This window comes from Durio zibethinus, chromosome 25, assembly GCF_047325235.1.
Source record: "Durio zibethinus cultivar Kanyao isolate XHJ-2024 chromosome 25, ASM4732523v1, whole genome shotgun sequence".
NCBI classification, from domain to species: Eukaryota; Viridiplantae; Streptophyta; class Magnoliopsida; order Malvales; family Malvaceae; genus Durio; species Durio zibethinus.
In genome coordinates, this window is record NC_143186.1 from 8,338,520 (window position 1) to 8,403,061 (window position 64,542).

Sequence of the window (64,542 nt, forward strand, 5' to 3'; positions counted from 1 at the left end):
AGTGCGATTGGCCACCTAATGAATCTATCATTTCAGGGAACACCTAAGTTTAAGGGTCCCTAAAAGAATAGGTTTCAGTCTACTAACCAAACAGGGTTTGGGAGTTCGATTACGTGTGAGGAAGGTTATAGCACCCTCACAACGCCCATCAAAAGATGGTACCAGCTTAAATTTATGTTATCCGATGAGCCTTAAAATTTTACCAAGTAATTAATTATTAAAAATTATTCTCAATTGACTCTAATACTTTTAGCAAAAAATTGAGAAAATTCCCTCACCTCAAGAGTATGCAAGAAAAACTACTGTTTCACTTGCAAAAGCTCTATCGTCGGATTATTTGACATTAAGGAAAATTCAAAAAAAGAAAAAAATGATTGCTTTTGTGCAAAAAAAATTGATATTTTTAACTTTTCCCCAAAAATATTCTTTTGAAACTTTAATTTCGAGAAAAATTGATACTTCTAACTTTTCCTCAAAATTTTAATTTTTTGAAAATTTATTTTTAAGGAAAATTGATACTTTCAACTTTTCCTCAAAAATATTTTTTAGAAACTTTTAATTTCGAGAAAAATTGATACTTTAAACTTTTCCTCAAAAATATTTTTTTAAAAAATTTATTTTTAAGGAAAATTGATACTTTAAACTTTTCCCCAAAAATATTTTTTGAAAAACTTTTAACTTCGAGAAAAATTGATACCTTCAACTTTTCCTCAAAAACCTTTTTTGAAAATTTATTTTTAAGGAATATTGATACTTTCAACTTTTTTCCAAAAATATTTTTTGGAAAACTTTTAATTTCGAGAAAAATTGATACCTTCAACTTTTTCTCAAAAACCTTTTTTGAAAATTTATTTTAAAAGAAAATTGATACTTTCAACTTTTCTCCAAAAATATTTTTTAGAAACTTTAATTTCGAGGGAAATTGATACTTTCAACTTTCCCTCAAAAATCATTTTTTTTAAATTTATTTTTAAGGAAAATTGATAGTTTCAACTTTTTCTCAAAAACTTTTTTTTCATTTATTTTTAAGGAAAATTGATATTTTCAACTTTTCCTCAAAAACATTTTTTTTGAAAATTTATTTTTAAGAAAAATTGATACTTTCAACTTTTCCTCAAAAATCTTTTTTAAAAATTTATTTTTAAGAAAAATTGATACTTTCAACTTTTTTCCAAAAGTATTTTTTTTATTTTATTTAAAGAAAATAAAATAATAAAACAAAATAAAAGCGAAAATAAATAAAATAATAGAAAAAAAAGAAATAAAGAAAAGTAAAACAAAAATAAAAATAAAATAAAGATAAAAGAATATTAAATAAACCTAATCTAATAATAAATAAATAAATTTAAAAAAAAACTTAGAGCGGCTCGGAAAACGGCTCAGCTCAGCTCGAAAAACGGTCGAGGAGGCAGAACATGCACGGGTAGAAAAGTGAGTCGATGCTTAGGTCGGGTAGGTTCTTGGCAAAATGCGCGGATCCTTTGGGTTATTTAACGCAAAAACGACGTCGTTTTGGAAGGGTATATAAGGCTGGTTCTTTCGTTTTTCAGCAGACCGAATCTCTTTCCTCTCTCTCTTCCTTCCTTTTCTCTCCCTTCTCTTTAAAACACCCGAAGAACTCCGGTTGAATATTCACCGGATTCTGGAATTTTTTGCCAGAATCTAGGTTTTTCATCGGAAGTTCACCGAAAAACTGATCGGTTTCTGAAAATATCACTGGAAACTTCGAAGTTGGTCGAAAACTTCAAACTTGGCCGGAATCTTCACCGAAAAATTCAATGTCCGCCAGAAAAGTTATCGGAATCTGGAAATTTTCCAGAAATTTCCAGAAAAAAATTTGGCAAAAAATCTCCAAAAAATATTTTTCGATTCCTAAAGCTGTTCTAACACTTCTAAACCGTTCTTAGCCTTCAAATCTCTTCTATATGCCTTTTTCTCTCAACCAATAGCTGTTTTTCTCACTGTTTTTTTGTGTTCTCCATTCTGTTCCTGAGGATCCCTTTTATAGGGATTAATCAGAAGAGTTTCTGATCAATCTCAATTCCTCTTTGGATCGAGATTCAATCATTGAATCGAACATGGACTCTTCTGATTGAATCCCAATCTAATTTCTAGCCGGATAAATAAAAAAAAATAAAAAAAATCAAATGAAAATAAATCAGATAAATAAAAAAAATTAACAAATAAATTAAAATTAAATAATAGATAAATTATAACATATAATCTTATATACCTATAAATATTAACAGAAAAAGAAAAAAATAATAATAATAAAGATATATATATTAATAAATAGTAGAGATAAATAAATAAATAATAAATACCTAAGATAAAAATAAAAGAAAAAATATATAATAATAATAATAATAATAATAATAAAATAGAAATAAAATAAAAATGTAAAATATAAAATAAAGAAAAATAAAAAAAATAAAGAAAAAAATAGACTTACATATTTAGACCAGACCCAATTGATCCGAGCCTTAACCAAATTGAGTGTCTACATGGAGAAAATTAAAAAAACCAAGTTAATGAGTAGCTATTGATAAAAGTAGAGTTTATATTCTGTGTTTTTTTCTTTCTTGAATGGTTATGAAATGAGTTTTTTGTGGTTAACCAATGGTTAATTAATTTTGTAGCCAAAATAGGGTTGCTCACCCTTGCCTTAACCTACTTACCATGGCATAAAATTGACGAGCCATTCCCTATGGTAGGGTGGCTTAGGTTACATCGACCACTCTATATGGCAAATCCTAAATTGTATGGAAGCTAGGCCAATTTAGTGTTTTTTAATAAGAAAAGAAAAAAAAAAAGAAAATATATTTTAATTATTATCAAAATGTCACCTTTTATCTATGAATTTTCTCATATATATCCAATAATTCATTAAACGTAATATTGATGCTTAAGATAGAGGAATCGACTAATTAACAACAATCAATATGAATCATGCCTTTTAGAGAATGAATCAAATTAGTAAATATATTTTTACAAGGAACAAAAATATATCTTTCTTGATTGGTAAATAGATCTCAATTTATATTTCTTAGAATGAGTAAAAAATTGATATTTCATTTTATGATTATAATATCTACCTATAAATGAATATAATCTCATTAAAAAACAACAAATCTATAATATAATATATGTAAAAGTAAGGACGTGGACATTACAATATTAGGATACAAACCAATTTATATTATGCTAGACTATTAAATTATTTTTATATTATTTATTGTTGTTCTTCTTATTATTTTTATATTAGATTTAAAGCTTAGATATGTATTCATTAAAATAAAAAATAATTAAATTTATATTTCAATATAAAACTTGGAAATTTCAGTTTAAGAAGTTATATACTACTTATTATGATTATCTAAGCAATTAACAATATTTATCATTTTTATAAGTTTGAATCAAATAAGTTTTATACTTCTTAATATCATTACTATTATAAATAATACTTCACTTGAAACTAAGAAACATTATATACATTATCATTTTCTATCTATATTCTTCTTTTGAAAATTATATTTTTTAATTATAATATAATAATGAATTTCTTGTTTTATTTTAATAATAATTACATTGTTATTTTAAATCTAAATTTTTTGGTGATCTAAATATTTGTGGTGTTATCATTCAGAAAAATATTAGGATTTCTTAAAGTTAAACAAATTCGTCAATTTCTTTATCTATTTTACTAATTATGTTCTATAGACTTTTTAATGAAATTAAAGATTCAAATTTTTTTCTTGGACTACATTTTTGTCTTGGTGTGCCAATTAGTCGGGGGTATTCTTTATACTTGCGAATTGTTCGATAAGATGCCCAAGAAACAAGTGTTTGCTTGGAATGCGATGATTATAAGGTATCCGAAAAATGAGTTTAGGGATGTTAATGGATAAATATGGGACGGATAAAGTTTTATTTTTATTTTTATTTTTATTTTTGATTTTTTATATTTTATTTATTTTTGTATTTATGTTTAATGAATTTTTTAAATTCATCTTTATTTTTATTTTTATAGATATTTAATGAGTATAAATAATTTTCTTACTTATAATTTTTAAATATATAAAGAATAAAATTTATTTTTTAGTTTTTAGTTTTACCTTTTATATTTATGTAATTTTTTTTATAAATATATATATATATATATATTTAAATATAAATCATGGTTATCAGAATCGAACTAGACCACTGGTTGACTGGGTGAATCGGTGAACCAGTGCTGAAACCGATTTGGTTCTATAGACCAATTTTGCAATTAAACCATTTAAAACCATGATGAATTGGCATTTTATATAATAAATCAATAAATTGAATGATTTTTTAAAACCGAATTAGTTTAATATCAACTAATAAGTTTAAGTTAAATATATATAAAAAAACCCTTCAAGTATTGAAAATAATCTAATTAAACCCTTATATTATTATTTCATCTAAATAAGCCCCCTGATTCTTATTTTTTACTATCAAAGCTCTTTCATCCTTATAGTAATGATATGTTGGTATATTTCGAGACATGTAAATAATAATATTGTAAGAAAACTTATACATGTATAAATATAAGCAATTTTCAAAAAAAGATGATCCAACAAAATTTTTTATTAATTGATACCGTAATTAAAAATAATTTAAAATATAATAATATATAAAATTAATAAAAATAAAATGTTAATAAAAATTATTAATTATTTGACCATGATTGAAAATAATTAATAAAAGAAAATGTATATATGTAAAATTAATAAAAAAAACTACATTCATATAAAAAATATAAAAAAGATTTTAATTTCTTTTTTACTAATTTCCATATAAATATAAATGTTTCCTTTTTATTAATTTTATACATAGATATTTCTTTTTTATTACGTAAAGATTAATTATTATATATTAATAAATAATATTTATATTTTAATAAATATAAATAATAATTATTTATAATTATTCATTACTCATTATTTATTATATTTATTAAAATATAAATATTATTTCTAACTATTAAAATATAAAATATAATTTTAATAAAATGTTAGTTAATTTCATTTCTAATGAGTAATTAATTGTTCTATGAATTTTATATTTTAAAATTTATAGTTTATGATATATCTCAAAATTTATAGTTTTATAATTGAATTTCAATTATTAAACTATAACTTTAGTTAAAAATTTGAATTTTGAATTTTTAAAATATTTATATTTTTTATAATATTTTTATTAAACCAAAAATTGACCCATTGACCCAATGGTTAAATCTTTGACCCATGACCCAAAACCTTGAACGGTTTAATGTCCGGTTTGATTTTAATAACTATGATACAAATATATTAATTTTAATTAATCTAAAATAAAAGTTATATTATGAAATAGAAAATTAATTTATTAAATATATAAAAATATATATGGTATGAATACAAAATGAGTGTTATATTACCCATCTCCGTATCTATGTTCAACAAAAAATTTAAAATCAAAACCATCTCTATCCTTATTCGCAAAATTTAATATCTATCTCTATCTCTATTAAAGTGAAAAATCAGATTTTTTATTAGATTTGAGTAAAATTAACATCCCTAAAGGAGTATGAAGAGTTTGGATTTGGTTTCATTTAAGTAAATGATATTTTTGGATTTGTTGTCTAGAGTGTAAATACTGTCCCATGAAACACTCTTATATTTTAGTTCCTTATTAGTTACCAAAATATACATATATTGCGTTGTGTATATATAAATTATTTCTAAAAAAATATTATACTATCTTTTACTATTAATTTTCAAATTACTTAGTTTTTTGTAAAATATTTAAAAGTTTGCCTGTATATGAACATTTAACAATGATTGATAATACTTTTATATAAATACAAATATTTCTAAAGTTTAAAGTTTGAAATATAAATAATTGAATTTGTTGTTATATTAATGCAGTTAAATGTAGTTAAGAAATTTGATTTCACAATAATTGATAGGTTAGAAATATCTTAAAGGGAAAGCAGTATCGAAGTAATGGTTCTCCGAAGAGAAAATATCAAAATATTTTCTATATTTTTGTTACTAAAGCATGAGTATATTTTATTATTACATTAATTCAATAATTGTATGCAACTTATTCAGTAAAAAAATTAACACTAACAAATTACCTAAGATTTTTCGAAGATAAAATTTCCTAAGATAAATTATTTAACAAATATTGAAATAATTAACGTATAATATCAAGTGCATTGCATATAACACATATAACACGTAATACAAATAACACCTAACACAAACAGGGAGATCTGACGGCAAAAATCTAAAATAAAATATAGAGAGGGAATCCTTTTGAAGATGTAATACTGATTATATATCATGCATTTCAATACACAATTGATTAAAATATATTTAAATTAAGAATTTGGAATGTTTCTTCTTTGATAATCTTACTTATAACTCATGACATTTTAATATTAAAATGAAAAAAATAATATGCATTCACACTAAAAACCAACCAACTGTACAACCTGTACTGATTTAAATTTTTTTAAAAAAAAATTATATATTTGTTAAGTGTTTGAACCATTTATACAGCAATTAATATTTTGTGAAAGTTTGAACATCATTACCCAATCGTTGATGCAAATTTCTACACATTCACACTACACAACAGTAGAGAGCAGTTGTGATCTTCAAAGTAGCCTCACATGATTGCATTTGCATGTCAACTGCTATGAAAATAATAAACATTTTAAAAAATATTTTATAAAAGAAAGAATTAAAAATTTTCCAATTAGTTATATAATTGTTGGCGGATCTGATTTAATTAACAAAATGAGATTATTGTTTAGTTGCAATCATATGACATGCATTAATAATGGGATCAATTTCAATTCCACTAATGATTGGAATAACTAATTGTCCCTAGCTAAATGTGTAATTTGGATAATTTTCTTTAATTAGCATAATGTGAAACTGATTTCAATAATAGTATGATTTGAAACTATATTAAATCTTAAATTGAATCTCATAAATTATCGATGGATAATTCATTGAATTTCAAATACGCAACAAAAATCGACTTTATCCATCTCATAAAACTTATCTAATTTTCAAGGTTTTTGAAGCCAAACTCAATACTTCTTGATCCTTTTAGAGCAAAAACCTCTTTCAAAACATTTTGACCCTTTTTGTTACAAAATGCAGCTTTTGATATTTAAACGTCTAAAGCAGTTAGTCAATAGTTTACATACAAATACAAAAAAGATATTTTTATTTAAAAAAATGAAAAAGACATAATTTAGCTTGATTGAAAAATAAAAAATTGAAAAAGGCTAATTAAATAATAATAAAATTAATTTTTATCATTAAATAATGATGAAAACATTTTTTATTAAGTTTATCAACTTATGATCAAATAAAAAAAAGACATAATTATAAAAAAAATGAAAGAAATGAATTAGTTAACATTATTTTATAATTAGTTTATTAACAATAAAAAAGCTCATAAATTTGAAGTAATAAATAAAAAAGTTATTCTAATTAAGTTTTGAAGTAAAAAAATGTAAATCTAAATAAAATTATTATTCTAATTAAATTAGAAGGGAAAGAGGAGGAAATATAAAATGAACAAGAATTTTAAAAAATTATACATAATTTAACTAATTAGGTATCATCTTTACTAATTCATTTCTTTCTTTAATTTTTTTTCTTTTTTCTCATAATTATTGATCTATTTTTTATTTGCTTATGAGCTAATAAACTTTAATAAAAATGTATTCATCATTATTTATTTATAAAAATATTTCGCCAATATTTAATTAACTCTTTTTAATTATTTTATTTTCAATTATTCTATGGTAATTATGTTTTTCTCATATGTAACTATTAACTAACTTTGACTACTTGCATTGGATGGTCAAAGGGCTGAAAAATACATTTTGAAACAAAAGGATCAAAATGTCTTATACGAATGTTTTGAGAGGTTTTTTTTTTTTTTTTTTTTTTTAGATTTTATCGCCTTAATGATAGTGATTCCAATTCATCGGTGCAAGTAACAAAAAAAAGAATTTATGAGTTAAGATAAATACTTTTTTTTTTATTTAAAATTGAATGTTCATTTTCAATTTAATTTACATGTTTAGAGATCGAGAAAATACGTTAACATTAGCTGTTTTTACATTAACAATCTAAAACTTTTTTTATAATAAAGTTCAATAATTTTTAATGTCAAAAAATAAAAATAAAAGGTCATTAAAAAGTAATACATGACCATTTTAGAACATTAAGTCTAAAAAAGAGATATAAAAATTCAATTTGAGATCTAATTAAGATGAAATTAATTTGGTACTATACTTTGGATCAACATTAAATCTTGCCATTATTATTTAAATGTTATTGAATTTGGACACTAATACTTTTAATTTTGTTGATTTTTAAATAATAAACATACAGTGCCTAACAAAAGAGTCAAATTATAGTGATGTGGTGATTACAACTTTTCTTATACAATTGATGAACAAAGGCTCAACTTCTTAATTAATTAGTACGTAGAAATATATATGCACTAAAAGTTCTCTTTAGTATGAAAATTTTAAATCAAATTACAATTTCAAGGAATCAATTTTTGAATGTAGTCAAAATTTAAAAAATGCTCTCTATTTTTTTCTTTGGTGGGATAGTTTTATAATTGCAATGAAATTCTAAGAGCTGGTTATTTCCAATAAAACTTTAGTTTAGTGGCTTATAGGATGACTTAAAACCTTAAGGTTTAGAGTCGAAGTCTTTGTACGTGAATTTAGTCCAATTTCATATTAAAATTATTCAATTATGTCCTGATTTGTGAGTTTATTTAATCAATAATTTCTTATGTGAATATAATAGTTGATTTTGATTATAACTTTATATTAAAAAATGCCGGTTATCAATTAAATATGTAGAAGGAGATTTGAAAGGTTATCAATTGGCTTTTGTTTAGTAGCTTTTGATTTTAGTGCAATTTCAAAGGGTGGCCTTTGGATTCTTTGTGAGAGGTCAAAAGGCTATCATTTTAAATTTGTAAAACTTCTTTGCTTACTTTAATTAAAAGAATGACGCTTGGTTAGGCACTCGAAAGCTCATGAATCATTTCATGAAAGCAACATGAATTAATTTCTTCCTTGCAAGACAAAACCAAGGCAAAATTTGCTTAGGGATGTTCCCATTCTATCTAGGTAGAACACACCAACTCCACTAATTTCTTTTTTTTTTTTCTCTTCTTCATTTTCTTCTTCACTAAAAATTTGGGTGAAGCAATTTATTCATTGATCATTTGACAAAATTTCACTTGAGCTTTGATTATTCTATATAATTTAAAATCCTTTTGTTTCAAAACAAACTATCACTTTTAAATTGGTACGAAAAAAAAAAAAAAAGAAACACTTTGGTTTATTATTTTCATTTTCATTTGTTTACAAAAAATGTTAAGACAAAATTTTTATTAAAATAGTAAAAAGAGTATCAAAAACAAAATATAAAAGCATAAGTGTAAAAAAAAAAAGAAATTATTTTGGACATTTTGCCATATGAAAGTTGTTGCTTAATAATACTACCCCCAATTTTTTTCTATTTTATTTCAATTAAATTCTATTAGAAGTTCAAATTTTTTTGAAAAATAGTAATATATAAAATCTATGAACTATTTTATTATTGAAACTCAAAAGCAACACTAAGAACATCCTCTTCAAGCACATCTTTCACAAGACAAATAATGTTGCTGGTGGTTTATTATGACTTTCTAAATCCATTGTACTATCTTGGAATCCCTATTCTTTAATAACATAATCATCTGCCTTTCAAAAGAAAAAAAAATTGTGATTAAAGTTTAATTTGTCATTATATTATGGCTCAAGATTGAAATTTGTCATTGTCATTTGAGTTTAATAATTTTAAACCTGTGCCATATATGAATATCCAAATCAATTATAATTTTTTTACATTTTATATAATACTATTTAAAAATTGTATGTATTTTATTTAAAAAATGAATTTATCATTTAGATCAAATAAAAATTGTTCATGATGATACAGATGGCACCTAAGTTCATTAATAGTGGTAAAATATATTTTTATATAATTATATTTAATTTCAAAAGAAATTAAACATGTTTATATTTATAAAACTAATAGTTTAATATGCACAAATTGAAAATATTTAGTATTTTTGTGTACAATTTTCCTAATTTTTAATGATCATTAGTTTAAAATTGATCCAAAATTCAATTTTAGATATATGCATAACAATATGAAACTTCTTAAAAATATCAATTTTTATAAATTTTGAATCATGGATCATTCATTAAATTACAATAAATTACATGATAACTTAAAATTAATCTAAATCAATTGGTTAGTACGATTTATGAGTGATATTGGACCGTTGCTTATGTCTGATGAAAAGAGTAATGTAATTTTTTGTTGTTTTTATCATGCATTGTCATAAATGATATGAATATAATTAAAATAATTTTATAATGTTTAATTTATAAGAATAATATAATATTTTAGTAAATTTTTATCAATTTATTTTTCACAAGTAAACATGTGGTGTCATATAAAAGAGATAAAAAGAAAGGAGAGTGAAAGAAAAGACGTGCTGCGGGTGTGGGTGTGGGTGGGATCCACGTCATAGAAAGACAGAAGAGAAATGAAAGGAGAAACATAGTCGGCAAAGCAAGGAATGATGGGTTGGCTTTCAAAGATGCCGTACGGTTAGTGGTACAGAAATAAAAGAACGTGAGTGAATGACTGAGTCCCCACCAAAAACAACACCGTTGCCCCAACGCCAGCGCCAGTGCAGCCCCTTGTTTTTTACGTTACCGTACAACCCCAACAACACTCGAACAAACAAACCAGCCTTGCCAATCAAACAAAAGTAAAAAAAAAAAAAAAAATAGTAGTTTTTAATTGAATTTTGCCAATTATTGATTAAGAAACACTAAAAATACTTGGTAAGATTTTATTTATATAAATTTTTTTCATATTTAATGTAATAATTGATAATTGAAATGATAATTTTCTTATTAATATTATAAACCATCTTTAAATTATAGTAAATTATTTAATATAATACTTAAATTTTAAAAATCTTCAATATTATATATGAATTATAAGTTTATTGATTAAAATAATATTTGTCAAATTAATTATTCATCACGTATAATAATTTGACATTAGTCATGTTAAGAATTGTAATATATTAATTAATAAATTTATAATTAAAATATCACTTTAAAAATTTTTTAAAATTTAAATACTACATTAAATATTTTATTATAGAAATATTCATGATATTAACATATTATTTTTAATGTACTGAATAATATTTTTTTAAATAACTTCAAAAGTGTTTTTATACACACTCCTTAAAGTTCCTTTCAATTTGGAAATATGTATTTTGTTAGGAAAATTATTTCATATAGGAAAAGATTAAATTTCATACACATAAAGATTAAATTAATAATATAAAGACAATTAAAAATAAAATTTAACAGAAAAAAATAATGCTTATGTGTATAATTTATGCATATGAAATTTGTTTATGTATAATTGTTCTTTGATAAATGAAAATTTTAAAATTTACTGATAAAATAAAGTTACCACATGACAACACAGACTGTGAAATTTAAAATTACACTCATGATGTGTAAAAAACAATTTTTTAAATGGGACTTATAAATATATCAAACATTTGAGATAATTACAAAATTTACTTTTCATGTTTACGAGGGGAAAATATTATTTTTAAAAAATTTTAATTTAATACATTATTCTCAACAAATTTAAAGAAATACAATCTACTATTAATTATATTTTTTATGTATCATTTTTACCCATACTGACAAACATTGATTAATATTAAAAAAAATCCTTTGAAATTGCAAATGAAAAAAAAAAAAAAAAAAAGACAGAAGAAAAGTGGCAAGTGACAACGACAAAATACTAGACATACAATTTTCTCTGCCTCCACGTGATATCGGTTCTTTTTCCTTTTCTCGTTTGAAATCTTCTTTGAGGTATTATTTTCTATTCTAAATGGAAAATTGATTTAAATATAAAAAAATCTTGAATTAAAATTAAATCATCATTTAGGTTTATACTGTTTTATTACAATTAATTAAGAATTCTCAAATATTTATTTTTATTTAATTAAATCAACAATTAAAAAATTAATGATAATAGCTAATCAATTTTTGTTTAATAAAATTTTAATAGAATAAAATTAAATATTTAAAAATTTAATTGATTAAAATAAAACAATAAAATTTTGGAAAATGTAATTTTGGTTTAAGGATTTTTTATTCTTAAACCTAAAAAATTTCGAGTCAATTTTTAATCTTACAAACAAATTAGTAATTTATTCTAGAAAAAACAAATTAGTGATTTTTTTTTTCATTAGCTAGAGAAAAACTATCTAAAATAGCCCTAATATTGTTTGAATTTGTAAAATTACTATTTGTATTTATTAATTTCTTATATCATTTCTCATGCCTACTCAGTTATCAGTAAATTAATTATATATTTTCAATATCCTTTCCATGTTTTTCTTTTTCAATTTACTTCTCTTCTCGAATTGTGAAAACGTAGTCAACAACTCTCAATCATACCTCCCACCAAAATCAATGAAAAATCAAATGTTAAACCTTGTAGTCCAAGTAACCACATAAAAATTAATGGAAAAAATAAATACAGGACAAGTTATTGTCCAAGTCTTGACATTTCATTTATTAAAAAAATTAAAATGGAAAAGTATTGAGTAAGTCCAACCGTACATCCCCACTGCGGACAGAAATTTTGCAAATTGCGGTCAAGTTGTGTGCAACAGTTTCTTCTTTCAAATTGGCCCACAAATTAAGAAATGTTGACTCAGCCATTACGACAATTGGGCTCACTCCTTCATAAAGTTTGGTTCATGGTGCCCCTCTGGATGGGGTTTTGGAGGTTGTGAACGTCTTCTCAGCAATCAGGCATGGCTTTCTTGATTTTTGCTCAAATATCGTGAGCAGTTCTATGACTACTCTTGAAGTCAAAAACCATTCGTTCCTCTCCCTTTGTTTTTTATTTTCATTATCTTTCAAAATATTTTTTATTGGTTTTTATTTTATGTATTGTCACTATATGATGATATACACATCATTTTTAGGATTAAGTGTATATATTTTTAAAATTTTAAAATTAATTTTTTATGAAGTGTTTTATATAATTTGCTGATAATGTATAATAATATATAAATATAAATTTTTTTCGACACATAAAATATAATTGTCATATGCATATGCCAAGCAAAAAAGAGAAAAAAAAAAAAGAAATGAAAGTTTGAACCTCTGAATTTTAGTTGTTAGAACTTGAGATATAATATAGAGTTCTAAGCAAGATCCTTAGTTGGAGATGTGAGAGTGGATGTGGACATGCACAATTCGACTAAAAGCAAAATTAATGGATTGAATTTAATTAATTTGATAATTCGGTCTATGATAAAAATATTTTAGTTGGTTATTGAATGAAGTTTTTTTAAATATTTTGTTATTTAGTAATTAGGTTTGATATGTAGAAAACAATCGAATTATCTAAAATTTAACCAAATTTGATGAAATGACAAACAAGTTTGGTATTACATTTTTTAGGTTTTATGTTGTTAAAGTTTTTGACTTATCATAAATGAACTTTATACCTAAATTGATATGAATATTTGTTGAATCATTAAGCTTATTTGCATTATGAGAAACCTAGACTTTACATGTAATTTTAAAGGTAAAATGGGATAAAAAAATCATCAAATAAAAATTTAATAATCATTTATGGTCTTGATATTTTATTACAATTAATTAAGTCTTAATTTTTTTTTGTTTTGAATAAATTAAGTCCTCAATCGTCTATGTTCATCAAATTAAACTTTTAAATATCTATTTTTATCCCAGTTAAACTCTTGATTAGACGAAAATAAGTATTAATGAATAACCAATTTTTGTCTAATAAGGGTTCAATAGGTGAAAATTGATGTTTGAGAATTTAATTGATTGCAACAAAGCGGTAAAAGCTTGGATGATTATTAAATTTTTGTTTAAAAACTTTTATAACCTTTTAGCCAATTTTAAATTCTAAATGTTAAAACAATTACAATTTGGTAAGTTAAAAACCAACCAAATTAATAGAAAATTTTGGCTCGTTAAATTTTTTTTTGATTTTATCGAACCAACTAGGTGAACTCCTTAAAAAAATAAAGTTTAGGGAATAAAAAAAACTATTTATGTATGGTTCAAACCCAATGGCTTTCATATATAGTAGGTGTATGCTCTAAGATTAATCAAGTTGGTTATGTGATAAATGTCATATTAAATATTACTATGACCATATAAAACATTCTTTATTTATAAGTTTGTATCCATATATTTGATATTTCTTATTTCTTAGATAAGGTTGATGAAATAAATATGCTTTGTAAGAAAATTACTTTAAGTTGTAATTATTATATCATTATTGCATAAAAGCGCTAGTCTTAAATTATTTTGAGTTAATGCTTTGTTAAGATAAAACATTGATAAATTTATTGAGATCGATAAATGATTATACTCTTGTTTATACAACAAAGAACTAGTATTATAAGTAGAAGTTTTGATACACTTAAATTAAATGTAGGTGTTTGTTTTGAGAATAAGTTCATCGAATATGACCCGCTATAAGAATAACATTTGGTAAGTTACTTAGGAGGCATTTAGTTTGCGGGAATTTTAGATTTTCAGAGAAAGTGTCATCCTCGAGAAAGTGTGATTTCGAGGGAGAGTATGTTTTTTTATGGCATTTTGTTTTTAGATTCTTATGTTTGGTTAGGAAAATTCTAAGAATACTTAATAACATATTTTTATTATAATATCCTTCACTACATAATAAACATAACAATACATCAATTACTCTATTAATTTCATCTAAGAAATGCAAGGAACATAAGGAACATAATATTTGAGTTATAAAAAAAAAGATTAATCATCAATTACAACATTAATTTCATCCAAAAAATGTAAGAAACACAGTAATTGAACAAATACAATGAACAATTACTGCGTTTAGCTTCAAAGAAATGCAATAATTGACAAACCCATAATAAATACTCATTAAATCAAAAGCCATCAAATTAAACAGATAAAAAAATTGAATACTAAATACTATGTTTTTGTTTAAAGAAATGCAATAATTGTCGTACCCATAATAAATAGTCATTAAATCAAAAGCCATTAAGTCAAACGTAGAAAAAAAATAAATGCCAAATATTGTGTTTCTGTTCAAAGAAATAGAGTAATTGTTATACCTATAATAAAATACTCATCAAATCAAAAGCTATCGAATCAAATAAATTAAAAAAATTAAATACCAAATATTACCTTTTTATTTAAAGAAACGCAGTAATTACCATATCTATAATAAATACTCATTAAATCAAAAGCCATCAAGTCAAATATTGTTTTTCTATTCAAAGAAATGTCATAAATAATCACAATTATTGCATTTCAAGGCCTACAAACACAATATTTAAGTGGAAAAATATAAAAAAAATACTCAATTAAAAAAAATTAAAACAAAAGTAATCCACAATTGCTTATTTTTCTTACGTTGATTTTCATAGGAGTAAAATAAAAAGGAAATGGTTTTTATTAAGGTCAAATGTGGGACAAAAGTCATTTTTTTCCCAGAATCTTAAAATATCACAAAGAGAGGTGAGTTTTTGATTTTATGATTTTGGGTATTATTAGGAATCTAATATTTACCCCAAGAATCTGATACTTTCAAACTAAACGTGGGAATTTGAATATCCAATAGCAACATTATGGGAGAAAATCTTAGATTCCCTCTAATCAAACACCCCTTTAATGTTTGTGACAACTTTGTCATGTTGAATATTATACTTTGATGGCTAAAGGGTTAAAAAAAACCTAAACCATAATTTAAAAATCATCCGAGCTCCTATTTTTTATTATAATTAATCAATCCCTTCAATATTTATTTGCATCCAATTAAGGCCTTATTTGAATGAAAAAGTTAACATTGTTAATTTTTTTGTCAACTAAAAAAAATTTCCCTGTGATATTAATAAAATGGATTAAAGTTTGTTATGTGACACAATTAATGTATGTGATAATTAAAGAAAATTTTTTTTCTTCTTTATTTTCTCTCCCCTTCTCTCTCTCTGAGATCCCTCAAAAGGTTTAATTTGACTATAGTTCATGGGTTAATTGACTAAAGTTTGTAATGTAACTAGTTTTCATCCATTTAAGAGTTTAATTGAATCGAAAAATAAGATTAAGGGTTTGCTTGATTGTAATAAAATGTTAAGGGTTTAAATGATTATTGAATTATAATTAAAGGCATTTTTGACCCTTAGGTTACTTTAATTTGACTTGATTGATCATGGTCCTAACCATGGATGCCTTAATAAGATATTGTTTGATATAACATGAGACATATGAAGATATATTTGTGATTAATATATGATTCATCACCTTGAGTAACTAAAAAAATTAGTCTTAACAAGAATTAACTCAAAAAATTTTTGGTCATAATAGAATGAAGTTTTGGAATAGTTTTAAAACTAATTTAAAGAGTTAAGTAATTGACCAGAAACTTAACATGATTAAACTAATTGAGTAGACACCAATCTATACTTAATATTAAATTGGGATATTGATAAAATGATACTAATCATATTGAAACACTAAGCATAGATAGGTTGGTCAAACTTCATTGACCTTTCTTAACAATTGGGGTTATGCTCATTGCTAGATGACAACCATTATCTATAAATATAAGATTAGTTAATAGGAGAAGTAACAATGAACTCCTAGGGTTTGACTCATTTAATCCAATGAAAGACTACAATGTTTATATTTATAGCAAGATATAAGAAACCTAATGGATCGCACATAAATAGAACATAGCTTGTGAATGATTAAATCATGTTGATTAAATTGGACTTAATTATTAGGCCAAATAAATTAAAAGCCCAAAAAAGTCAAGATGGCAATAGGTACCTTGCATTTTTTAGTTTGATTAAGTAGGATTATAGTATACTATAACTGGGTAGTAAATTTACTACCTGTCATGAGTTTGGATAGGATATGGGTAATGATTTTAGGATACTTACAACTTGAACCCAAACGTAAATATTAATTTTTTAATATTATATATTTTATTTATAAATTATTTATTATTAATATAATGCTTAACTAAATTAATTCATTAAGTGTTCTAATTATTTTTTTAACTATAATTCATTTTTATGAGTTAACTTTCATTTATTTATTTAATTTTTTGTAATAATATATTAAAATTAATTTTAAATTTGACTTTAAAAATCAAATTTTGACTTAATAAGAAAGTATTAGCGGGTTTGGGTAGTTAATAGGTATTTCCTATATTATATAAGTAAGATTTTGATAACCAAAATAAAAAAGATTTAAGTATTTATCAAACTTAGGTATCTTGATCAATAATCAGGTTAAAAAATGGATACTCCAAAATTAGCTGGTGTCCTACCTATTGCCAACCTTACAAAAGAAGAATTAAACAAGGTTTAAAACCTATTAAGAATAGGTCATGGTTGGCCATCCTCTATATAAAAATGCTTATGCCAACCTTCTTTTCATATATCTGTTCTATCTCATGTGTTGAGATCTCTTGAGAGAAAATTTTAAAAAGCAAATCAATATTACTACTAGCATAACAATTGAGTAGCTTGTTTCCATTTTTGTTAAAGATTTTTTCCTTATTATTTGAATGGATTATCATTGGAAGTTAAACATTTGAATAGCATGAAGATGGGTAAAAATCTGGGACTTCCTTTGATGATAAGGAAGGATAAAGGAAAGAGCCTTTCAAGAGTTAAAGGAAAGAATTAGTGCATCAACAAGTAGATAGGGACAACAAACTCTATCACATTGGTGAAAAGAGGTATTCATTAAGTCCATACACCAAGCCATTTAGTCTTCTGCCATGAGTTGTTTTTTATTGTCAAAGTCATTGTGTGATGAAATTTATGGGTTGATTCACAAATATTAGTGGTAGCACATAAGAAAAGGAAAGACATCTACTAGTTCAATTGGAAGAAGATATGTAAATCCAAATTTGAGGAAAGAATGAGCTTTTGATATATGGGTGATTCTAACAAAGTCATGTTAACAGAACAAAGCTAGTAGATAGCGGTTAACATAGGAACATTGTTCCACCATGTTTTAAAGGCAATATATTTTACAAACGTATTTTTCATAGATTCTGAGTTAGAGTATCAACCTTCTATGACATGGAGAAGCATTAGGCAACAAAAGCTTTGTTCAAACAAGGAATAAGGTGGAAATTTAATGATGGGAAAATGGTGAAGATTTGAAAAAACAAGTGGCTACCACTTATTGAAAGGTTTATGACATATAATAAATTTGGCCATTAGCGGTGTATAGAATAATATCACTAATTATTTATTTATTGTCACTATATATATTTTATGGCAAAAAATTAAATTTCACAACAGGTTTGCAATGTTGCTAAAGGTCTAATGTAACGATACCAAAATATCATCACTTATTGTGAATCTAAAGTGATGATAGAATCAAATGTCACCTTATGCTTTATTTTTTTGTGACGTTACGTTTTGTCGACTATATATGAAAAAAAGTCATTAATTGTTATAGTCGTCACAAAATAAATGATAAAATTTTATATATTAATGACAAAAGCTAAATTATCATAGTATTTGTGACATAATTAATGTCACCATGCTTATAAGATAATGTCATAAAAAAATTTATAATGTCACTAAATATATATACAACGATTAATTTAGGTGACGATATGATAATTTTGTGTCAATTAAATTCATCACCAATTACAAATTGATTTTTTTTATTGAAATAAAAATCATTAGTTGAATATGACGATACTATAATCCTTATGAAAAATATTTTTGAGTCACAAATTAACCATTTTAATATAAAAAAAATTTCTTTTAGAATGGTAACAAAATATTGAATGTCATAAATCATCACTGTCATTTTTTTACAATAATCTAATATAAATAATATTGTTCTTACACAATCCTATATAAATAAGAAGAAATAATAAAGTATCATCCAAATATTTGCATTGTTTTTAAATGTAATACATTCTTTAACATTAATCCTAAAATCATATAATATTGTCTAAAAAACAAAGAATATCAAAACTATGAAATAGGTAGTGATCAAAAGCATGTTTTGAATCTCTTAATTCAAATCTTATGTTGATGGTGATTATGTTGATTGTGAGTTTATGTCACTTAAAACTCAACACATAATTAATAATAAACATTAAATGACAATAGAGACAATGAGATCAAAATAAGACAAGATCATGGGATCCATAAGAATAGAATATACAAATTCTCACATTCCAATCAACTAACAAAAATATTAGAATCTAATAAACATAAAAATTAACCTGGCATTGTCATTCTAGAACAAGCTTTACAATAAGTTGAAGTTAGTAAGTATTTTTTGTTAAACGAGAAAGAAATGATCTCAAATTTACTATGTATCTTTCACTTTCCTACTTAACTTTAATAGATTGACCTTTGCTATTGATGTTAGATTCTTATAATTTTAAGGGTGAGAAAAAACTAATTTTTTCTTCCACCATTTTTCTCTTTTGCTATTAATTGATAAACTATTAATGTGAGATGAACAACAAGCCATACTCATCTCATTCATCAAGTAAATTTGAATTCAATAAAAAAAATTAATAAAAGAGACCACACTTGAATTTAAAAAATAAAAAAATAATAATGCCATGCTGGATGTAATGCTCCTAGTAGCATGTAGTATATGGTTAGTAATATAACTCCTACCAAAACCAAATACATAAAACAAGGTATGGAGTTTTAAAACGTCACAAAAAAATTTTCAACCAAATAAATTTGGAGGTAAAATTTGGCAGCAAGAATTTAATGATGTTATCTTGTGATGATTTAATATATTGTCATATAAAATATCAAAACAATATAAAAGTATAACAAAATATATTATTCATCATTTTTTACCTATTTTATGTGATAAAATATAATGTGCCACATAGACAAATTATTATAAATTATTAGATTTATTGTAGTGTGATCAAATCACCGAAAGGATTATAGAAGAGGAATAGTTTGGTTTTGACTTTGATAGATGATGGTACACACTATTGAAAATAGAATCTAATCTATGAAATGTTTCAACTAGAGGAGGCCACATCAATATGTGCACCGCTTTTAAGCAAACTGGGTTCAAAGGATGTAACGATATGGTATTATGATAATAAAGGGGTATATACAGTCAAAAGTGGCTATAGGTTGTTATAAAGAATGGCACAAGATAAGAAAGAGAATGGGGAAGAAATGAGAACTACATTTCATATAGAAAGCTCTGGTAGAACATCTAGATAGCACAAGTTCTAGCAAAGGTCAAAATCTTGGTATGAAAAGTTAGTAAGGAAAACATTTTAGCGAATCAAAACTTGGAAAAAAAATAGATAATCCATGGAGCTATATGCATAAGATGTGGAGTGGCAGAAAAAACTATTTTTCTTACAATGTTTGAATGCTTGTGTGCAAAAATGGCTATAGGTTGCTATAAAGAATGGCATAAGATAAGAAAGAGAATGGAGAGGAAATGAGAACTACATTTCATATAGAAAGCTCTGGTAGAACATCTAGATAGCATAAGTTTCAGCAAAGGTCAAAATCTTGGTATGAAAAGTTAGTAAGGAAAACATTTTAGCGAATCAAAACTTGGAGAAAAAATAGATAATCCATGGAGCTACATGCATAAAATGTGGAGTGGCAAAAGAAACTATTTTTCTTGCAATGTTTGAATGCTCGTGTGCAAAGGAAATGTGCAAACATTTAGAATTTATTAGGGAAGGAGATGCAAAATGAATATAAAGACACTCTAGAATAGTTACTCCATGTGACAAAGAATAGTGAATCTTCAAATTTTCACTTATTTATGATTGCAATGTAGGCTATCTAGACGAAAAAAATAAAAAAAAAAACTCATAAGGAAGCATAAAGAAAGGCCAGATTGATAGTAGCCTTTGTGAGGAATAACTGCTTAAATATACATAAGAACAAGAGCAATAATAAGCTAAAAGGGAACCGCTCTAACAAAAATGGCAACCATTAGAATATGGGTAGTTTAAAGTAAACTTTAATGGTGTGGTGGATGGAAATAGGAGGCTTAGAGGAATTGGAATGGTGGTAAGAGATGTTGTGGGTTAGGTTAGAAGGGTCTGTACATAAATTGTGTCATGAAAAACTGATGCTTATTGTGTGAAGGTAATGGCAGTGGCTCAAGGTTTAACTTTTGCAGAGGAAAAATGGGTTTACTAACATTGTTCTAGAAGGAGATACTCTTTCCATTATCAAGAAAATATGTCAACCAAACCATGATTTGTCTTTCATAGGCACAATAATAAAACAAGCAAAAACCTTGTTCGCAGTTTTTTTCTCATGCATATTTAATCATGTAAGAAAAAAATAGGAAAGAAGCAGCTCATAGAATAACAAAACATGTGTTAGATACTCAAATCTCTATACAATGAATTTAGGAGTGGCTAGAGATTATTAAACACTTTGTACTTTAAAAATGTTGATATTTTAATTGATGAATAAGAAACTTATTTATTTTTAAAAAAATTTTGTATTCTGGAAGATTAGAGTTTTCCTCACACAACAAACTTAAGGTATGCAATTTTTACTTGCTGTTCATTATGTATGATCATATAGTTGTCAACATGATGCCAGTGTTTGAAAAGTGAAAAATTTTATGCATTGCTGTTATAAACACCCAATTTTGTCCAGATTAATTTGAATTTGTTTGATTTTTTTTAGATTCAATTTATATGTTTTTATTTGAGTCAGTTTAAACAAATTTTTTTCGAGCTCAATTTGCACAATTTTTAGTTGATTTAAGCATTAAATCAAATTGATTTGAACTTGTTCTAAACTAGTTATTTTTAATCTTATTTTATTGTTACTATTATTATTATTTAGTATTAATTTAATTAATTGAAAAATTACAAAAAATATATATACACAAACAAATCATTCATTAGTTAAATTATTGTTATTATTATAATTAAAAAAAAAACAAACAAAAACAAAAAAAATAAAATAAAATAAGAGGAAGTGGTCGATAACCATTTACCAATTTAGTCTAGCCATTGTATATAACAGGCTAACGCCAATACCCTACTCCATTACCATCTACTACCTTGCCAAACCATGACCATACAAAAATAGCTTGAAGATGATGAGAACAAAAATTTTCTTTGATAAACCCAGCGCCTTCAGGACTTGAGAGGGGGGACATTCATTTAAACACCTAGGCACCAGCATCCGAGGGAGCATTTTCATCAACCAGAACCACACACCAAGCACCCACATCATCCCTATTTCAAACCCTAACCACCATTGAAACCCTTCTCTTCCACAGATGCTCAAGCCTCTTCTACCCCATTTAACGAAAATTCAACTCTAAGCTTTGGAGAGCCTTAGCCCCCATTTTTAGCAAGAGCTCAACCATCTATTCCTTTAAACCCAGATAAGCCTTAAACAAACCTTCACCATCTCAACATTTGCACTTTTTGTTCACACCATTGCAAGCAACTTTATGCCACCATTCACCATGTCTCCATTCACCATGCCTCTTCATTAAACCACCACAATCCCAAGCACTCATCTCCAAGAAAAAAAATCCTAAGCCACCTTACCACAGCATCCCCGCGACCAGCCTTTTTGTACTTGCAAATCCATCTAGTCCCTCACATAGTCCTTATGCATGCTTTATCAGTGTAACCACTTGGCTAACTCCCTAACACCCCTAGAATCTTTATGCATTGAACCCTCACCCATACCTTTTTCCACCTAGCCTTAACTACACCAGAGCCTACACATCCCTAGCAAAACAATTCTAAAACCTTGACCCATGACCATTCTCAACCCCAATGAAGAACATAAGAGATCAATCTCAGAACCAACCCCAAATAGCATCAACACCAGAGACCTAAAGCTACCACTGCTAGCCAATCATCCAATGTAAAAAAAAAAAAAACCGTAATAAAAAATAAAAAAAAAGTCAAACAAAAATTAGTCTTCACCAATATAATAAGGAACATAGTGCCAAGCAAGCTTTGTAAAATAAAACAAAAAAAGAGGTCAATTCTTTTTTTTTTAAATAAAAAACAAAAAAAAAAGAAAAATAACCTTAAAAGCCACGAAAAAAAATGACAGAGGTAGTGCGAGTAGTGACGACTACCTTTAGGCAATTGACAATGGTGAAAAAAAAGAGGAATGATAGGAGAACAAAATACTAAAATCTTGGCTAAATCAGACAATGAAAAACTACGAAAAAAGATAAAAAGCCATAAATTTGAGTTCAGATCTAGGGTGACCGAGCAAGATTCATGAAAAATAGAAGCTAGAAATAGAAAGAAAAGGAGTAAAAGAATTTGTGGGCCTTTTTCAGCAACTAAAAAAATCACCAATCAATGCCAGCAGCAATGACAGGGCATGGCGATGGTGGTGACACAATGACATCAGAATCTTTATTTTAAAGGGAGGTTTGGGTTTGTAAGGAGAAGAATAATTTTTTTAAAAAATGGGTGATGAAATGATGTTACAAAAAAAAAAAAGAGAAACTTTTATAAGCTAAAAACAAAAGAGAAGAATAGTCAAACAGGTATCGTTGGGCCCACTACTGAATAGAGCTGCGAACAAAGCCCCAGCCTCAGTTCACTTGCTTTGGACTCTTCTATTAAATTGGGTTTGGAATCCAAATTATGGTAAATCTATTTTAATTTATTTAGTTTTTTGCTTATTTATTTTGCATGCATATTTTTTAACAAGTCCATATTTAATTATTTTGAGTTGTTGATTTGGCAAAATGTATTAAATTGCTGAGATTTTAATTTTAATTTGATTTAGTATAATTATATTTATCTAATCATAAATATAATGCAAGTAAGTTAATTAAATTTCGAATATCGCCTAAATGTTGGGGTATTTAAAAAATTTTATGAATATTTACATAAAAACCTTTTATGAAGTAATCTATTCCCAAATGCCATCTAAATATTGGGGTATTTAGAAAATTTTATTTCATTAAAAATTTTCATACATTTCTACAAATTCAAAATAAATTCATTTTATTAAAACAACAAATATAAAATAATAAAAATAATCAAATAAGATTTTTAAATATAAAAAACGCACTTATTCTACCTAAATGTTAGAGAGTCAATGTGATTTCTTTATATTTGAAGATTTGATTTCTAAATTCACATTTAATAATCATTTACATATGTTTTGTTTTTTTAAAATTAATGTACTTATTTATAATGCATATATATATATGTTTGTTGATGTTTAATGCTAATTATATTATTTTTCATTTTTTTATTGCATAAAAGTTTTCTTAAATTTTTTTTTTTAGTTTTGAACAAATAAAATTAAAATAATATTATGAGAAATATGATTATTAATACTCTATCTAGATGTTGGAGAGTCATTAATGATTATCATTTACAAAAAATGTTATTTTATTATTTTAGAAGAAATGTTGTGATAAATCTTAAACGAAAAAAGTTATTTCAAATTCTACATAAAATGTTAGAGAAGTTGAAAGTAATTCTTTAATTAAAGATTACTTTGATATTTTCTAAATAAGGAACTTTACTAAAATTGCTTTCTTTTTTCTTTTTTTTTTCAAAAAACAATAAAGGGAATTAGTATTAAATTTCAAATTAAAATTATTTTATCCAATATAAAAAATAATGCATTATTAATTGGTATCAATTTATGGATGTTGTGAGAGTACTAATCTTTCGTCATACGTAACCGATTCTTAAACTCGATCATGTTTTCGTATACCAAAATTGTTTTTTTAACAAAATTTTAATTAATTTTATTATTTTATTAAAAAGATAAACTTTTTTAGTGATAAATCACGCTTTAAAAAAATTGGTGATAACTCTTTTTGTTTTTGCATAATTTTTGAAATATTTTACTTCTAACAATTGAGTATCCAAATTATACATTATGATAACTATTTACATGATTAATTTTCATTTATTTTTATATATAATGTAAATAGCACCTATGATTCCTCAATTTAAGATCATATATCGTTTTGATTCCTATAGTTTTAAATATCATTTGTTGCTTCCTAAATTTTCAACATTATATTATAATAGTTCGTTCGTAAAAAAATGTGTTATATATGATCTTAAAAATTAATTGATGTCCTATGTCTACACATAAAGTAGGCATGTGGATGCTAAAATTATTTAAAATATTATATTTCATTTTAATTTTAAAAATCTATATTATGTATAATGTAATCAATTTCTTTACAAATAAACTATGCCAATGTGGTTTCGAGTTTTTTTTTTTTTTTTTTGTAGTGGCAAAATTGAAAAGATATACAAGTTAACGGTTATCGATTTTCCTCTAATTTGATAATTTGACAATAAAGAAATGGTAGAAAGCAAATATATATATATATATATATATATTTATATATTGCATTGACGAATATGAAGGTGAAGTTGGTGTGTTGGGTAAGGATTTCTAGAGACAAGATATATGGAAGGTTTAATTGTGGATATAAAAAGCAAGTTGGGGGAGAGTTTTCTAAATTCATGTGATTGGCATTTGGCATTTTCTTTTAATACCAACCTAGTTTATTCCGATTGCTATAAAAAAAAAAATGTTTTTAGGTTAGGTTATATTAAGACATTAGATACGCAATGCTATGACCCTTTGTACTTATCTTCTGATAAAGCATAATCAAAGATAATTTGAGTTTGAAAATTGAATTTAAAGATAAACTAATTTGACAAAAGCTTGGCTTTACATAGAAGTTTTGAGATTCATTTAATTTATAAATTTGTTAATCAATTACAAAGAATAATTTTCTTTAAAGAACTGGATTTAGTCACAGGGCATTGTTCAATGGAATAAACGAAACAAGGGTAGGGGCCTACTTGAAAGCAACTTAAGAACTACTCTTTACAAATTACAAATAAAATTTTGTTTGTTTAATGTTGTCTTCCATTTGATTCAAAATAAAATTGCCTTCTGCCTTTGCTTTCCTCAGATTTGGTCTGCAGCATTTGTAGCTTTGTCTTCACCAAATTTGGCACAACATGGATTGGCTTTGATCTTTTTAACACATTTGACGAGTCGCCCCTACCGGAAACTTAATTATATATATATATAGGCTGGATGAGATATTTGGACTAAGTTAAGGAAAAATTTACTCCCATAATTCCCAAGGGAGGTTTTTTTTTTTTTTTTTTTTTTTTTTTTCCTTCTTAACGCTGAAAGAAGCTTTTGTTTAATCTCGCCATGGCTTTCAACCTTAACAAAATGCCTTTCAATTGCCATATCGATTGAGAGGAAATCAATGATGTGTCAAAAAGTTACTGTAAAAGCATTGATGAATTCAAATATAATAATATTAGAATTAGACTTGCTTTCAGTCACGAGATAATTTTCATTTTTTCAAATTAAATTTTAAATATAAGAGAAGTAATATTTTTATATCAAATTTTAATGGATGATAATATATAAATGAATGTAATTGTATTTATTTTAAAAAAATAAATATTTTTAAAAAAATTAAAATTAATTAAATGTGGATTGTTTCATCATTTCTATTTTCATAGGCTGTTTTTTAATAAAATTTATTTAATTAAAAACAAATAAAAATAAAAAAAATATATTTAACAAAAAATAAAAAATAAAAAAATGGAGGAATAGAGGGGTAGCACGTGGACACGCCATCTTCCTCCATTCTATACAAAATTAATATTATTAATGTTATTGAAATGTTAATTGTATTTGATAAAATATATAATATCATGTGTTTGTCCTAAGTATATTTAAATAATTGTCAAAAGCAATTATTTTTAAATTAATACAAAGTGTTAGTCCAAAATAAGGTTTGATTTAAGTTTCATTGTATCTAAGCTTAGTTATTTAGTTATGTTTTAGTTTGTTAATTAATTGATTATTCAATTATTATGATTTGATTATTCAATTATTAATGTAATATTTGATTATAGTTATAACTAAAAGAACTTAAATTATAATTTGTTTTGTTCCTTTCCATAAATTAAAAAAAAAACTTGTTTTTTTCATAAATGAAAAACAGGTGGAAAAAGTAGGAAATCTAAGAAAGTTTGTTGGGTCATATTGTTTATTCCTATTAAAGTTATTGGACCTCTCTAAACCGAAGACGAAGAAGTTTAGCCCAGCCCAAAAAAAAAAAAAAAAAAAAGGAGACCGGCGGGCCCTTAACCTAAACCCTCTCTTTCTTAAACCCTACTCTGCAATTTTAGACACAGAGTGGCAAAACCGTCGAGTTTATTTCAGCGGCTTCGGTTTTTTTTTTTCACTTTGCCCTTTAATGGAGGAACCCATTTCTGCCTCTAATAAGCAAGGTATAACATCTTCTTTGTTTCCCATTTTTTCTTTATAGAAATTTTCAATGACTATTTGGAAAATTTTTTTTTTTAAATTTTTTCTTGGTTTTGTTTAGTTTTTGCTCTGTTCTTTTTAATTATAATTATAATAATATCTGTAATAACTGGGTTTTTCTAATAATGAAATTTGGTTTGAATTATTGTCATTATTTATTTATTTATTTTGTTATCGTTTAGTTGCAGTTATGGAATGTGATAATGATACTGAAAGTGAGTTTGAAGGAGGGGGAGAGGAAGAGGAAGAGGAAGAAGAAGGGGAAGGAGTTCCTGAAACATCTGTTTTTGAGTCGTCTCGGGAAGCTAAATTGAAAGAATTATTGCATAAGATCAATTCTATTGAAATCAAATTGTTTTCAGATGCTACCAAAGAGTTTGTTAAGTTGCTCAAAACTGATGCTGGAGCTGAATTGCTTCATCTTTATGTTCGGACTTCTCCTTCCTTGTCGGAGCTTCTAGAAGCTTGGAAGCTTCGACAGGGGAAACCTGGAATGTCCTATGTTTTATCTTTGATTTCATCTATTTTGAGTCATCCTGAGGGGAGAAGATACAATTATAAATTGGGTGTGAGTAGGGTGCTTGATAAGTTTGCTAGATTGATTGTTGATGAAAAGTTGGAGGATGTTTATAAGGAATTGAATAGTAAAGATGGGAAGCGTCAAAATGCTGCACTTTTGTTGATGGGATCGGTTATTAGGCGTGGTTCAGGCTTGGCTTCTGAGGTTGCCAGGAAATTTGATTTTAAACTCCAGGGGTTTTCTAAGCTTTCAGAGTATAAAAAAAGAAAGCAGATTGATAAGAAAAAATATTCGACTAGAAAGTCATTTGTTGGGTTTGCTATGTCATTTTTGGAGATGGGGAAGCCGGGGTTGTTGAGGTGGATCTTGCAACAGAGAGAAATGTATTCTGGTGTACTGAGATGCCTTGGGAATGATGATGATGAAACTGTTTCATATATTTTGGCTACATTGCGTGATAGGGTTCTCACAGAAGAGTCATTAGTGCCCCCAGGTCTTAGGAGCGTTCTCTTTGGCAGTGTTACTTTAGAACAGCTGGTAAACATTTCTGGAAGGGAGAATGGGGGAGTTGCTGCAGAATTGGCCTACACTGTTCTTCTTATGGTATGCACAGATCCTTCTAATGGGTTGATGCCTGATTTGGAGAGACATCCTAATCCATTAAAGGGTAATCCAAAGAGATTATTGGGGGTCATGAAAAAGCTAAAAGCAACAGAGATTGGCTATCATAAGGACTTACTTTTGGCTACTCTTAGGGGGAGACCATCCTTGGGTGCAGCTTATATGAATGAGTTCCCATACAGTGTTGAAGATCATGCATCGCCTACTTGGTCAGTTTTCCTCATCACTTTCATAAGATCCTGCCCTTTATCCTTGTTAATACTGTTTCCTATATTACTGCATTTATTAGTGGTAACTGAAGCACTTGCAGGTTTTCTACTGTTTCTCTGGCTGCAAGCTTGATTTCCTCTGTGGCCATGGGAAATCCATTTGGTTTCTTTGACGCTAAGTCTCATGATCCACCTTCCTTTGATAGTGTAGATGTGCAGAATATCATTAATTGCATATGTCCTCGTCCACTCAGCAGATCTGTAGTCACCAAGGGTTTGCTTCACTCTGATTTTCTTGTGAAGCATGGAGCCTTAAGGGTTCTTTTGGAGGAGTTGAAGTTGTTGGATTCCTTCATCAGTTCTTTGAGCCACATTTCTTGTGTGAGGAATCAGATGATGGAAAGTTGGGCATCATTGAAGCGAGATATTCAGAATGAGGTTCAAACTTTGCTCCCTAATACACAGGTCTTGTTGACACTATTTTCTTCGCTGGGTACCCACGGTAGAATTCCTTCTTTGAAGAGGAAACCTGGTTTAGAAACATTTTCAGAAAACAGCAGTTTAAAGAAATTGAAAGCTGGTGTTTCAAAGGAGGATTCAGACATTATTGTAGGTGGGATAACCTCTGGTCCTGACATTGCTTTGCCCGAGGATCATGACATGGTTGCAGATGCACATGTGACAGATGTGTTGGGCACTGAAAAGGAATTTTTGAATGTCATTTCAGAAATTTGGGGTTTAGACCTATCCTCCAGCCCTATTATGGAATTAAAAGATGCGGAGATGTATTTCTACTCTAAGCTTCTGGACACTCTCAAGATTTATCTTGTAAGTTTCAGTTCTTTGAATATGTATCTTTTAAGTTCCAATTCATAGAACCTTGTTTGAGAGATATGTCACCAAAATGCACATGTTCAACTGGCAGAGCAAATATTCTAATGGATGTTTGGTTTTTCTTAGCAGCATCCTTTTGCATAATGAAGTTTCCAGTCAAGGCACTAAATGAGTGCCATGGATTAGCTCTATACATCAACCTATACTATCATTTTTGAGGAAAAATGAAGCTTATCATTCTTTTTTATTTTGACTTCTAAAGTGAATGATCTCTACTGTAATTTAGTTCTAAAATAGTTTTTTTTTTCTTTTACTTTGTGCAGCAGGCTCTACCTACTGTATTAGAGGGATCATTTGACTTCTTCATGAATCTTCTGAGCAGTCCATCAGCATTGCCAATAGATCTTCAGCGCTCTCTTCTGTCTTTGCTAATAGAATACATAGGATGGTCTCCAGCGAACAGAAAATTTAATAGAATCCCATTGCTGATGTACAAGCATCTGCAGATGTTCGTTAACTTGCTAATTCTTTCACCAAATAGTGACATAAAGAATCAAGCATATTTACTGGCAAGAGCAGCTATGTTGAGTACTGGTGCCTTTGACAGAAACCCGTGTGAAATTGATGCATGGTTCTTATTTTTGCCAGGTTATGGCAGAAATAAATCCTCTGTTGAGGGGCATGGAGTGGAAGTGCTGCAGAGCCTTTCTGCAGTTGTTGTCTCATTCTTAGGTGATGCTATTTCCACCATTGGGAATAATCTGTTCAAACATTGGGATATATTTCGGCGTTACATATCCCGCTTAAAAGGCTTTAAAGGTAGCTAGTAATTTATATCCTTTTGTTGACCTTACATTGTTATATTTGCATACATAGTTTTGTAAGTGGAATTTGTAGTTACTAATAGGACGTACTCTTCTGTCTAATTTTCGTTGTCCAGCTTTCCTTGTTGGGGTATCCCAAAATTGCTCCTTTTCCATTTTTGAACACCCAATACTCTTTAAGTATTTCAAATTTATTTTTTGCAATTTTTATTTTTATATGTTTTTAACCTTTTGTATTAAAAAGCATTATAAATGAATGTTATAAAAATTTTAATATTTTAATAAAAAATTTGCTAAAGTTAAGGCTTCTTTTTTCATTAATGTACATAAAAGTCAAATGGCAACAAACATAAAGAGACAAGGGGAGTTTGTATATTTATGATTCTAGTAATAGATGCATTAAACTTCAAGGTTTATATTGCTTTAAGCTGTTTGTCATTGAGATTGCTTGTTCAAATATTGAATGATCTGCAATCAAATGGGGAACTTTTGCTTCCCTTCTCTTCCAGTATTTCAAGAATTTGGTGAACAAAGCTGTTCCATCTTTCAGCTATTTCAAGAATTTTTGAGAGATGCCGTGAGCTTAAAACATATATAAATTTTTTTACAGCAAAAATTTGCCCTCGTGAACAGTTTGGTAGCTCTATAGCATTACAAAATAAATAGATAATGGTCTATTATATGCAGGACTCAGTCTTTGCCTTAGTAGTTCTGTTATTGCTCTTTCTGTTTCTCTTTCTGTTGCTCTGTCTGTTTTAGTTATTCTTAATATTTAACTCTATGCAAAGTATTCCTAATTCCTGTTCAATTTATTGACAAATACTTTAAGACCAAGATCAGCTTTTATGACCTGATTACCATAGCTGCAATTTTTCTTCTTTAGTTTGGGCAGTAACAACTTATATGAGGTTGATAAAGTTATTGCATTTATTGCAAGAGCATGCCATTTTTTGGATTCTGCAACTAGCAATATTTACTAACAAGCTTAGCAGAAAATTGGTTCCGGTTTAGTATTTGATAGTAGAAATATCAATTACTCAACATCTAGATAATCTTTTAAGGGTTTAAGACATTAGATGTTTTGAGACTGTCAGATTTTGTGTCAATTGATAAGGTTTCACTGATAAAATTTAAAATTATGGTGACTTTGCTAATACTTTTAAAAGTAAATCTTCTTTTAAAAAATATGTAAAATAAGTTGGGAGGAGACTTTGATCTGTGGTTCAAGATTTTTCTGTCCCTCAAAATTTGAGATAAATGGCAGTATTATTTATTGAAGCCACTGCTCATGTTCTGCAGGTATATCACCTAACTTTAGCCTTCTCATTATATGTGCCCTCAATAAATGTCTAAGATTGCTCAATTCCTCATCCGGAACCTTTTCATTATCTGAGAAGTCAATGATATCATTGTATGTGTGCAATACATTGAAGTATCTCTTGCAGACACAGGTACATATTTTGCACTTAGCTTATGCTAGAAAACTTTCTATATGTGATTTTCTAAGATAACTGAAATTTTAGGTAGATGCAGCACTCTTGTCTGATTTAATTCAATCAGTTTTGTCTGAGGGACTTGGTGATCGCTGTTCCATGGTTTATGATTCTGGGGATTTCTTTTGTGAGTGGAGGCCATTGAAGAGCTTATTGTACTTTTCACAAAATGCTTTGTATCCACGACCTCATTGCTATCTTTCAATTGACAAAACTGCTATCCTTGATGATAATTCGTTTGCAAATACACTTTGTGAAGTGAAAAAAATTATTAGAAATGAGCATCAAGGTGAACTAAGTGGAATAGTTAAGGCCTTTTATTCTGCAACGTTATGTGCGGCACCTGAGGATATATTAATGAATTTTCCTTTGGTAATGACTATTTCTCTGAAGCTTGGTGTAGCTGTCCTACTTTTATCATCATTAATATTTAGTGAGCAAAATTTTTTTGTTGGTATTTCTAATTTATGGCCTGAGGTGTTTTTTCCTGGTCTGGAAATGGCTTTGACAAGGATCCATCAACAAGGCAATGATGATGCTGAAGGAATGATTTCTAACATTGATTTAGATACGATACAATCAGCTACCACAGCATTTAGTTTGTTTTTGAAGCAGATTCCATTTCACGTGCTATTTTCTGCAATTATAAGCACTGATGCCCTTTATTTATCGGAGCACTCCAAGGTGCAGGACTTGCTTTTGGCTAAGAGGTCAGAATGGACTAGTGATGGGCCCATTTCCTGTCTGCGCCTTGTGTTATTTTGGTTTTATCGTGTGCGAGTTTCTTATAGAAGCAAACAGTTAACTGAACTGGAACAACTTTCTGATATGTGCTTGATTCTTGTAAAGGATATGTTTTCCCAACTGTTGGCTTTAAAGCCTGATTTTGAATGTTTAATGGATAGTGATGTTCCTTTGTCAGCAGAAACCATAAGAGAAGTGGCAGAAACCATCTTATGTCATCCGGCAGTGATAGCATCGCTGACTTGCCCTTTGAGCTGTAATAAGGAGGTGAGTCTGGTGACAACAGGACTCTTAGGGAATGGTTTGGAGACTTTTCTGAGTTTATCTAGCCAGAGACTTCATAAATTAGATCGTCATGTCCTGGATCTGTTGACTGCAACTTTAGAGTACTACTTATATTTTTCAAAAAGCCATTATTCTGTCATTGAAGATGGGCCAAGGAGGACATTTCAGAGGGCTTTCAGTTCCCTGGTACAAAGGCTGTTTCTAGACCTGAGGGACAGGTTTGACGTGTGCAGTGCTAGTGGAGATTTGCAGCCACTTCTCTCATCATTTTGTGCTTTACATGCTTTGATTCGATTTATATCCCCTTTTGGGCTTCTTGAATTGGGGAATTGGATGTTTAGTAGAATTAATGTGAATCAACTGACAGTTGAAAATTTTCATGTAATGTCTGCTCTGTCTGTTGGTTTTTCTATTGCTGGTGGTGCTTTTGAAGTTTTGTCCACTTATTTGGAGCAGCCTCTAATAATGAGAGCACCATATGATTTCTTATGGGAAGTGGAAGAGAAGACTTTTGATGTTAACCTGTTGGAGGATATCTATGTTAAAGTTTGTAAATTTGCCTGTAATTTCAAATTGGATTTTGCCGATATGTGTTTGCTAAGAGCTGTTAGAGCTGTTAGTTCTGTGTATAGGCAAAAAAACACGCATCATGGTGCACTTCATCCATCAAGTGCATTAATGTCAAGGGTTATAATGAGCACTCCAGTAGAAATAGTTTCTCATTGCATTTCTAGAACCAGCATTGGAAAAGCTAAACTGTTGCATCTTCTTATTGAGATGAGTCCCCTGCATCTATCAATCTTTGGGCAATTATTTTTAAGTATCTTAAACAGAAATTTTCTTTCCAATGGTTTTCTGATGAAAGAAGTCTCTGGCTATGCCCTTTCAGATCAGGATTTTATGATGCTTCTTCCTGCTGCTTTATCATTGCTAAATTCAGCTTTTGTGAAATTTAAGACGAATTTTTACCAGCATTTTAAAAGCATACCATCCTTTTATTCAAGGTTGCTGTTGAACGGTTTCGTGCATTGGAACAGCTTTGTGTCCACAGATATATTTCAGGAGGAATACAGTGAGTTCTTGCCATCTTCTGCTGAAGAACTTTTTAATCTGGTTGATGGAAGTCTTCTGGGGAAAGCAATTAATTTGTTGAGATATCACTTTTTGTTAAGTGGAGACTCTTTCAAACTGAAAAAGCGATTGGAGCTTTTTAATTCCATTTTTGCTAGTTCTGCTACACATGAAGAACTGCTTGATTGCAATGTTACTGAAATGGATTTTAGTTCAGTTAACAAGTCATTGAACCATATTAGTAAAGTTGTTGCCAAAATATCATTCTGCAGGATGCTGTTATTTCCGGAAGACGATAAAGAGCTGTTTCTGCCAGAAGAAACAGATGGAGGCTTGAAGGAAATTTCATTAATATTGGGATCTAATAAAGCAGACTCATCAAGAATGCATTTTATGAATGCTTTAGTGGGTGCATGGCAATGGATGGTTAAGAAATTACCTTTAGTTCCAGAGTATTCCAAATCAATAATAGCAAATAGTGGGGATTGCTTATGCTTGTACGGATATTTGGAAGTTTTCATCTTGAGAAATATTCTTCAACTGACCAGAAAAATGCACGGTTATCTAATTCAGTTGCAATCTATTCCTTTTGTAGAACAATTAATGAGATCCACCCTCCTTCATAGATTTGAAGATTCCAATACACTGAGAATTCTACGAAGCATCCTCATATTGCTGTCAGAGGGAAAATTTTCACGTGTTCTATGCCTCCAAATGTTGCTTGGTCACTCTCAGTTTGGCCCTATGATTCACTCTATATCTAAATCATCTGTCTCGGAGACCGGTACCTTTTTTAGGCCAATGTCTAGTATTCTGAGGTTGCTTGTTATCCCTCATATCTCTTCAAATATGAATGATGGCAAGGATGACCAGGAAGCAGCTGTGATGTGTGTGAAGCAGTTAGAAATTCTTAAGTTACTTAGAACACTTCTCCAGTCTGGCACTGATCAGTCTGCTTTTGATTCTAGAAATGATAATGGCATAAATCTTAAAGAATTGCATTTGTTGCTTTTGTCTTCTTATGGTGCAACACTTGGTGAAATTGACTTGGAGATATACAGTCTGATGAATGAAATTGAGTCAATTGATTCATCGGAATCTAAATATATTGCAGAAATGGATTACCTTTGGGGCAGTGCTGCTATGAAAGTAAAAAAAGAACGTGGGCTGGAGCATAATGCTTCTATTGATATCATCACTGATACTGAAGTAGTTCTAGAGGGTCGAAAAATTAAGTACAGGGAGAATCTTCTGGTTGAACCCAAAGTATGTGCCGCAACAGTGCTGCACTTTCCTTTTGATAGAACTGCTAGTGATGAGCCTTTATCCTTGAACAAGTTTCCAACAGATAATCTTAAGGACGTGATTAAGGTATATCCTTGGTTAGTGTAGTCTATGCCTCTTGAGTTTTGTTCTGTTGCTCTAGCATTTGTATTTCATGTAATGATTATGCTATAACACAGATAATTTTTATAATTTCAATATTTGCAGCCACCTTCTCCTGGTGCTGGAAAAATACAGCGATATGATCCTGTTTTTATCATGCGCTTTTCAATTCATAGTTTGTCGGCAGGCTATATTGAACCGGTCGAGTTTGCTGGTTTAGGCTTGCTTGCAGTTGCATTTGTAAGCATGTCTTCTCTTGATGTTGGGATGAGAAAATTGGCATATGAAGTTCTTTCAAGATTCAAGATTTCACTGGAGGTACTGGAATGTTTAATTTTTTGTATATCAGTTATTGTTGCACTTCTTTTTTATGGTAAAATGGAGGGCCAATGGTCCTGAGCAATAACAATTAAACTAGTCTGGGATACCCAACTCCCACAATGTCAGCAAGCAAGAGAGATTTCAGATTGTCTGGAGCTTGCTGGTAAATCTAGATTCTGGGGTGTTTAAATAATCTTTTGTTGGCTAGCCAGTCTGAAATGAAAGTCTTTTGCCAAGGGATGTTGAAAGGTCTCCATGTCCATTTGGTGTTCAAGAGATTTTTGGTGGGTTGGATGATATGGGAAAGAGGATGTTTGAGTTGGGTGGGTTGTTTGATCATAGGCACTGAGCTTAATGAATCAGTTTCAATTTCCACTCTGTCCAGCTCCATACTCTTGGCCATTTAAATTCCATGTTTTGTTCCCCAAAGTTCAGCAAGGTCAATTGAACAATCTCCAAGGAAGCAAGTAAAACCTTCTATCCAATTCTCCCATTCCCCTCTAATATCTTCATAAGCTTCGTTTTTTAATTCTAGCTACCACCAAAGTTGAGTTTAAGCCCAACCTAATCTGGTTTAACTGAATGGAGAAGGATTTCTGATCTAGGATCCTTTTTGTCTGTGCTCATGGAGTTGGTGAGATATTCTTTAATAACTTATCCTAGGATCTCCAATTTTTCCATCCCTAGAACTCTTATCATTGGCTAAAATAGCCCTATTCCTCCACTTCTCTATGAGCCATATCATGTGTGGAAAAACTAAGAAATAAATCAGTGTGGAAACTGAATGTATGTTGGAAAACTGCTTATTGAGAATTATACAAGAATCTTAGGTTTATATACAACTAACTAGCGGTTAAACTAGGAAACTAAATCTTCCTAAAAAACTAATCCTATAATTGAGGGATTGTCTATCCTAATTTTAGGGATACAATACTTAATTCTAGAGATACAAATATAAATATACAGATTACAAGATTACAACCAGCTGTAAAAAAGTGTTTTCCCACACTCCCCCTCAAGCTGGTGAATAGGTGTTTTTCATGCCCAGCTTGGAAATAATTTCTTGAAATGTTGCACTACTGAGACCTTTAGTCAACACATCTGCAAGTTGACCCTTGGTTGATACATAAGGTGTACAAATCAACCCACTGTCTAGTTTCTCCTTTGTGAAATGCCGGTCTACTTCAATGTATTTTGTTCTATCATGTTGCACAGGATTGTGTGCAATGCTTATTGCAGACTTGTTATCATAGTAGAGTCTCATTGGTCCATCCCACTTGATCTTCAAGTCTTCTAGGATAATCTTTAACCATAGTAGTTCACAAATTCCTTGAGCCATTGCTCTGAACTCTGCTTCAGCACTTGATCTTGCCACCACATTCTGTTTTTTACTCCTCCAAGTCACAAGATTACCACCTAAGAAAGTGCAGTAACCTGAGGTGATTTTCTATCAGTTACTGAACCTGCATAATCAGCATCTGTATATGCTTTTAGAACTAACTCTAAATTTCTTTTGAATAAGATACCTCTCCCAGGATTGGCCTTCAAATAGTGCAATATACGGTAGACAGCCTGTAGGTGCACTTCGTTAGGACTATGCATAAATTGACTTACCACACTCACAGCATATGCTATATCAGGTCTAGTATGTGAGAGATAAATGAGTCTTCCAACTAATCTTTGGTACATCTCTCTACTTACAGCAGCATCTTCATTAGCTTCTCCAATTTTATGATTAGGATCTGTAGGGGTATTTGCAGGTTTACATGCAAGCTTCCCAGTTTCCTTCAGAAGATCCATCACATATTTCTGTTGTGAGATGAAAATACCATGCCGTGAGTGAGCTACTTCAATTCCTAAGAAGTACTTCAATCTCCCTAGCTCTTTTATCTCAAATTCTCTAGCCAAACACTGTTTTAGAGATTCTCTCTCTTTTTCATCATCTCCAGTTACAATTATATCATCAACATACACTAATAGAACTGTGACTCTCCCTGAATCAGAGTGCTTGATAAACAATGTGTGATCTCCTTGACTTTGTTTATATCCCATTGCTAGCATCACTTTGACAAATCTCCCAAACCAAGCTCTAGGGGACTGTTTAAAGCCATATAAAGCTTTTTTCAGCCTGCATACTTTGTTTGCTTCTAGATGACTTCCAAATCCCGGTGGAACCTTCATATATATTTCTTCTTCCAAATCACCATGTAGAAAAGCATTCTTTACATCAAATTGTTGAAGCTGTCAATTGTAATTTGCAGCCTATGATAACAAAATCCTAACTGTATTCATCTTGGCAACTGGAGCAAAGGTTTCCTGGTAATCCACTCCATAGGTTTGAGTGTAGCCCTTAGCCACTAACCTGGCTTTATACCTTTCAACAGTACCATCTGCCTTGTATTTTACAGTGAAAATCCATTTACACCTCACTGGATTTTTTCCTTTAGGCAACTCTACCAGATCCCATGTCTGATTTTTGTCTAAGGCCTCCATTTCTATTTTCATGGCTTGCCTTCATTTCTCACTAGATAATGCCTCGGATAATGTAGTTGGAACAGAAATAGTGTTTAGGCTCACAAGAAAATTTTTGTGGGATGGTGAGAATTTTTCAAATGACACAAAATTAGAGATTGGGTATAGTGGATGTTTGGTACATTCTCTGGTTCCTTTCCTAATGGCAATAGGCAGATCATAATCACTAGTTATAGTTTTAGGAGATTCATGCTCCTTTTGAGAAACAGAGTCAAAAACTGTAGTTACCTCATTTCCAGATTTAGGATCAGGTTCTTGGACTGGCACTGGTTCAGGATCTGGAACTTTTCTTCTTGAGTACACTTGTAATTCCTTCATAGAATCAAGAACAATATTATCTTTTGTCACATCTTTCGTGTTTGGAATGGGTTCAGACTCAAATTCAGTGTTTGACTTGGGCTCAGCAGAAACAGGTTTCGACTCAGAAGAATTAATGGGTGTAAATGTTGAAGAAGGGGGTAAATCAAGCAAAAAGAAGTCTTTATCCTTATCTTCCATGAATGAAGTCTCCCCCTGAAGATAAGGTTGAGTAAAAAATGGTTTATTTTCTTCAAAAGTGACATCTACAGACACAGAATTTTTTTGTAGGAGGATGATAGCACTTATATCCTTTTTGAGTTGAAGAATACCCCACAAAAATACACTTAATCGCTCTTGGATCCAACTTTCCCCTATTATGACTGTGAACATGAACAAATGATATACAACCAAATATCCTAGGTGTGAGATTGTTTGTGGTATTGAGGTTGGGATAAAATTGTGAGAGTAGTTCCGTAGGAGTTTTAAATCCCAAAACCCTTGAAGGTAACCTATTTATAATATGTGTGGCAGTGAGAACAGCTTCCCCCCGATAAAATTTAGGTACATTTGCTTGAAAAAGAAAGGCTCGGGTTGTGGCTAGTAAATGGCTGTTTTTCCTCTCTGCCACTCCATTCTGTTGTGGAGTATTAACAGAAGATGACTCATGGATAATCTCCTCTTTTTGGAAATAGGTAGATAGACTCTGGTTGAAGTAGTCTCTTGCATTATCAGACCTAAATCTCTTGATTCTCACTCCAAATTGATTTTGGATCATGTTTTGGAAGCTTAAAAACACACTATTCACATATGATTTGGATTTAAGTAAAAAAACCCAAGAGACCCTGGTACAATCATCTATGAATGAAACAAACCATCTCGCACCAGAAATATTAGGAATTGTAGAGGGACTCCAAATGTCACTATGAATCAAGTAAAAGGGAGTAGAACTTCTTTTGTTACTGATTGGAAAAGATACACGTCTATGCGTTGCAAATTCGCAAACATCACAATGAAAATCTTCGACATTTAATCCTTTGAACAAAGAAGGAAACATGTTTCTCAAGGTTCCAAAAGAAGGATGTCCAAGACGAAAATGATAAAGCCAGATTTTGTCTTTATTGGAAGATTTTTCAGAAAGAAATGACAAAGGTAAACTATTCTTAATACTACTTGTGTTATTTGATGTCTCAAGATAGTATAGTTCATCCTTCTCCTTAGCAAGTCCAATCATCTTCCCCGAACTCTGGTCCTGAAATTCACAATAAGTGGGATAAAAAGTTACTTTGCAATTCATATCTCTGGTAAGTTTTTGTATAGATATCAGATTAGTAGACAATCTAGGAACATGAAGAACATTTTTGAGAACAAACAAGGGATTAACTTGAACATCTCCTAATCCTGCCACTGTGGTAAGTGAACCATCTGCAACAACAATTTTCTTATTACTAGGACATAGGTTATATGTATTAAACTTTTGTGAGGAATGTGTCATGTGGTCTGTGGCTCCTGAGTCAATGACCTAAGAACTCGTAATAGGCTTAGCCGAGACATTTAATCCATGAGAACCGGAAGCTTTACTTGAACTAGAAACCTTACCCAAAGAACATACCACAGTAGGCTTTTCAAGGATTTTCAATAAGTTTCTCAGCTTTTCAATCTCTTCCCTATCGAACTCTCCTTGTTTCTGAGACATCTGTAGTACTCCAGTGATTTTTTCAGTTAACATTTCCTCAAATTGGGTGGTAGTGATATCTTTCTTTGAAAGGGTTCGGCAATGAAGGCCTAAACAGGATTCGGCAATGAAGGCCTAAAAAAGTCGGCAATGAAGGCTGAAAATTTTGCTTCCCAAGAAGAGCCTAAAGCTCTGATACCATGTGGAAAACTAAGAAATAAATCAGTGTGGAAACTAAATGTATGTTGGAAAACTGCTTATTGAGAATTATACAAGAATGTTAGGTTTATATACAACTAACTAGCGGTTAAACTAGGGAACTAAATCTTCTTAAAACACTAATCCTATAATTGAGGGATTGTCTATCCTAATTTTAGGGATACAAATACTTAATTCTAGAGATACAATTATAAATATACAGATTACAAGATTACAACCAGCTGTAAATAAGTGTTTTCCCACATCATGTTTGCAAACATAGGTCAGTTCCTTTCACCAAACTTCTCATTTACCTACCATTGATATTAATAGAGAACCAATCAAGGTGAGATGTTCTGTAAAACATAGTTTGCTTCTTGGGGGAAAAGAGTCTATCCATAGCCACCTTGCTTCATGGCAAGTCTCTCAACATGGGTTTTTCCACAAACTGCAGCTTGCATCGTCTCCAATGCCTCTTCTGTGTGCACTTTTATCATACACGCATTTTCTCTCAACACATCAAATCACTTTCCAAAATTTTCTCTATGGTGGTTTAACATCTGTCCTCTTAATAGTTATAGAGTAATAGTTGTAGATATGTGTGTGTCTTATAAAAATTTTCAAAGGGAGAATAAGTGTTAGGGTTTTATAATTATCATAATTTTCTCCACATACCTTAAGCTTTTGATCATAAATGTGTCCTTTTTGTTTTTATCGAAATGATCTTCTAAGTGGCTTGCAAAATTATGTTGCCTTCAAAGTGTAGTCTTTACAGACAGGCAGAAAGCAAACCTTGTGTCAGATCTTTTTTTTTTGGCTGATGAACAGTCTGATGAAGTTCGCACAATTCGAATCATCTTGCTTCTCACCAGCACAGGGAAACATAATTACTTTGAAAAGTAATTAACATAAGTTTAACTGATAAACCTTTTTATAAAGTAAATTGCCCCTCTTAGTTAGTTACTCCTTGGCTGTCTCACAATTTTGCCTGTTTCAGTTCAATGGTTCCACAATGCTTGAAATTTGGAAAATTATGAGATTTCCCTGTATTAATAATTCTTTCTGGAAGTGGATTCCCTAAACATTGGTAATTGAATGTAGACTAGAACTTAAGCTGTTAATTGGCTAAGATATTATCAACATTGGATATTATGTTTTACTGACTAATTGTTGTGCGTAAGTTTGCTAATTGCATAGAATTTTTAGTAAGAAATTTTTATCCAAGGTTCAAATTAATTATTGCAGGGGTGTCAGAAGAAAAAAGATGTTATGCGACTTCACCTGTTGTTGATGTATATGCAAAATGGAATAGAGGAACCATGGCAAAGAATCCCTTCTGTTGTAGCTATTTTTTCTGCAGAGACATCGCAGATTTTATTGGATCCTTTACATGAACATTATTCAACCTTAAATAAGCTTTTGATGGACTCTTCTAGGGTAACTATGAAGGTACTTGTTTATCACCAAGTTTTGCAAAATGCCGAAAACCTTTTGTTAAATATGCTTCTTCTAATTTCTTTCTCTTTTCTAATTATTACTTTATATGGTAACTAACTCTTTGTATGCTTCATTTGTGTTTGCAGCAAATACCCTTATTCCATGATTTTTTCCATAGTAAAGCTGTTAACTTTAGGGCACAGCGGCTCTGGATACTTCGCCTAGCTTATGCAGGGCTTAATTTAGAGGATGATGCTTGGTTATATATCAGGAGCTCTATTCTAGAGACTCTGATGAGTTTTTATGCTTCCCCTCTTTCAGATATTGAGTCAAAGAAACTAATTCTTCAGGTAATATTTAGGCTGTTATGGTTGGTTGTCTGTTTTGTTATATACTCCTGTATCATATTTTCATTAGCCTATTATTTTCATTGCCCTGTTTCTTGAAAATGTTGAACCTTGTCACTTTTTCTGTAAATTTAGTTTTCACACATTATCATCTTGTCACTGATACAATCATACTATATTCTTATTGTTAATTTGATTTGGGTCTCTATGTCCCTATATATTTCTGCTTTGAAAGAGCTTGAGGATTAAGAAAATATTAAATAAGTTCACACTAATTATGATTGGCAGTATATTTAAGTTCTAAACTATAAGAAATTGAGTAACATAGGTTATTTATATGAAGTTGATGAACGGTTTTAGTAAAGAAGCGTGTATTGGAAGTTTGATATTTGTGGTTTAGGGTTCTTTAAAGTTTAGATTGTGTTATATATATCAAAGGGAAAGAAGACAGTAGTTGGGCAATCCTGGAAGAACTTAAGTGTGGTGAGTGGTGACAGGTGAAGAAGAATTAGGTTTTGTATTGGTATGGTACTTGTACAAAGCTTTGGTGGTTTGAATATTCTAAATATGGGATGAATGATGTAATGGGAAATGAATGGAAACCGAGTGATTAAGGCTTAGAGGTAGGGCTTTGAAGAGACTAAAGAGAGATTCAATTTTAGAGAGAAAAAAGTGAGGTGAAAATGAGCCAAAATATTAATTAAATGAAGATGTGAGTAAGAATTTATATCATATTATTGGGATAAATGTAAGGTTTAGGTGGAGTTTCTTAGGTTCCCCAATAGAATCACACAATGTGTCAAAATTGCTGACATAGTATGGGAAATTTCAAGGTGGATTTAATGCCAAGTCCACAATTTTAATACATTATTTCATGGTTTTACCAGGAACCTAAGGAGCTCCCCCTTCAGCTAATATGATTGATCTGATGAAAGTTATCTATTCAATCAAATGTGTACTGAATTTGTGTGGCATGGAGGATGGTTGGGAACATTTGAGTTCCCTATGATAGGTTAAGGTTAGAAAAAGGATTCTCCTTAATGAATCCTACAGTTGAGAAGTCAGCCAATCAAGCTACGGTTACATCATTTCTCCTGCTAGCCGGAGTTTTCTTGTTTGTTCTTCTGGTTCATTCAATTAGTCATGGAAAAAGCTAATCATAATAACAATAATAAGAATCTCATGCTGCCATATTGTTAATGGGAGTCATACACAGTGGGGCTATCAGAAATAAATATGAAACAACAATAGGCAATATAGATATGGTATTTTTAATTGTAGGGACATAAATAATGATTAATTGAGATAAATATGTTACCATAATATGTGTCATCTACAAGATAATTAGCCTTTGGCTTTCGGTTGCAGCAATTCTTGAGACATCCCAAAAATAGAAGGAGGATTATTTTGGAACAGAGGAAATATATTTTGTTGATGCTGATTCTGGATTTATGATGATGCTATAAGTGTATTGTAATTTAGTGCTAATGCTCTATGAATTTTTCTATCAGTTTGTTCTTCTCGATCTTTATGTTCAGACTGCTACCATTGTGACAAACTCAGATGTCAAATTGGCCCATTATCTTGTGAATCTTTTAAGCTGGTAGTCTATCATTTCAGAGATGATATTAGATTGTTGCTTTTAATCTTAACTAGTCTTCTTTCCTTTATTCAATATCATTTAAGTTCAACAATTACTGCCAATGTAAGTGGAACAAATTCTATGCTTGAAAAATGTGGATGCCAAAGTTACTTTAATACCAGATTTGGTACTGTTGTTGATGAGCTTGCCTTATAAGTCCCTTTATCTTGTTTGCTTTGCAGATACTAAAAAAGTCTGTGGAGTTTCATAAAATGGCTCATTATCTGGTTGAACAGTGCAGTCTGTTTTCGTGGTTGTCATCTATTCTCTCAACCTATGGCAGAGTGCTGCTTGGAGATAATAAGAAAATTTTCTTAACCGAGCTGGCTGTGGTTATAGAGGTAGTTACCTGCTTCCACTTGATTCTACAATTTATTAACAGTGTCCTGTATGCGGATTAATTTATTTATCTTTGTTATTTTCTGCTTTTATTTCCAAATTTTCTACTTTCTAGCTTGTAACAGCTCTATCTCTTTTTTTTTCTTGAATAAAATCTTTTGTAGCATTGATTTCAATGCTGGGTGTGATGTGAAGGTTTCTGGATTTTTCGATTACCTTTTATAGCTCTATCTTTGTGTTTCTTTGAAATATTCTTTAAATGCTCTATAGTTGTTTCTTTGCAAACCTTTGTTCATATATATATATATATATATATTTGCTAATTTTGGTAAAATGACCTTTGGACCATAACGTTTGGCATTGACATGTGCTGGAACCTTCTTGTATGTTACAGTTTTTAAGATGCTGGCCTTTTTCCCTTGAAATTTTTTAAGGATTTTATTTCCTTCAAAATTCATGACATCTAGTTTTTAGGCCCCTATTCTGCTTTCTCCCTTCTTTATCATCATTAGCACCATGTGTTTGGCCTTGATTCTGAGGCTTTCAGTTATCTTGATGACTATGCCTACTTTATTATGAATAACTAGGTCTTGTTTCATGCTTTTAAGGAGGTTATCATGTAGGCACGACTTTTTTAAGCTTTTCTTGAGAATTATGAGATGATGTCTCTGAAAATTCTGCAGAGATCTATAGCAAATTCCTTTCTCCAAATTGACTTCCCTTGTTCGTCATCTCTTGCTCACTCTCTTTTCTTGTATGGTTATGAATCATAAATGTCTGTAAAGGATAAATAGTCTCTCTTCCAGATTCTGCTGAATGATTTAATCCCAAAGTTCCCAATGGTCTGTTGCCACTTTAGCTGGAGGTGACAATTGGGGGGCAGGGTGGGTCTGGTTAGGTTTGAGTTGAGATGGTCTGGAATTCTGGGTTTGGGACTTCAGGTCATTATGGGTTTTGACTTTTTTTTTTTGTTGTTTCTGCGGGTTCATTTTTCAGTGCATTTAGATGAGGATTAAGAGGGATTTCATTCGTTGAAAGAATTTAAAATTCCAGAAATAATATTTCATTGTTTCAGAAAATAAAATTTGGAATTTTCAAAAGTCTTTGAATTTTGATAAGGGGTTTTGAATGCCCAAATTTCTCATTTCAAATGACACCGTTGGTGAATTCCTTATTTTTTATTAGTAACACAAACTTTTATTCTCTTTCCTTTTTTATGTAACTTTTATTTTCTTACATTCTTACTACAAACACTCATTTTTAAATATATTTCTTGATCTTTTTAATATTATCACTAACATCTGCACTCTTTTACAAATCTAGTGACACTTTTATACCATATTTTTCCATATTTTCTTTTTCTATCTCTAACATCATTATTCTTCTTTTATACTTTTCTTTTTTTATTGTTTTGATCAAATTGCAATACTCAAAATTTCATTATAAAAGTAATTATTCAAACAACGCGATTTTAAATATTGTATTTTAAATTGATGCATTTTAAAATGACATCATTTTAAATTTCTCTCAGAATCTCAAAATTCCTCATTCATTCACACCCTCAACGTCAGGTTTAGGTTGTTGGCCTTTGAAGTTAGTTCGGACCAGGTCATGTTGGGTTTGGCCTTTAGGCAAGTTTGGGTCAATTCTTGCCACATTTTACTCTCATGACTTTGGATCACAGTTTGTAGCTTATATACAAATTCAAAATAATTTAAAAGAAACATAAAAAGAGAAAGAACAGTGGGCAAGTATGGTGGCAAAAAAGTTAAGGGGAAAGAATTTCAACAGGTATAAGCCAAAATCTGTTACTGTATATGGTTTTCAAGTTGGTCAGTGAATGACCTTTTTTAGAATGTGTTATTATAAACATTAAAGTCTGAACTACGACATCTACTTTGACTGTCATACCTATAATTGAAAGAAAATTATCTAACTGAAGCGTTAAGTGAAGATGAAATTTACTTTTTGACCCCATTCACTTAAGTTTTTTACTTAACTTACTAAGGTTAATATTTTATTTAATACAATTTATAATTTTTGCAAGGTGAATGCTGTTATTTTACCCACTCTCAGACTATGTGGCTATGCCCTTGGACAGAGTAGGTAACCATTTACGTACGTAATTGCTATTCCTCATGAATGACACATAGATCAGAGAGTAGAAGCTGTGTCCTTGTTGATTGTTTTAGGGGATTAGTAAGGTTCCATAAAATTGGTTTTAAGTGCAGTTTCTCCAGTCCACCTAAATGGGAAACATATTTTTTTTCAAAGACTTACATTTAGCCATACATTTTTTTTTTTTACTGCAAACTTTGGAATAGTATCAAAATAAATGAATGAGTGTGTGATCCATGTATTGCAAGGTGAATGTAGTTTCTCTATTTCACAATCCATATAAAACCAATTTCTGACTTAGCAAAAGTTCAAGGTTGTCGTTGTGATTTAAACTGAGTTAGTGTTGTCATCTTTGCCATCATTGATATGAACTATCAGAATTGCTCTATGTTGGAAAATGTTTCTTAAAAAAATTGCTATTTTTCCATTAGTTATGGTAGGACAAACAATATGGATGCTGCTTGAATTTCACCGTCTTAATATTACTTAAAATAGTCCTATTACTTAAATTACTATTCATAGTTGTATGACCCTTTAATGACACATATTTTCTCTGGACATGCTAAATGTTAACTTAAATGCTTTATTTACTAATTTTCTGTTTTCTGATTTAGATTGTTAATGTGGTCATTTCATCAAAAGATATCAGTGAATGGTTGCAAAGCTGTGCCCTTGAACAGCTGATGGAACTTGTATCTCATCTATATAAACTTATTGTTGGTGGCATGAAGGTGACAAATGAATATGCTGCTTTCATCAATCCAACTTTACAGATTATCATATCAACTCTAAAGATATCCCACAAAAGGCAAATATACCAGCCTCATTTTTCCCTATCACTTGAGGTTTTGTTTGAAATCTCTCTGGCTGTTAATGAACATGGCATTGGAAGTACTGCAAATGCCGAGTGTGGGCTTGAAGCTATACTTATGTGCACACCTCCGGTTGGCATTTTTTGCATGGTTATTCTCTCTCTCTGTTTATATACCTTTTTTGATGAATATTATGTACTTATGTATCTGTATAATATATCCTGATGGAGAATTTTATGACTGGTTTTATCATGTCAAATAGTTTTGTAAAATTATAAATTATGCTGATTAAGGTCCCTTTTTATCTCTTTTTCTTTAAAATGGGGGACAGGAAAAACATTTTTACTCATAAGTTTTGTTGACCAACTCCCTAACGGCTCTAAGAATAAAAGAGAAGTGGGATTTATTGTTTCTTGACTTGCTACTTATCTATTAGTACCTTATGCCTCTATATAGCAAGTTGTCTAATACTTTGACCTTATTGAGTTAGTTTAATGCGGTTTTTGAGTTTTTTAAATCAATATCTGGCTTAGAAGACAGAAGGAAAGAATAAAAAAAAAAAAAAAAAGGGAAAGAGAAAGGAGTTCTTTCAATCCATTTTTTCTTATGTTATTTCTTTTTTTTTTTTCCCAGTATTGTGCTACATTTGCCTTGTTCCCTTCACTAAACAATAAATTCAATTTGGATGTATTTTGCAGAATCGAGAGAAGCTCTCAAGTTTTCTTGTGTGGGCTACTTCTACTGCCTTGAAGTCCAAGTCTAGAAAAATGTTTCAGTGCAATGAATCTGGTCTCTGCCTCCCAGTAGTCTCCGAGGAGGCATCACATGAGGAGCCATTAACATTGAAACTTTTACGCTGGCTAACTGCTTCTATAATTCATGGGAAGCTTTCTTGGAATTTTAATGATTGGACTGCCACGTTTTCAGACAGATCAAACTTGAAAACTCTTTGGTCTTTGTTGGAATATGTTGCAAAGGGGGATAAAGAAGGCAGTAAAAGTAGCTTTCACTTTGAGGAGATGCTAGCAGCCCAAGTCTTTTATCTCCAGCAGTCTCTTGGCATAAATTGCAGTGCTCTTCCATCAGTCATCTCTGCACTTTGTCTCCTACTCCTTTCTGACGATTCCAATTTTGCAGGTATAGTAGAATTGATTAATATTTTCTCTATATGGCATCATGGATTGAGGTGGGAATAGATATTTGGGTTTGGTTTATGAAATGAATCAATTGATGTGTTGGTTGACAACCTAACAGGTTAAATACTCTTCTAAATGAAAACAGACATAAAAAACAATGTTCTCCGAGTGTTATTTTATTAAAAAGAATCCCCAAATATATAGAGGAATTGATATGTACAAAGAAACCCACAAAATCAGCACACAATCATCCAAGCACAGAAACAAATAAAAGACCAGAAATATAAATCCCAACAAATCAGGAAATTGATCCTGATTTGATACATAATCTGTCAACACTTCCCCTCAAGCTAGAGAATAGATATTTATCATTCTCAGCTTGTCAACAAGAGTCTCAAAGCTTGGTTTATGTAGTCCCTTCATTAGGATATCTGCTACTTGTGGCTTTGTAGGAACATAGGTCAGATAGATCACTCCCATATCAACCTTCTCTTTGATAAAATGCCTATCAACTTCCACATGCTTTGTTTGATCATGATGCACCGGATTAGGAGCAATACTTATAGCAGCCTTGTTATCACAATGCAGTTTCATAGGGTACTCAGCTATCATTTTCAATTCTCCCAAAAGTCTCTTCAGCCAGATAAGTTCACAAATTCCTTGTGCAAGAGCTCTAAATTCTGCTTCTGCACTACTTTGAGCAACAACATGCTGTTTCTTGCTCCTCCATTTGACAAGATTACCCCAAACCTTCGTACAATACCCAGAGGTGGATTTTTAAAGAATGTGACATCTAATGGGACAAACGTTTGTTTCGTGGATGGACAATAGCACTTATACCCTTTTTGAGTAGGAGAGTACCTAATAAAGATACATTTTACGGCTTTAGGTTCTAGTTTCCCATGAGATGGACTTTTGTTGTGAACAAAAGATGTGTAACCAAAGACTTTTGGGGGTAAAGAAGTAAACGACCTAGTTTGTGGATATGATTCAAGTAACATGTTCAATGGTGTTTTGAAATTGAGAACTTTACTTGGAAGTCTATTGATTAAGTATGAGGTTGTTAAAATAGCATCCTGCAAAAAAAAAACTTAGGAACATTATTAGTAAACATGATGGCACAAGCAACTTCTAATAGGTGACGATTTTTTCATAATGCAACCCCATTTTGTTAGGAGATGTTAAAACAAGAACTTTGGTGAAAAATCCCATTTTCTTTTAGATAATCACCAAGAATTGAGTTGAAGTATTCCCTCTCATTATCTATGTGGAAAATTTGGATTTGGGCTTGAAATTGTGTTTGAATTATTTTGTGAAATAGCTGAAAAATTGCCTGAACATCAGACTTGTCTTTTAATAAGTAAACCCAACAAGCTCGTGTGTGATCATTTATAAAAGTCATGAACCACCTAGTTCCAGTTATGTTGTTTTCCCATTAAGGTCCCCAAAAATCGCTATGAACTAAAGAAAAAGGTTTAGAAAATCTATATGGATGATTAGGAACATGAGTGTGTTTGGCAAGTTGACAAGTTTCACAACGAAAGGAATGGACATCTTTATTCTTAAAAAGAGAAGGAAAAAGAGTTTTTAGATATGGAAAATTAGGATGTCCTAATTTATTGTGCCATAACATAATTTCACTAGAAACAGAAACAGATTTACCATTTAGAGCCAAAGCTTATTTATTCACTTGTTGAGGATCCTCAAGGTAGTACAAGCCTTCATACTCCTTAGCATTGGCAATTATCCTCCCCAAAAGTAAATCCTGAAACTCACAATATGAAGGGTAGAACTTTGCCGCATAATTCAAGTCCTTTGTCAATTTACTAATACACTAAATTACATGCTAAATTAGAAACATGCAAAACTGAAAATAGTGTCATATTAGAAACTTTAATGTTTCCTTTTCCAGCAATAGAGGATAGTGATCCATTAGCAATCTTAAGGTTTCCAGAACATGGATTATATGTTGAGAACAATTCATGGCATCCAGACATATGGTCGGATGCCCCTGAATCTATAATCCAAGACTTCTTACAATCTGATTTTGCATCCAAAGCAGAGAGATAGTTACCTTTTTGTGCAATTGTGCACTTTGGAGTAAGTGCAGTAATTGGTTCAGAAGTTACCTTTGATCTACTTTCTTGAGAGGCACCAGTTATGGCTGTTTTGGCCATCAGAAAAGAAAAAACAAGAGCAAACCTTGCTCTGATACCATGAAAACAGAGATAAAAAACAATGTTCTCTAAGTGTAATTTTATTAAAAAGAATCACCAAATATATAGAGGAATTGATATGTACAAAGAAACCCACAAAATCAGGACACAATCATCCAAACATAGAAACAAATAAAAGACCAGAAATATAAATCCCAACAAATCAGGAAATTGATCATGATTTGATACATAATCTGTCAACACTAATTAATGCTAGATGTTGTGAACTTAGTGACAGGTGGTGGATATTAAACATTTTTCTGGATTCATTTTGGCATTTTATGATGGTTGAAGCGGATAACAGAATACAAGATCCATGTGTTCTATGGCATTGGTGGATGTGTGGCAGGAATGGGCACTTATAGGCCTAAATATGAATGTGATATAATTTAATGGCAAGTGGGTTAAGAGAGTGACTACAATTATGTTTCCTTTTGTTTCAGTTGAACCCAATACTTAATTAATGATATAGCCTTTGAGGAAAAAAAAAAAAAACACGTTCTTACAATTTGAGAAAGCATGTAGTAGCCATTCCCTGTTGATTGTAGGGCTTCTGAATTAGTTTAAGGGTGCTCTTGTGTACTTAGAAACATATGGTTTACCCAATAATGCCACTGTCAACTATTTTGGCTTGAAGGATAGAGGCTCTATCTGCTGGTGTCTGACTTGTATGCTTGTAATGTTGAACCTTAGCTGCTATAGCGTTTCTTAATTGTTTATTTTCCTTACCTGGGATAAAGGTACTATTTTTATCAGTGGGTTTACTAAAAATTTCCCTGGAGAGTACGTCAATTTCCAAAATAATTTTTATGCTTTTATGGAATTCTTTTTTGATTCATTTCTAACCTTTTCATGATTTCTGCTCAATCAGGATTGGACTTCATGCTTGGCTTTAGGACTTCAATGGTGACCCTGTGTTCAAGGATACGCTGCCCCCCTGAATTGAATCCTGCTTGGAGATGGTAAATCGCTCCATATTTGCTTTTATGATAATTTTATTTGCTGTTTTGTTAAGATGTGATAGCACACTTGGTAACTGCAATTGGGCTGACTTCAGTTGATTAATTGTTTAGTGAGGTCTGGCTTCATCATAGCTGGGGCATCTTCAGACTCTGGCTTTAGCTCAAGCTTAGCTTCATTAATCCTCTTTGTATTTGGCTTGTTGGATTATCAAGCTTGAGCTTGGGTCATGGTGTTATTTTGGCAATATTTTTTCACTTTTTTCCTTGATGAAAAAAAAAAGCAAAATGCCATAATCCAACTCTTTGATTTGCAGATGGAAGAAAAAAAATTAGCCTGAAAAAAAAAACAATTCCCACGCTCATCAGATTCAAACAGAGAGGGGACCATTGTTTGTTTAATATGAAACTAAAACCAACTTCAGGCTGCTTGGGCTTGTTTCCTTAGGGAAGCGTATCTTACATTTGGCTAGATTTGGTTAAAGCAAGTAATAAGTAAAGCCGGAAAGCCTACTCAGAAGACCTAGCTTCATTTCCTGCCCTAGACAAATATTCTGACTTACTCATACTCCCTTGTTAGCTTTAACCTTTTTTGTTTGTTTTTTTATATTGTTAATTTGTTGAGTTATTTGATAAATCAAATTGACAGCACTTTTGAATTGGTGGCGTTTACTATTAGGTTCTTTCCCATGGAAAGTATTTGAAAAAATTCTGAATGTATGGCTGTTCATTCAAAGAGCTGCAATATGAATTCTTGGGGTGCTTTTATACTAACTAGTAAATTGCACATACACACATATTTCCTCCAAATAAATAAAAGGGGGGTGCGGGGGTGGAGATTGAATGAAGTTATGTTTGGTTTTATTATTTATGCTACATATTCCTTGCTTGTTTCCTGATGAAGTTCATTTGATATTTGTGCTACCGCGCTTCCAGGAAAACTAAAATGCCTTGTTGTACTCTTTATACAGGTCATTTGACCAGCCATGGAAGGATCATTCGTCTGAACTGACTGGTTTGGAGAGGATTGATGAGCTTCATGCCTGCCAAACACTGTTATTGATGATCTCAAATATGCTTTGGAGGAAGTCTTCAGATTTTTGGGAGTTATCACTGCAAGATGTAGAGAACTCTGGTGTATTTGAGTGGGAAAGAAGTATTATAGAGACTGAATGATATCTCAGATGAATACAATCCTTTTGCATTCTAGATAATATGATGCAGTGATGGTGGGAAGCCAATGGACCAGTGCTCTAACTCAAGTAAAGATGGAAACCACAACATTGAGTTTGGTAAATATTGAAGCAATACTTGGAACAGTCAAGCCAAGGAAATACAGAAAGTACAGTTGGTCATGGTCATAGGACTACATATGTTGGAAACCATGGGCTATCTTGTATCCAGGCTGGAGCTTGTGAATGATTATGGAGTTAAGGAGATTATGATGAGTGACGCGGACTGGGTGACATGAGAAGTGAGCAATGGAGTCTTTGGCTTGGGTTATTTGTATTTGCTTCTTGTCATTGGCCAAGACCTTCAACAGTCACTCTGTTGCTCTTGCAAAGGCAATAGAGCAGCCGGCTGGTTAGCAAAACATAGAGCATGGCTGCTGGGATTTGTGAAAAAGATGGGCTCCACCATTCTTTATAAAGGTGCAAGGCAAGGATGCTCTTGGCTTAAATTTGAATCGCTGCAATAATGTTGCTACTTGAATTGAATAAACTAGCATGAATTCTTGTGAAATTACTGGTGAAGCTGAGATAGTCTTAATGGACCCTTTTACATTTTAACTGCGATTATATTTAATGAAGGAAGCAAGGCGACTATTATAGAATTTCTCAGGTTTCAGTTGTGGCATGTGGGTGAGTAGATAAAGAATTGGGAAAGTACACTAACATCGTATCATCAGCTCCAAAAAAAAAAAAAAAAATGAGAGCTACCCCTTCCGATAAAGTTACTTTACGAGGTTTGGTAGGTGTCGATTTGATAAAGGTTTCGGATATAAAATCTAAGCTGATTTTGCTAGTACATAATGTTAAAATTTGGGACATCCTGTACGGTACATATCCCATTAATCCCAAGGCCGCGTTTTGCTAGTTGATATGCTACTCCATTCCCACTTCGTTTTATATGCATTACAGAGCAAGTAGAGAATCGTTTCACTTTGGTTCTTACCTCATCCATAATTATTCCTATGGGAGAGAAATCTGGTTCCCCTGACTGCAGCTTCTTTATAACAGCCAAAGCATCTCCTTCTAGTACTATCGTCTGAAATCCCATATCAAAGGAAAGGCTAAATCTAATGCTCCCACTTCTGCAATTGCCTCCGCTACAAAAGGATCGACCTCCTGTTTTAAGCCGTAAGATTCCTCGTGTAAATATATTTTATATTTTATACAATATAAATATAAAAATTAAATTAATAAAACAAAGTATATGTAAAGTGGAGAGAAAGTTGTAAGATTCCTTTTGTATAAATATAAATATTAAATTAATTAAACAAAGTATATGGAAAGTGGAGGGAAGGCTGTAAGATTCTTCTTGTATAGCAAAAGTAAAAAAATGCAAATTGAAAAAAGAAGTCAAATTCATACTGCTAAGAAACACTATTATTAAAATTAATAGAAACCAGAAAAGAGGGAAGGGAAGTTTCATGGTGCGTAGCACATATGAAATCAATCAATCGCCAATTACCTTTGGGTCTCATTTAAGAGGTTTCTTATTTATTCCTTCCTTTTCTCCTCATTTCAAGAGAAAACCGAGAGAAAATTTGAAACACAACTTAGTTTTTAGTTTAATTTTATTTCATGCTTTGGCAGATTTATCTTAATTTAGTAGAATAAAAGAACAAGAGCTTGATTCATCTTCTAATTTCTAGATATCACCCTGTTAGCAACAGCCAGCTTCGTCCCACAATAACCTGCCTGCCTACATCATCGTGCAACTTACCAAAATATGCAACAATCACAGTCCCAAACACAATCACCATCAGTTCAGTTATCAGGACAATCTAGAGTTCAACCTCAATCCCAAAATCTACTTCAAGTCCAAGCACCATCCAAAACACTACTTCAAGTCCAAGCACCATCCCGAACTCTACCTGAGCTGCAGGTAGAATCCCGAACTCGAATTCTGCTTCAGCTGCAGGCACAATCCCAAACTCGACTTGAGCTACCTGAGCTACCGGTACAATTCCGAACTCTACCTGAGCTATTGGCTGAGTTGCAGGTACGATCCCGAACTCTGCCTGAGCTACAGGTACAATCTCGAACTCTACCTGAGCTGCCGGTACCATCCCGAACTCTATCTGAGCGGCTGGCTGAGCTGCAAGCACGATCTCGAACTCTACCTGAGCTGCCGGTACAATCTCGAACTCTACCTGTGCTGCCGGTACAATCCCGAACTATATCTGAGCGGCTGGCTGAGCTGCAGGTACGATCTCGAACTCTACCTGAGCTGCAGGTACCATCCCGAACTCTACCTGAGTTACCGGTTCGATCCCGAACTCTGCCTGAGCTGCCGGTACGATCCCGACCTCTGCCTGAGCTGCCGGTACTATCCCGACCTCTGCCTGAGCTACCGGTACGATCTCGAACTCTACCTGAGTTACCAGTACAATCTCGAACTCTACCTAAGCTGCAAGTACAATCCCGAACTCTGCCTCAGCTGTAGGTACAATCCTGAACTCTACCTCCACTCCTAGAACGATCTCAAACACAACCCAAATCAGTTCAGTTACTAAGACAATCTAGAGTTCTGCCACAACCCCAAAATCTACTTCAAGTCCAAGCACAATGCCAAACCCCAACTTTGTTATCATTCCAACTTCAGTCTCTATTACATTCCCTGAACTCTACCCGAGTTGCAGTACAATCTCCAACTCTACTTCGAGTCCTAGCACAAATCTCAAACACATCCCAAACAAGTTCAGTTTCTAGGACAATCTAGAGTTCAAGCACAATCCAGAAATCTACTTGAAGTCCAAGCACAATCTCAAACTCCAATTTTGTCATTGCTCTAACTCTAGTCTCTATAACAATCTTGAACTCTACTTGAGCCGCAGGTACAAATCCATACTCTACCTCAGATCCAAGGACAATTCCAAACTTTACTTCAAGTCGAAGCACAATACCAAACTCCGACTTTGTCATTACTCCAACACCAATCTCTATTATGATTCCGAACTCTACCTCAGCTCCAAGAACAACCCCAAACTCTATTTCAATCCCAAGCACAATCCCAAACTCCAACCCCGTCACTGCTCCAACACCAGCCTCAATTACAATCCAAACTCTACAATCCCTAACTCTATCTCAGCTTTAAGGACAATTCCAAACTTTACATCAAGTCCAATCACAATCCCAAACTCCAACTCATCATTGTTCCAACACTAGTCTCTATTATAATCTCGAACTCTACCTCAACTTCAAGTACAACCCTAAACTCTACTTCAAACCCAAGCACAATCCCAAACTCCAACCCCGTCACTTCTCCAACGCCAGCCTCAATTACGATGCCAAACTCTACCTGCGTTGTTGGTACACTCTCGAACTTTACCTCAGCCTCTAGCACAATCTCGTACTCTACATCAAGTCCAAGCACAATCACAAACTCCAATCCCATCATTACTCCAACACCAACCGTAAGCAAACTCAATAAGGTAAGAGCACATTCCTTCAATAAAACGATTTGGGTTTGTTGACTTGTTCAAGATAGCATAAAGTTGTGACTTTAAGCATGGTTTGGCATGTGTTTCATCCAAAATTTTGATGGATCTTACAAAATTTTGAAATATGGTTGATTGAATTTTAGTAATAATTGAAGGTAATATGCAAACCGCAGTCTTTGCTTGGGAATTTTATGCTGTTGATAGAATTTCAAGCACAAGGCACATGGCAGTTAAAGGAAAGGTGCACTTTTTCTATCCCATGTTTAGCGTCGATTGGAACTTGGGAGATGTTGTAGTTGAAGAATCCACGCCACAGTTGGACTGGAGGTGTCACTCAATTATAAAGGTAGCTTTTAAAGATGAAAGAAAGGTTCCAAAACCAACATACTACGAGCTCATGTTCAGTTTCCATGAATTGCTTTACCTTATAGCAAGTTTTTTGCCTTTCCAACATTTGTAATCTTTAAATTTTCACACTATTTTTGTAGTTTATTCAAGTTTGTATTCTCAATCCTTGCTGAAGGAAACAAGGATGAGAACACTTAAATCATTTGATTAACAATCTATCTTATATATTCAATCCTCATCCAGTATCCTTAATATCTTCAATACACTAGAAGAAAAATAGTTATATTCGATTGAAATTTTCGACATTAAATTTTAAGATGATATTAATTGATTGTGATAAAATTATATGGTGTTAAATTAAGAATTAATAGAATTTTTATAGATAATAACCTATTTTTTGTTGGTAAATAAAAGTAAATAGTTACAGAATTTACTGTATATTGCCTCGGTAAGTCTTAGTTGATCACATGCACGTCATGTTAGAAATATAGGTAGCAACTTTCTAAACAAAAGCTATTGGCATTTTGGTAAACCCCCAATATTAATTTGATCTCCTCCATCGAAAAAAAAATTAAAAAGAGAAAAATAAATAGTTTTCTATCAATTTTGTCATTAAAGTTGCTTTAGGTTGACATTATCAAATTCAACACGTATGTAGAAATATTGGAAAAACTAATTTTTCTAAAATGTTTCTTTTTTTTTTTATAACTGCAAAGGCATGGGGAATCTTTGAAAAAAAGAATTAGATGAAGATTAGTTGCTAGTATCAAGGTAATACCAAACATAAGAAGTTTATAGTTTAGACATATAACTAAGGTATTTTAGTTGGTGTTCAAGACTTGGTGCCCTTCTGGCATAATGTTGAATTGATGGCTTAACTTTTATGGAGATATGCTTTTCATTATGGTAACTTACTTCAGTATTTCTTGAAACAATAATTTTTTCTTGTTTAAGTGGATTAATGGTATATTTGATAATTTTACAAGACTTTCTGATGCAAAGGATTTATTATGTGTAACAATTGCAGAACATATTTAACTTATATCACTACAAACCATGATATAGAAAACTTTTTTTGATTATAAACTTAACAACTAAAAAAGAAAGAAGAAATCACCAAAAGAGAGAATAGGTATTAGAAAACCGTATATATATGGGAAAAATCTTACAAGTAACTTTTCAAAGAAGTTGGGTGGCGCTACCTTCAAAAGGAAGTTTACAACTTATACAGCAAAAAAAAGTAAATGAATAGGACCTATAGTAATTACAATGGGTCCATAACTTAACATAAAGCAATCGATTAGATTTAAAGTAACTTTAACAAAGTAGCTTTAATAAAGTAAAAGTAAGATTTTTTTTCCCTTATCAAAGTAACTTTAATAAAATAGACCTGACTCAAAAATGACTTAAAGTATAACCTGACAAAACATAAAGTAGACATAAAGTTGATGTTGATGAAAACAAAACTTGAGTTGACGTGTTAGCACCAATCTTTGTCTTGTAGTCTTTGAAGCATTTTGGAAAGTATCTTTAATAGCATCACACATAATTATACATCATTGGACTGGAATAATGAGTTTTTTTGGCTTTAGCACCATGACTGAACTTCTGACTGAAGCAGCATCACTTGTGAGAAAGGTGAGTGTTCTAAGATAGGTTCATATGTGAATTATCTGTACTTAAAGTGAAACATAACCCATATTTTTTAACCATTAGTCTGGGTCAAAATCTTTATATAGGTCATATGAATCTTGCCACTCTATTTCTTTAATGACATCATGAGGATTCTAACAAGTGTTTTAATCTACTGGAGTAACATGGTCAAGTTCAAATCCTATTGTTTCAGAAAAAAGGTTCTTTCCATACATTATTAAATCTTGTTTCATAAATCTTTTTATCAATTTTGAGCTGATAATTATATTATGAAGGAAAATTTCCCTATAGAACATCATCTTAGAGTTTTGGTCAAATTTGATTGGGAATCTTGTGGTTCATCTCACATATATGTCTCTGAAACTCTATGTATTTAGTAAGGTGATCAAATATGAAATCTGATAATGAATAGCTTTGTAAGCTATAAATTATCATATAAGGGAAATATAATGGTTCATTTGCCAAGTAATTACAAGATCTGTGAAAGATTAAAATGATGTAAAGATCAAGGAAAACTCTAGTGTATCTTTCATAGGTTTCTAACCATTGGATCCATATAGGAATGGATTTAAACCATTGGAAGAAAAACTTGAAATGTTAATGACTAGAGTTTATGTGATTTCATTTTGGGTTGATGGTTGACTGGTAAAAAGTGTGAAGTAATCTTTTAAGCTTTAAGAGTGGGAATTCTATAGCAATATAGTCAAGGTGACAAAGATAACACATGAAACAAAAGATTTTTTTTAGGAACCAAAGAGGGTTAGGAGATTTGAAGAGGTAGCTTGTTTGTATTCCAATGGATTGAATGAAAGGTCTTTAAATTTTTTAAGTAGCTTGGATTGGTATTTGAACATGAAGTGTGGAGCTTTTTGGTCAAGGGTTTTAGTTACAATTAGTCTTCGTATTTTGGAAGGAGTTTTTCAATTGGGATGTTGAAAAATTCATCAGGGAGGGTAAACTTATCATCAAGGTGAGGTTTTGTTAGAAGAATGAGAGAGTTTTTTTAAGGATAAGGCTTGGGAGAAGTAAGGTGAAGGTGAGGAGGTCATTAGTAATATCATAAGAATAATCTTCAAAGAACTCGAAAGAGGTCTGACTAACATATCTGGGAGAACATTATCCTTTCCTTTTATATGTGTTGTGGTAAAATAGTACTTTGAAAACCATTAAGAGAGTCTAAGTAATTGTGCATTTGACATCTACTTTTTCTTGAGATCGAGCATCTAATCAAAAGCTGATATATCTAATTTCACGAGAAAATGGTATCCAATGAGGTAAAATTTAAACATTTGAATGCTATATTTCATTGCTAAAATCTCTTTTAGCATAGAGTGGTAATAGATTTTTGAATCTTTAAATATGTCAGTTTTGTATCCACATATTTATCTAGTTTCATCTTTTTCTTCAATCAACATTGTCGACAAATATTTGTCACTTGCATTTGTCTGTAAAATTATTTTTTCATCAGAGAGAATCTTTAATGTTAAAAGTGACTACGTTCTTATCTTTAGTAACTTTACTAACTATTTGAAGGGATGAGTTATTTAAGCAAGATTTGAAAGAAATTCACTTATATAATTGACTATGCCAAAGAATTGTTACACTTATTTCTTGGAGAGATTGTCATCAGAAAAATCTGTGTCATAGTTGAGATCAGACTTTGAGAAAACTTTTGCTTGTCATAGGTTTGTAAATAATGACTTTCAATTAGAAAAAGGAAACTTATCATTTGCAAGGAAAACATTAAAAGGCTTGTAGTTAATTACTAATCTTAACTTTTCACAAACTTGTTTCGATCTTTTATTGACATAGAATGCTTCACACGCCTATGGAGAAGAAGTTAGTTTAGTTAATCCTTGAGTTTGGAGTTATGACCATTCTTTAATGGCTAACTTTAAATGATCTGGGTTCATTCCTGAATGACTAGTTTTTGAAGGATTGACATTCTCGTCCTTTTTAAAAAGAAGAGTAATTAAGAAATCAGGATTTTACCAAAGTGGGTTTTTACATTTCTAGAGGAATTCTAAATGACTATTTGTACATGAAATCTAAATGAACTTTTGCTTGAATTCTTGAAATAAATTTGTTTAGATTGTGAAGACGTTTGGGAGGTTTTTCTAAGGCTAAAAATAACTTTCAAACTTGATACCTTTTCCACTGAGTCTTAAATTTGGTATACTAGTAATAACATCAAAACTAATAACTAGGTTTTTTTGTGGAAGTAGGGATCCTAAAATTCTTTAGGTTATCAGACAACCTGAGAATATTTGAAAAGTAACTAGGTTGTTGTTAAAGTCTACGAAAAATACATTTTCATCAATGGTCTCAAAGAAGGTTTTCTATTTTTTTAAAAATTTTGTAAGGTAATGAGATTAGCTATCGTTTGGGTAGCACCTGTGTTAAAGAAAGCTGTAACTATTATGGAAAGAGAATGTTTATGAATGAAGATTTATACTAGGGCTAAGGGTACTTTTAAAGGTTGAAGGGTTTGGATTTTTTAGAGTTTTTGAACTTATTAGATTGACATGAACTCATGACAATGATCATCTTTTGAATAGTCATCTATGTTTAAGTCTGAGCTGTCATCATCATACTGCTTGATCATGAATAATGATTTTTCAATCTATTCATCATTAAAAAAGAAGACTGATTCAAGGTCATCATCTAAAAGATTAATACTAGAGATATTAACAATATTATGTATCATCTTCACAGACTTTCTGTTTGACTTTGGATAGTTCTTTGCAAAGTGTCTTGGTTTGTCATAAAGAAAATATTTGTTTCTTTTTTTTTTTTTAGGTCTCCTTTCTTTTTGCCAAACTTGAATTTCTAAAATCTTTTGGGCTTTTTTTGTAGTTTTGAACAGTTTCTTGTGTCTAAAAAAGTGGAAATTTCTAGAAAGTTTGATTTTTCTAAAATGATTTTTTTTCTTGTGACTGCAAAGATATAAGGAATCTTCAGAAGAACATTTGATCTATAGTCTTGTTGAGGAGTAAGAACATGGTTTATTGAGTAAGAACATCGCTTATCTAGTTTTTTAGAGTTGTTTACCAAATCTGTAACATATTTGTGCTTTTTACAAATCTTGTCAAAAGCTTTGATCATCATTTTGTAGATATCACCTAGATTCATAGTTTTCAAATCAAAGGATCCTAGATTAAACTGAGTCCTTATTTGTTAAGTAATTTTTTAGAACAAAATTGAGAAAAGTTTGCTTTAGGTTGACATCATCAAATCCATAAAGTATGTAAAAATACTAAAAAAATTATTGGTAATGTTTGTTAAGATCTTTTGGATGAAGTGAATAACATTTTAGCAAAAAAAATTATTCTTTAAGCATTTCCAATCTATGAGCATCTTGGCCACAAAATATTATCAATAACTGAGATATAGCTTTTGTCATTAAAACCGTATTCATCATAATATTGGGATTGAAGTTTAATTTAACAAGTCTTCAAGCTAGGAACTCTTGGAATCTTAAAGGTTATTTAGAAAAAAAGAATATCATCAATTGTGAATATTGAAAACTTTGATGTCAAAGGAGGAGCATGTGTCTATAAAGAAGAAAGAGGTTGTTGTTCAACATTCATTGCTTTAAGGTTATGCACTTTCAGGGTTATTTTTTGAAACTTCAACTGTTGGTTTTATCATGAAGATTTGTGAAAGTATTTCATCTGAATCATCTAAGTGGTCTGACTCATCACTTTCCATCTAAGATTCTATTTCACATTTGGTACAGAAAATATCTTCAATAAAAAATTAAAGGAGGTTATTTTATGCCATATGTTGGGATATTTTTGAGAAAATATTTAGACTGGGAGAAATCATGAGCTATGTTGGGGGTTTTGAGTTCTAAGAGGTACTTTTAAGGGTAGGGTTTGAAGAAGTAGTAGCACTAGTGTTTGATATTGGTTTTAGGGATTATGAAAGTGGTTGTTCTATACTTCTCCTAGGTTTCTAGTCAACTATCTATTTTTCTTTGAATTTTTGAATCCATTTTTTTAGTTGTGCCAAAGAAGGTTATTCTAATTATACTGACATTGGTGTGAAGTATTATCTTGGTTATGAAGGTACTGATACAAGGGGATGTTTATATTGGAATAGGGTGATAAAAAGTTTAGGACGGAAAGATGGGTTGTAAGGTTGATAAAGAGGAAGAGCATAAGTTTGGTAAGAAGTATCACGCGTTCTAGTGTTGATGGGAGCAAAGATACTATAGGTTGGGAGTTATTGTTATTGTTTCTAACAGAGTTGATCTTGAAGATGTGCAAGTTGAAACTTGAAGCTTTTAATATCATTTTCTCTTTCTACAAAAGCATGGGTGTAACCAGTATTGGTTTCTGCCATGTATCTAAGTTCTTGATCTAGGTTATAATCCTTGTTTGGATGTCAAGAATAATATTCTGGAGGTTAACGAGACTCTGATCAAAATATTTGCTCACTTTGATCTAGCTTGTTTTCTATCCTGTACAAATATGCATTATGTTGAATAGAGTTCTTTGATTGCCAATTTCAGACTGCTTCTGCTTGAGAAACACCTTTTTGGTTTCCATATTGATCTTTGTCAGTAGGGTTTGAGATTTTTGGAATGTGTTTGTATTGATCTTTGTGAAATTCTTGGTAAGGAGGAAAATCTAAATCATAAGAAAACTAACTTGGTTACATCATGCACATATGAGGTAAATGTTGGTTTGGTTCTAGGCTTTTAGGTGTATGAGGTTTACAGGTTTTTTGTGGAAGGTTTGATTTCTTATTTTTGGGATAGATGACATAATAGTCAAACTTTCCCGAGGAATAAGATCAACTTTAGCGTCTTTTCTTTCATATCAATTTTTTTTTAGTTTTTGTTAGGAAAACTTTCTTTTTGGTTTCTTTGAAGGTTCATCATCATCATCATCATCAAGAAAGCTACTATAGTTATTTTTTTGACATCTTTTGCATTTGCAATTAATGTCCTAATAGCAATGTCATTCTGGAGATCTATATGTATATACAGGCTTTCAATTAGGTTTGAAGTGTGGAATTGGTACATTTGGCTTAGCTTGACATGGCTGCATCATGAACTGTGTAGAAAAGATAGTTGGATTAGGAATCTCTTTTTCTTTACTATGATTAAACTCAATTGCCACAGTACCATCTGGGTTTGTTTTGTAGAAGGCCAAAGTGTTGGATTGGTTCATCTTGTTTTCAAATCTTTTGGTAACTTGTTGTCCATGACTTATGAAGTAGGTTAACAAGATTTTCATTTGAAATCTGCTTTGGAATATGAACACATTTGAGATTTTTGTTCGCATCTTCTAGCTTTACAAATATAGCATCACTAGAGTTGGGCAAAGTTAAGTTTATAGTGTGATCTTGAATGTTGTACGCTATCTAATGTGAAGTGTTTCCTAGAATCCTTTCATCTCAGTTTCTACAATCTGCACTTGAACTTTTAGAGCATCTAGCAATGTTGGATCATGTAGAGACATGTTATAGTTTGAAAAAACTATGAAGAAGACAATTTTGACGTTGAACGTTGCTTTAACTATGACAAGTATTACATGTTGATAATCTTTGAATCTCGTATCTAATAAGGCCATCCCTGTACAAGCAAGAATACCATTTCTGTCATGAAAGTTTTAAGCAATTTTGATAGCACTAAAGTGAATGTAAGTATATCCTTGGTTCAACTATTGTTGTGAAAATTTTGGAAAAATCTAAAGAGTAACGAGGTGCTCTTGAGAACTAGCTAGGAGAAAGCACTGATCAAACTTTGATGCTTGAACATACTTTTTTGGATCTTGATATTTTAGTATTAAAAGGGTTTTTATGGATCTAAAAAGGGAAAAATAAGTTTTTGAAAAAGCAATACAGGGATTTGCAAGTGGAAGATCTATTTCTTGGACTTTTTTTTTTAAGATAATTTTATAAAGGAAATCTAACTTAAAAGAGGAAGATATTCTAATTAGAAGAGAAGGAGGAGAAGGTTAACTAAACAAAGATCTAGAGGTAGAAGATTGTGAACTACTAACTTTTGATAAATCTATGAGAAAAAAGACTGTCAATGAATTAAATGGGACATTAAAGGTAAATTACAATAGATGTGAAAGGAGAAATTAAATGGTACATTATAATATTTTAATTTGTTTTGATTTTATATTTGGTGCATTGTCAATATATAAATTTTATACACTATCAATGAATTAGATGATGATACCTTATTAATAAGATGAATCAGATGATATTATATCATTAATAAATAAATTTTAAAAAATAAATTTTTATATATTTGTTTTATGGGTTGATATTTATTTATTAATAAAAT

General features: G+C 30.6%; 1 protein-coding gene across 7 annotated transcripts; it reads left to right on the forward strand.

Annotated features, from left to right (window-relative positions):
* Positions 1 to 27,394: 27,394 nt before the first annotated feature.
* LOC149511584 (uncharacterized) lies at positions 27,395 to 53,399 on the forward strand. Of its 7 annotated transcripts, XR_016333838.1 has the most exons (15): positions 27,395 to 27,512; positions 27,732 to 28,899; positions 29,001 to 29,727; positions 30,057 to 30,552; positions 31,857 to 32,008; positions 32,081 to 35,521; positions 35,642 to 35,854; positions 41,805 to 42,008; positions 42,143 to 42,346; positions 44,168 to 44,326; positions 46,372 to 46,426; positions 47,057 to 47,404; positions 47,953 to 48,391; positions 51,478 to 51,568; positions 52,537 to 53,399. XR_016333838.1 is itself a non-coding variant. In XM_089754825.1 (14 exons), exons 1-14 carry the CDS (start codon positions 27,479 to 27,481, stop codon positions 52,739 to 52,741), a joined length of 7,875 nt encoding a protein of 2,624 aa, XP_089610951.1. In that variant the 5' UTR covers positions 27,397 to 27,478; the 3' UTR covers positions 52,742 to 53,399. The 7 variants fall into 7 exon arrangements, 6 of the variants coding, with proteins under 6 accessions (XP_089610951.1, XP_089610952.1, XP_089610949.1 ...); XM_089754825.1 differs by lacking the exon at positions 46,372 to 46,426 and having other exon boundaries at positions 27,397 to 27,512; positions 27,738 to 28,899; XM_089754826.1 differs by lacking the exon at positions 46,372 to 46,426 and having other exon boundaries at positions 27,397 to 27,512; positions 27,738 to 28,899; positions 30,060 to 30,552.
* The last annotated feature ends 11,143 nt before the right edge of the window (positions 53,400 to 64,542 follow it).

What these genes read in the sequence shown, in the direction of transcription:
- LOC149511584 (XM_089754823.1), top strand. Translation starts at nt 27,479, where the DNA reads ATGGAGGAACCCATTTCTGCCTCTAATAAGCAAG. An exon ending in CCGCTTAAAAGGCTTTAAAG is followed by an intron (nt 30,553 to 31,856) that starts GTAGCTAGTAAT and finishes CATGTTCTGCAG; the next exon opens with GTATATCACCTAACTTTAGC. An exon ending in AGTATCTCTTGCAGACACAG is followed by an intron (nt 32,009 to 32,080) that starts GTACATATTTTG and finishes CTGAAATTTTAG; the next exon opens with GTAGATGCAGCACTCTTGTC.